At 47.5% G+C, this 72,089-nt stretch overlaps 3 protein-coding genes across 3 annotated transcripts; 2 read left to right on the top strand and 1 right to left on the bottom strand.

Annotated features, from left to right (window-relative positions):
• Positions 1-7,888: 7,888 nt before the first annotated feature.
• LOC138928685 (uncharacterized) lies at positions 7,889-8,302 on the top strand. The gene has a single exon (XM_070286183.1). The coding sequence runs from the start codon at positions 7,889-7,891 to the stop codon at positions 8,300-8,302; it is 414 nt and encodes a 137-aa protein (XP_070142284.1).
• Positions 8,303-17,714: 9,412 nt separating this feature from the next.
• Positions 17,715-18,227, bottom strand: LOC138928684 (uncharacterized). The gene has a single exon (XM_070286182.1). The coding sequence runs from the start codon at positions 18,225-18,227 to the stop codon at positions 17,715-17,717; it is 513 nt and encodes a 170-aa protein (XP_070142283.1).
• Positions 18,228-55,083: 36,856 nt separating this feature from the next.
• On the top strand, positions 55,084-63,877 carry LOC138929022 (uncharacterized). The gene is made up of 6 exons (XM_070287511.1): positions 55,084-55,294; positions 60,815-61,608; positions 62,397-62,645; positions 62,889-63,457; positions 63,560-63,639; positions 63,753-63,877. Exons 1-6 carry the CDS (start codon positions 55,084-55,086, stop codon positions 63,875-63,877), a joined length of 2,028 nt encoding a protein of 675 aa, XP_070143612.1.
• The last annotated feature ends 8,212 nt before the right edge of the window (positions 63,878-72,089 follow it).

The following is a 72,089-nucleotide window of genomic DNA, read 5'->3' as shown; positions in this document are numbered from 1 at the left end:
CATACAAAAAATAGTAATAAACAAAAACGCAATCAAAAAAGCTATTAAACAAGAAAGGAAGCTAACTTCGGCACACCGAAGTTTGTACACCCTGGCAAATTGGTTTAGATATTTATATTATAAATTAGCATTCGTAATTGAAGACTTGAGGTCATAGCCGGCTTCGATTTTATAAAAATCAAAGGCTCGGCTTTAGCTAAAAACAACAAAAAGAACTTGTCAAAAGACAAGTAGCAGCTGTGGTGACGATCGTTTCGTTGGCGCTACCCAACTCATCAGACCACTTGCTAACTATTGCTAATTTTCTTGGTTCTTTGCCTTCAATCTTAGCTTAGACCCGTTGGGAATCGTAAGCTTCGATGTAAAGGCTTCAGGGCTTGCTTTTGCCTTTGATTTTTATAAAATCGAAGCCGGCTATGACCTCAAGTCTGCAATTACGAATGCTAATAAATATAGGTCGATGCTAATAAAAACAAACTATATTATAAATTATAATGCTGAAAACACACACAAAACAGAGTTTCATTTCATTTTACCTATACTTATTATGTTTATAGTTTGACAGTTACAGTTTTACATTCCCAGTTTTACATATTGTATACATTCACCGATCGCTTCTACGGCAGCTATATGATATAGTTGTCCGATTTTCATAAAATTTTTGCCAAAATTCTGAAATAATAAAAGAAGCTCATATATAAAAGTACATAAGAATATGTTGAAAAACAACGAAGTTATTATTTTTTTCCTATTCATTTTCCGATCGTTCCTATGGCAGCTATAAGATATAGCAGAGCTTGCAAATAACTGTCTACAGTTTTTTTCCTGTGCTCTCGCTGCGATCAAAACCGAACAAGTTCATACTCCTTCGCTCTCGATCTGAGCAAGGGAGTTTTGCTGTCTTCACTTCTATTTTATGCTGAACGCTTTTCGTTGAGCTCTTTTTACTTCGGCCTTTAAATGAGCAGTGCGTAAAGAGCGGGACGAGAAACGCTCGCACACAGGGGGCCAGCAAAAGACCAAGTGACCGAACAGCTCAACGCGAACGGTCTTCACCTTTGTTTGTTTTTTTTTATTTATTTTTTTTTTGTGAACAAGTGTCCATACAACAAAATGCTATTAAAAAGAAAAGAAAAAGTTTCAGACAATGTTGTTTTTAAATCGCAACTAAACGTTTAACGATTTGCTTGCCTATGCGTGTGAATGTATACCAATACATACGCAAAAGACTTTTGTTCACTGACCACGGTTCATGAAACAACAGAAACAAATCAGAATAGAAAAAAACGAGTTCGCTCTGAACGCGCGCGAGCTGATTCCAAGAACCCATGAAACGGGTGCTCTCTGAGTCTTTTCGTAAAGAGTGAGAGAGATACACATATATGCAGACAACTAGAAACTGTCGACAGTTATTTGCAAGCTCTGAGGTATAGTCGTCCGATATTCATAAAAATTTTACTGAAATTCTGGAATAATATAAAATGGCAATATCTCAAAAATGATGCAAAAATATTGAAAAACAGCCAAGTTATAATTTTTTTTGTAAAAATGTATCGAACATTTGTATGGCAGCTATATGGTATAGTCGTCCGATCCGGCCCGTTCCGACATATTAGTGAGAGTGTATAGAAGACTAAATGCAAAGTTTCATTCAGATAGCTTTAAAACTGAGAGACTAGTTTGCGTAGAAATGGACAGACGGACGGACGGACGGACAGACGGACATGGCTAGATCGACTCGGCTGTTGATGCTGATCAAGAATATATATACTTTATAGGGTCGGAAACGTCTCCTTCACTGCGTTGCAAACTTCTGACTGAAATTATAATACCCTGCAAGGGTATAATGAGCTACCCAAGAGAGCACTATCCAATTTTAATATTGTAAGGAACTCTAAGCTACGTACTGTCAGCTAGGCCAAGCCCTACAGTGCGTATGGCATACGGACATTAGTGCGTGAGACGTGTTTTTGAGCTGCAAAGTTCATTTATATGGTGCCACGCGTAAAAAGCTCAAAATAATGAGCGGCGATCAAAAGAATGAGCGTAGAACCTCTGTAAACCAAAGAAACGGTTGTTTCTCTTATTTCTCAACTCGCGATAACGAAACAGAAAAAACGTCCACCAAGCCCAACCCGGCTCTACTGACCGCCGACGGCACGAGAGCGCCCTCTTGCTCACCCGCCCTACTCATTCCAGCTCCTACATCTTGGAGCTCGCAATGCCAAACCCCACCACCACCGGCTTCGATGGAAGACGCACCAACAACAAGCAGAGCTGCAATTTCTGCAAACGTAGCAAAAGCAACAGCAACAACTAAACCAACGACCAATATTGCGAAATCGGTGCCAACGGCCGCAGCGCCAAATTCAATCTTAACAAAAACCGTGAATTCCGATAAGCAACAAGCGGTTCCGGCCATACAGACTGGCATGGATCGCTACATCCAAATTAAGCGTAAACTTAGCCCACATAACACGGTTTGTAACAAACCTAAGATCAACCGTGTCACCAAAAGCTACGACCCAAACAACTCCAACAGATTTTCTCCGCTAGCAGCTGGTGAGAATAACCAAGCAGAGCCGGAGCAGGAGACTCAAAAACAGCCAAAGCCCCCACCCATTTATTTTAGGGAGAAAAGCTCAAACGCCCTGGTCAACAAAATTGTTGCGCTGGTCGGGGACGGAAACTTTCATGTTGTTCCGCTTATTAAAGGGAACATTTGCGAAACAAAAATTCAAACCAAAACAGAAGAACACTTCCGGGCTGTGTCTAAATACCTGGAAGAATCCAAAAAGAATTTTTACACCTACCAACTAAAAAGCAGCAAGGGACTGCAAGTCGTGTTAAAAGGAATTGAACCAGACGTCGCCCTCTTTGAGATAGTGGAAGCCCAGAAAGGCAAGGGTTTCCTTGCCAAGAATGTCAGCAACATTATAAATAAAAACAAAAAGCCGCAACCACTTTTCAAAGTCGAACTGGAGCCAGAAAGAAAAACCCTGAAAAAGAATGAAGTTCACCCGATCTGCAGTTCCTATTGCATCGTGGAAGAACCGCACAAACGCAACGGTCCTGTGCAATGCACAAATTGCCAGGAGTATGGACATACAAGGACATACTGCACCCTTCGGTCAGCCTGCTCAGTCTGTGATGACTTCCACAATTCCGCACACTGCCCTGCGAACAAAGAAGACCCAAAAACTAAAAAATGCGGAAACTGTGGAGGAAATCACACAGCTAACTACAGAGGCTGCATGATCAAGGAGCTGAATCGAGCTGATTGCTCGATCAGCTGGCGTGCAATGTAGTGAAGCGAGCGCAATGCAGCTGTGTGGCAGCACTGCAGCGGCGATGCACTCTACATACGCACATTAGCGCCACCTATGGTGTAAAAACCCCGGCACGTGACAGAAGCTGCTTGCTACAAGCTTCAGCTAACGATCGCTGCGAAAATCCGTAGCATATATTCCCGGGCTGCTGCCCGAAGTCCTTGGCAAGGAGTCGGTTCGCACACGTTGCCAAATGGTGGAAAAGGTCACGGATCTGACCGACTGCCATCCCCTCCGCCCTGGCGGTACACCCAAAAAGGGGTTCTGGCGACCGAGGCGGGGCGGTATAACCCCCAACAGTAAGAAGTCGGAGGGAAATATTCGATCAGCGAGGGAGGCTCCGTGTCGTCCCGACCTGGTGGAAGCGATCGCCACACTCATTCGACTAAATCCACGCAGCGTCTGCCCATACTGAGCGGCTGCGTGATCTGCGTCTGCGCCATAGTGGCCGGCAGTGGAACTAACCTGGCTGCAGGTATCAGCTGCACACTAACCCAAACCCAGGTAGCGTCTGACCCACATTGGGCGGCTACTTGGTCTGCGTCTGAGCCATAGTGGCCGGCAGTTTATTACCCACCTGGCAGAAGGTATAAAATGCAGCCCCGCATTGGGCAATAATGCGCAAAAAGGAATGTCGAGTAATAACAATACTACTCCAGGTGGCAGCCACAAATGTGGAAATCCACGCGCGGTTGCTCCCGCGGCAAGGGCATGGATTCTGGAGGCCCTAACCCACATTCCAACCCACACTGCAGCTCCGGCGGCCCACTTGGCCGGTGCTCTTTCATCAGCGACAAGTGAAGATGGAAACGACTTGGGAGCCTTCCAAAGGCGGTCCAAGCAACAGCGAACCCCACCTAGCGGCGGCCCCACGGCGTCTGGCCAAGACTCGGAGATAGTCCTGGATCCAATCGGTCGGGAGACGAGTTCGTCGACCCCACCCACCAAGATAGTAAGAGACTCCCCTAGCCCCCCTGTGACGGCCCACCCACGGAAGAAGATCAAGGCGCCCAATCCGCAGATTAAGGAAATGGGTCAGATCCTCGACGACTTGTTAGCCAAGGTTAACGAGCAGAAAGTCCGAAGCATAAACCAGGCCATGAAGAATGCCTTTGCGCGACTAAAGGAGCTCCAGGAGGAGATTTCGCTGCTAGAGGGGAATGATAGGAATGATGGCGTTGCCATCGGAGCTGTTGACCAGTGGAGCCAGACCACGCCACCGACGACCCGGGCACGGCCCACGGCGGAGAAAGCCGCTCAGACTTCTCCCAAAGGTCGTCCCCGTCCCGCCAGCCGTAACCCCGGTGCGGCCCCCACCGGCCGCACAAACACGCGCCCCCCACCCAGGGTTCCCACCCAAAACGCCGAAAGAGCGCAGAAGCATGTCGACTGCGATCCCGGTCCGAAGACGAGGGCCGCGACCATGCGCCGAGAGGGCCGAAAGCGGGGCAGAAATGATGCGATCATCATAACCCCCGCGGCAGAGATGTCCTATATGGAGGTCCTTAACATGGTCACGCGCACCCATGACTCCAGAATGGCAGGAGTCGGGGACAAGGTGACCAGAGTACGGAAAACTTCCCTTACCGCTCTGAAGGACCAGATTGGGAGTGTGATAGGCGGAAGTTTGCCGATCCGCACTGTGTCGCCGCAGACCACACTCCTAATCCGGGACCTGGACGAGCTGGTAACCAGGGAGGAGCTTACGGCAGAGCTCGCCTCATAGGCTAATCTTCCACCTGGCTCCGTTACACTTAAGAGCATCCGCTCCCTCGCAAGTGGAGGCCAGGTGGCAACTTTCTCTGTCTCAGAGACAATGGCTGGTTCCATAAATAGTCTTGGGAAGGTGAAAGTCGGTTGGACGAGGTCCCGCATCAGGATGGTGGAATCCCGTGCCAGATGCTTCCGCTGCATGGAGCCAGGGCATATAGCGGCCAGATGCACCAGCACCTCCGACAGGAGCAGCTCCTGCTTCAGGTGTGGCCGGGAGGGCCATAAAATAGCCGCCTGCAACAACAGTCCGCGCTGCTTTAGATGCGCCGAAGCAAAGGGTAGCGACACGAAACACCAGGCGGGCAGCCTCCACTGCCCCCTGGTGACGTCGCGTAGTACAGTCAGAACGAAAAGGGCATGATAGTGGTTCAACTGAATCTGAACCACTGTGCGGCAGCACATGACTTGTTGTCACAATCGGTCCGTGAACGCGGTGCCGATATTGCCGCTATTAGTGAGCCGTATAGGGTAGGCCCTGGCCCGTACTGGGCGGTAGACAGCTCTGGCAAAGCTGCTCTGTGGTCGTGCGGCAGTACACCCAAGGGAATGGCTGACTTTCGCTCGGAGAGAGGCTTCCTGCGTGCCAAGGTGGCAGGCTGGTGGATGTTCAGTGTCTATCTGGCACCGAGCATGTCACTCGAGGAGTTTGGGGACGCCGTGGATCGGCTAGCCACAGACGCAAGGTGCCACACTCCGTGCCTTATAGCCGGAGACTTCAACGCCTGGGCGGTGGACTGGGGCAGCTGCCTCACCAACGCCAGAGGCAGGACCCTCCTCGAGGCGTTTTCCACACTCGACGTCACACTCATCAACACCGGGGCACAGCCCACCTTCAGCAGAGCCGGGGCGAGTTCGGTGGTCGACCTCACGTTTGTGAGCTGCTCCAGGGCTGGCCAGTGCACCTGGGTCCTGAGCGATGTCTATACGGGGAGCGACCACGCGGCGATCCTCACCGCGCTGGATACAGAGCGAGCGCAACCCACACCACTGCCCCCCCAAGCACGTAGGGGATACAAGGCCGATACTTTGGACATCCAATCCTTCGCGGAGCATATGCAGAGGTTGGAAGCAAATGGCTCTGCAGAGCAGATGGCGGAATCTGCCATGATCCAATTGCAGGCCGCATGCGACGACTGCATGGCTGCCAAGCGCGCCCACTCTCGTCACAGGGACTCTGTGTACTGGTGGAACGAGACGATCGCCGCGGCCAGAACGGAGTGTATCAAGGCGAGGCGCCGGTATCAGAGCTCCTACCGCTCGAGCTCCACCTTGGAGAGGCGGTTAGAGTTCCATAGATGCCGCATGGCTCTCAAGGCGACAATCCGGGCATGCAAAACCCAATGCTTCCTAGATCTTTGTGACACCGCGGACCACGATCCCTGGGGAAACGCCTACAGGATCATCGTCAAGAAGATCCATGGGGTAAAACAGAGCGTCTCTCATGACGCGGAGAGCATCGACAGGATAGTCGAACATCTGTTCCCGAAGACGGATAACCCCAGAGACACGCTGGAGATTGCGACGCACTCGCTGGAAGGGTTCGAGCCAGTCCTGGAGACGGAAATCCTGGCTGCGGCGATGAGAATCAGGGAGGCGAAAGCCCCTGGCCCTGACCTGGTTCCCAACAGAGCCCTGAGACTTGCTCTCTCGCTTCGCCCGGACTTATTCGCGGACCTTTATGGAAGGTGCCTTAGAGAAGGTATATTTCCTGGGAGATGGAAGGTCCAGAGGCTGGTCCTGCTCCTGAAACCAGGAAAGACACCTGAAGACCCATCCGCCTACAGACCAATCTGCCTGATTGATGGGGCGGGCAAGGTTCTGGAGCAATTGATCCGGACGACGCTCGAGAAGGCCATTGCCGCAGCCGGCGATCTATCCGACTCCCAGTTCGGTTTCAGGAAGGCTAAGTCGACGATGGATGCCATCTCCAAAGTGGTGGGCATCGCAAAAGCAGCCATTGCGGGGCATCGGTGGAAAGGAGGCGCGAAGGAGTACTGCCTGATAGCCACGCTCGACATCCGTAACGCCTTCAATACGGCGAGATGGGGTACCCCCGTATCTCCTGGAGTTGCTGAAGAGCTACTTTAGAGGCAGAACCCTGGTGTACGACTCCGATGGCGGTGTCAGATCCACAGAGCTTTCCTGCGGAGTTCCCCAAGGGTCGGTCCTGGCACTGCTGTTGTGGAACGCCATGTACGATGGTGTTCTGCATCTCGCAGGAGCTGAAGAGCTGTGCGACAGGAGTATCAGCCGCATAAACTCGTGGCTGTCTAGTGTTGGCCTACAACTAGCGCCACAGAAAACGGAAGCCGTGCTGGTGAGCAGCCGGAAGAAGGCGGAGGTCGCAATCATCGATGATCGATACGAGGCTATCCTTCCGCGAGCACCTAACGTTTGCTAGCACAAAGGCCACCACAGCGGTGAGAGCAGTCGGCAGATTAATGCTGAACCACAGGGGCCCGAAGCAGGCGAGCAGGCTGCTACTGTCCAGCGTAGCTACAGCCAGCATGCTCTATGCGGCACCAGTGTGGGGGCATGCACTAACGACACCGGCCTATAGTCGCGGTCTGAACTCGGCCCATCGCCTCGCGGCACTTCGAATCTGCAGCGCCTTTAGGACGGTGTCCGAGCAGGCTGCGTTGGTCCTAGCTGGGACTCCACCGGTGGACCTGCTGGCAACGGAGAGGGCCAGTATCTACGGCCAGTCAAACGGCAGGACGCTGACTCTTCGTGAGAAACAGGTGTTTCGCTCCGCGGCGAAAGACGCCACATCTGCAGCGTGACAAATGCGATGGGAGTCTACGTCCAAGGGAAGATGGACGTATCGCCTGATTCCCCACCTGGACTGCTGGCTGAAGAGGAAGCACGGCCAGGTTAATTTCCACCTGACCCAGATCCTCAGCGGCCACGGCTGCTTCCGGAACAACTTGCGGAGATTCGGCCACGAGGAAGCTGATAACTGCGCGCACTGTCAAGGACAGTTGGAGGAGACGGCAGAACACTCAGTTTTTAGCTGTGTGAGATTTGCCGGTGAGCGAGATACACTGGAGGCCAGGCTGGGAAGCACCATCTCAGTGGAAACGTTCGTTCCACTAATGCTAATGTCCGAAGAGAATTGGCAGGCCGTGTCGGACTTCGCAGCGAAAGTAATGACGGAGCTCCGAGCGGAGGAGCGACGTAGGAACAGCGAGGCAACATAGGTCGGGATCAAACCCCAGGCGCGAAGCATTGCTTCGCGGCCGTACCGCGCGAGCTAACCGTCCCGATACTTGTGTGACCCAACCCTTCTATACCCCACTATTGTATTTATTCTTTTCCACAATAAACGAATTACAAAAAAAAAAAAACGGCGGGACCGGCACCCTCATCAGAGAACGCATCAAACACCACTTTCACCAAAGGTTTCCAACAAATTACTTGCAAGCTACGTCCATTAAAGTGCAGTCAGGTAACGGCAACCTTTGCATTGCTGCTGTCTACTGCCCACCTCGCTTTACAATCTCTGAAGGCCAATTCATGGACTTTTACAACTCTCTTGGAGATCGTTTCATGGCTGCAGGTGATTACAACGCCAAGCACACGCATTGGGGATCCCGCCTCGTGACCCCCAAGGGAAGACAACTGTATAACGCTCTCATCAATGTGAGAAATAAGCTGGACTACGTTTCCCCTGGTAGCCCCACATATTGGCCAGCAGACCCCAGAAAGATACCCGATCTAATTGACTTCGTGGTGACAAAAAACATCCCACGCAATTTAATAAACGCCAAGGCCCTTCCAGACCTTTCTTCAGATCACTCGCCGCTGTTGATAACCCTCCTTCAAAGCCCAGAAACTACGGATCGCCCCTACAGGCTGACGTCGCACAGAACTAATTGGATGAAATACAAAAAGTTCCCACATTGAGCTAGCCCCCCAGCTCAATACTGAAGCCGACATCGACTCCTCCACCTCCGCACTGGAAGAGGTACTTGTGACTGCAGCCAGAATCTCTACACCACAACAGACGGATCTGCAAAAAATCAAATTCAAAACGAACCAGCAAATTGAACAGCTTATCCAAGAAAAGAGGCGTCTGCGACGGGCGTGGCAAACCAATAGATCGCCATGCTCAAAGCAACGTCTAAATGAAGCCACACGCAAACTAAGCCGGGCCCTGAAGCAAGATGCCGAAAAAGCACAGTTATGATATATTGAAAAACTCTCGCCAACCAGCACAAAGCATCCCTTATGGAGAGCTCACCCAAATTTAAGCTCACCGGCTGAAACCATCACCCCGATAAGAAAGTCATCTGGTTGCTGGGCCCGCAGCGACTAAGACAGAGCCGAAACTTTTGCCTCACATCTCCAGGGCGTTTTCCAGCCGAGCCCTGCTGCAAATCCATTTCAACTACCGCAAATCCACACTGAAACGGAATCTACTCCAGCTTCATTTCGTCCGAACGAGATAACGAAGGTCATCAGGGAACTGAAGCCGAAAAAGGCTCCCGGCGATGACCTAATAACTCAAAAATGATAATTGAACTTCCGAATTGTGCTATTGAGGTCATCTGTTAAATCTTCAATGGGATCATAAGTCTCGGCCATTACCCAACAAAATGGAAAAAATCTATAATTATAATGTTACCGAAACCCGAAAAAGACCACACGACTCCATCATCTTACCGACCAATAAGTCTACTATCATGCTTGTCCAAGTTATTTGAAAAATGCATTATTCCTTATCTGGGAGCTCACAACATCATCCCAGCTCATCAATTTGGCTTCAGAGAAAAACATGGAACTATCGAGCAAGTTAACAGAATAACATCAGAAATTCGCACAGCCTTCGAGCATCGAGAATATTGCAGCGCGACATTTCTCGATGTTTCTCAAGCATTCGACCGCGTCTGGCTCAACGGCCTCATGCACAAAATAAAAACACTTTTGCCGGTATACACACACAAATTACTTGAGTCGTATCTCTACAACAGAGTCTTCGCAGTGAGGTGCAACGCAACAACATCCGGCACCTATTCAATCGAAGCTGGAGTCCCACAAGGAAGCACCCTATTTGTCCTATACACAGCGGATATCCCCACAAGCGACCAGCTAACATTATCCACTTTCGCTGATGACACTGCGATCCTCAGCCGTTCCAGATGCTCAGTCCGTGCAACAGCCCAGCTCGCCAACCACCTCAAGGTAGTCGAGAAGTGGCTATCTGACTGGCGTATCAAAATAAATGAACAAAAGTGTAAGCACATAACGTTCACTCCCCGAAGTCAACGTGGTAACGTACCTGGGCGTCCACCTGGACAGACGCCTAACATGGCGAAGACATATTGAATGCAAGAAACTTCATCTAAAACTAAAAGCCAGCAGCCTCCACTGGCTCATAAACTCCCGATCGCCCCTGTGTCTGGACTACAAGGTCCTGCTCTACAACTCCACACTAAAGCGAATATGGACGTATGGCTCCCAGCTCTGGGGGAACGCGTGCAGCACCAATCTAGACATCATACAGCGCGCCCAATCAAAAATCCTGAGAACTATCACTGGGGCACCATGGTATATTCGCAATGAAAACATCCACAGGGATCTCGGCATTCCTGCAGTTAAGAACGAAATAGAAAAACAAAAAGCGTCGTACAAGGAAAAACTCTCCGCCCACCCAAATCTTCTAGCAAGGGACTTAATACGAGTTTCCAGAAGAAGCCGTCTACTACGTAACGACCATCCAACCCAGCCATTATTAGTCAGGGCCATTTACCCTATACCAGTCTCATGACTGTTAGTTAGGTAGTATTGTAAGATTTGATACACTTATTAAATGAGAAGATTCAATAAATAAAAGCAAAGAATAAAAAAAAAAAAAATAAAATATTGTAAGGATGCATTTTGCTGGGGTCGGCGTCTCAGTCCGCCCAGAGTCCTCATCAGATAAATTTTTTTTATCTTTGAGACAGTTGAGGAGGGGATTCATAATATTATATTTGGTAAAAATTCTTACTCGGGTCACCGAGTCGCGTACCGGTGGCTATGCCGCGACGGACGCTTATGGAAAAAATATATATGAATATGAGAATCTATAACGCATATGTATGGCTACGCTCTGACGCGACCGTAGCAAGCCCTGGTGGTACAAACTTTACGCGAGTGCCCGAAATCCTTCTACGAAAATGCCCGGAGTACTTACGGTCGGCATTAACGGAGGTAATACTGGTGGCCACAAATATTGTCCCTGGCCCGGAATACTCGCCGACGGCACAATCGCGGCTAATTCTGACAAGCGGAACCTACTACTAAAATGCCCGGAATACTCGCAGACAGCAAAATCAGAATTAATACTGGCAGCCCTAACTAATGCGCAAATGCCCGGAATACTCGCAGACGGCACTGTCGCGACTAATTATGTCGAGAAAACTACTGCGCATGTGCCCGGAATACTCGCAGACGGCACCAGCGCGGCTAATCCTGTCGAGAAAACTACTGCGCACATGCCCGGAATACTCACAGACGGCACGATCGGGGCTTAATACTTGCACAAATAATTGTTACACTTTGATTTCGAGTTACTTTTACTTTTATTTTCTGGACTTTTCCTTTCTAATCCCTATCTGTCCCTGTCGCACTCGTTATGCTCACCCTGCTTGCCGAAGCCAGTGTTTCGATGTCTCGTCGGTTGATTGATTCCACTTCCTGGCCACGCGTCGGTTGAATTTTGGGCTTAGTTTATTTTCCCCAACGTTTTCTCCGCTTTGCAAAAACTCTGAACTTCTCTCGCCGCGTGCAAAAGTCCCGGAAGTCAGTGTGGCTGTTGGTCTCGTTCCCAGGAAACCTTCCCTGTGGGATTTTATCGGGGATTTCTCCTTGGTATTTTCCATGGCGTGATCGTGGTTGGTGTCCTGGCTTCGGCCGGAAATTCAACAATTCTCCTAACTTATTCGATAGTTTTGGGTTGCCACTTAGGGCTAACTTAAATTATTTAACTTCAGGTTTTGTCGCTTAAAACTACTGCGGTATATAGATTTAAAACTATTGATTATGAACTTAAACTATTTACTTAAATCCTAACTATGTACATATAAGCAAAATGTGAATCATCTCGGATCTCGGTGTTGGCTCAGGGGAGCTGTCCGTGGAGGAACTTCCCCTTGACCGTGCGGCTCGGCGGCGCTGGTTGGGGCGTCCGGTTGTTGTCGCCACTCTGTTGGTGTACGGCTGCCCGCACCCTGGCTGCTTGGCCGGACGTGCTGGGGCCCTCCATGAGCAGCTCGTTGCTCGTGTTGTCGCCGCTAAGTCGCCGGGTGTTGTTGCGACTCTGCTGTTGTACGGATGCCCGTGCCCTGGCTGCTTGGCCGGATGTGCTGGGGCCCTCCATGAGCAGCTCGTTGCTGGTGTTGCTGTTCTCTGCCCTGGGGTTACGGGCTGCTGGCTGGTGCTTCTTGGCCATGGTGCGGGGGCTGTCGTAGGGGCCTGGCCCGAACAGTTCCTGGTAAGACGGCGGTGGAGTCTCTGGTCGTGGTTGTATCTCCCTCCACAGGGGCGTGCTTCGGTCGTCGGAATCCGATATCTCTATGACCTCATCCGTGGTGGCGCTGGACAGCCGGGTTCCTGCTTCGGAGTGCGCTGTGGCGAACGACCGGGCCGTGGCTTCTGTTTCGTAGGCACTGGAGATGTCTTCGTACCTTGGCTGTAGGTTGTGCATCTCGACGGTCGTCCTGGCCACTTCCCTGATGGAGGGCAGCATGGCGTCCCTGCCAGACCTGTCAACGCTGGGCTGTGTGGCGTCGGCGGAGGAACCACCTGAGCTGGGTAGCAGCGCGTCGCAAGAGGATCCGCTGGATCCGGGTAACAAGGCGTCACGCGAGGATCCGCCCGAACTGCCTGGGATGGCGCCGCTTGATGTCCCGCTGGATGTTTCGCTGGAGCTAGTTGGTACTGCAACTTTCTGCAATTGGCCAGCAGGGGATCGCTGCCGCGGCGGGCTCGGGTTGCGGTAGCTTCCAAATCTGCCGTCTGGTTCAACTTCTCCATAGCCTATGCTTCCCAGCGGGTCCCCTGCACTATTGGGCGTTTGACCGATTTTTTGGAATAAATGTAATTTTCAAAAGTATGCCGATTTTCGATTTTTTTATTTTAATGTATTAAGAAAACATCAAGCTGTTTTCTAACATACCGCAAATGTTAACTTTACAGTCTAGTATTTAAATACCAACTGTTAAAGTCAGCTGTTGCAAGCGCACAGGGTTTGTTTACTTTTTGCCGAACTTTGAAGCTCATTTTGAAAACAGTATTTCTCTAATAAAATTAAGTGAAAAATTCTAATTTAAATTGGTTAGTAATTCTGCAGGTATGTACTTTTTGTAAATACTAATATGTTGCTTGATGTGTGCGTCGAATACTAACAATTTGTAAATGTAGCAGGTGATGTTTTCGTTTGGGTTTTGGAAAGAAAGTTCAACTTTCATTAGAGTTTTAAAAAAATGTTTAACTTTGTCTAGTGAGTGTCTATATCCATTTAGTAGAGTCATTAATTGCGAACTCAGAACATTTTGTCTCATCGTGCGCTTCGTGCGACTTTTCGCGTAATTTAATTTCTTTTAAACCAATCTCTTGATCAGAAACAGAACGTTGCTGGATATGTAGCATAAGCAAAAGGGTCTTTGAGACGTTAGTGAGCAAGCAAGTTGATCCCTTTCTTGTTAAGATAAATCAAGCAAGTTGATCTCAATCTTTTTGAGATAAATCAAAGCTTTTTAAAAGAAAAATCCCGACTTTCTTCCGTAAACTTATTACAAAAATGGCGAAAATGCCAGAGGAAGATGGATAAGTTATCGAAAAAATATTCAAAGTGGATGGAAGGCAATTTTAGCTTAAATTTGATTGGATATGCAAGCAAATCTAAGCAAAGAACCGCTGAACGTCTAAAAATATCATTTTGGTTAAAATGTTCAAGAGGGAAAATTGATGAAGCTAACTATATCTCAGCGGTTATCTGATTTAAGCAGCAGGCATAGAAGCTCGAAAACATTAAAAAAAACATATCTGCCTGTTATATTAAAGTTACTAGCTTAAATCCAGCACAAACCAACATGTTCAAATGCAAGCCCATTGAGCAGCCTGTACGTTCTTCGACAGAGGAGACTTTGGCTTTAAAACTTGATCAAGGCTTCACCAAAGAGCAGTAATCTTCAATTTGAGAGGAAGCAAAGAGCAGGAAGGCAGATACATATGTATCCTATTATATTCTACAACATTGAAATTGAAAATAAAAAATATATGTAGAAAAATTTGCTATATAAAAAAAAAAAAATTTTTTTTTTTTAATTTTGGGGGGGGGGGGTATTTTTCCTTTTCCAACATGTGTGTAAGGATATGTAGAACACTATAAAAAAACCTCATTCAAATATGTTACATAGTTCGCGAGTTATTAATTTATTCCAAAAAATCGGTCAAATGCCCTATAGTGCCCTGGTGGGACGCAGAGGTCGAGGACGTCCTCCAGGGAGAGGCCGGTGGCCTCAGCCTTCAGGATCAGCTGGTCTGGCTCCCACAGTGGATCGCTCAGGAGGTCTTGTATCGAATTGTTCAGTGCCTCCTCCATCTCTACGTCGTCGTACGGTACCCGTCACTGGGCGTTTTGGCTCTCTTGAACTCATGGCACTGCGGGTAAAGAAACTTAGTATATCTTAAATATTTGATATCCCTATGAGTGCGAACGACTAAACTAAACCTAGCTCCTTCCTACGTAACTCGCATTTTCTTAGTCTAACAAGGTTTTAGTGATAATAGTAAATAACGAAAAAATTTTTTGAGTGGCCAGTCACTGAGTTCCCCCTTGATGGGGAGGGACGTTGGGTAGTCGCAACTACCAGCATGTGGCCCCCTTTTCTCAAGACTTGGTCCCCTCTGTGGCAGCGGGTGGCTCGTCGTGGTCGGTATCCTCGTAATGGTATTCCTTTACGTCCCCTAGTCCTGCTGTGCGTCGTCGTCGACTCCCAGGCACCTGTAATTGTAAAAGATTAGGAGACAGGAACTTGTGAACCTTGTATGGTCCAGCGTTTTTGGCCGCCAACTTTGCAGTGAATTCCTTTTGAAGCCTTGGATAGTACGTGGCGGCGGAGGAGTACCAGCGATCCCACGGCCGGTCGCCATTCCCGGCATCTGAGATTGTAGTGCCGTCTTTGTTCGTTGGATGCTCGCTCGCTGTTGTCTTTGACGATCCGGAACAATTCCTGCATCTGTTCCGCCTTCTTTCCTGGTGGTGGCTGATTCGACGTGTGAGTCGGCGTGGCTTGATCGAACAAGGTATTGGGTAGTCTCGGTTCCCTCCCTTGCATGATGAAGGCGGGGCTGAACCCTGTGGTGTCTGAAACGCTTGAGTTTATGGCCAGCGAGAGTTCGGGGAGTAGCTCGTCCCAGGTGTTTTGTTCAGCTCCATCCAAGTACAGGGCCAGCATCGTTTTTATGGTCCTGTTTGCCCACTCTGTTTAGTTCTGTTGTGGAGTGTAGGGAGCTGTGTGCTGAAGTTCCATCCCAAGATTTTTGCAGAACGTTTTAAAAGACCGGCTGGTGAACTGGGTCCCGTTGTCACATACGAATGTATGTGGAACGCCAAAGCGACTCAGAATCCGATTCCGGAACGATCGTTTCAGATGAGGTGTTGTCGCATTCCGGAGTGGGACTAATTCTACCCGTTTAGTGAATGCGTCCAAAAATACCAGTAACATGGTATTTCCATGACGAGAACGTGGAAATGGGCCCATGAAGTCCGCACATACTACGCTGAACGGTTCTTCGACTTGGCGTGTTAACATCCGGCCGGCGGGTTTAAGTTGGCTTACCTTGTATTTTTGGCAGGTGGGCCACCGTCGTACGTATTTTGTGACTTCCCTGAAAAGTCCTGGCCAGTAATACCCTTGCGCTACGCGCTTGCCGGTTTTTCGTGTCCCGCGATGTCCAGCTGTCGGATGATCGTGACTCGTTGGCGGTACTCCTGGCCAACGCATAGCTTCCACGGTATCTGGTCTTCCTCCTGGGGTGTATTCCCCGTCATCCGGTACAGCTGGCCTCCTTCGATCCGGTAGTCTGGGAATTTTCCCGGTTCCTGAGTCACTTGAAGTATCATCTTGCACACCCATTTGCATTGGGATGGCTCTACGTTGGCTTGTTGTACCGTGTCCAAGGGATGACGGGAAAGGGCGTCGGCTACTATGTTGAATTTCTCTCGTCGATATTGAACGCCGAACTGATATTGTTGTAGTTCGAGTGCCCATCTGGCGATTCGTCCGGTTGGGTTGTCGATTGAGTTTAGCCATTTTAGAGCCAGATGGTCCGTCACGACTTCGAACCGATACCCTTCCAGGTAGCAAAGCATTTTGCGAATGGCCCATACGATCGCGAGGCACTCCTTTTCTGTTACTGAGTAATTTTCCTCAGCTCGGGTTAATCGTCGACTGGCATAAGCTATGACTCGCTCTACCCCGTCGATGCTTTGTAGTAGGACTGCTCCTAACCCGTGATCGCTAGCGTCGGTTTGCAGGGAAAATTTCTACCACGACGCGACACCGAGGCAGCGTCGTAATTCACCGACATTCGTAGGCGGTTGTAGTTCGCGAATCGCGGCGATCTTATCAGGGTCAGTGTGAATCCCTGACTCGCTTATCACGTGACCCAGGTATTTTAGACTCCGCTGAAAGAAACTACATTTGTCTCGGTTGAGCTTCAGATTAGCTTGCCGGAGTCGTCTAAATACTTCACGCAGGTTTTCGATGTGTTCGTCGAGAGCTGTGCCGATAACAATGATGACATCTAAGTACGCGAAAGCTGAGGGTTCTAACTCCGGACCTATGACGCTATCGAGAGTTCTTTGAAACGTCGCGGGGGCTGAATGTAACCAGAATGGCATCACCTTCCAATGGAAGAGGCCTCGTCCCGGGACGGTAAAAGCGGTGTATTCCCAACTGGCAGGCGCGACCGGAATTTTCCAGTATCCACTCTTAAGGTCGAGCGTTGAAATGAACCGCGCGTTCCGTAAGCGTTCCAGAATGTGATGAATTCTGTGTAGGGGGTACGCGTCGGGGACTGATCGCGCGTTCAGTTGCCGATAATCCACGCACATTCGGATATCGCCTGTCTTTTTCCCGACTAGTACAATTGTTGCACTATGAGGGCTTTTTGATGGTTCGATCCGTCCATCCCGCAATAGTTCATCTACTTATTTTTTTATAACTGCTTGCATTGCTGGATTTTTCGGGTAATTTCGCTGCTTAATGGGTTTGTCATCTCTCATAACGATATGATGTTCCGCGATATTAGAAGTGCCCGCCAGATGGTCAAACTTATCTAATTCGGTCTGCAGAAGAGCACTCACCCTCGGATCCATGGTGTACGGTGCCGCTGTCAAGCTCGGGTTGGTGTCAATGCTGGCTAGGCTTTCCTCCCTTTGGAGGTCCGTTAATGTTGTTTCGTCAGGCCTAACGCCGTATTCGCTTTCCACAATTGGTTCTCGAAACCGGACTTTCCTGGTTGGTTGAGGTGTCTCTGGCCCTTGCCGAAAAGGATTATGTTGTCGAGCGGTCTGGCTGCTGGTAGGCAAGGCCGAAGTCCAACTAGGTTGGGCCTCCCTTACCATCGGGTCTCCGTGGCGGTTTCGGTTCCGTCTGGCACGATTCGGTCGTCTGTGTTTGACTGTGGGGGTCTCCCCACGTTGCTCCTGGATATTCCGGGGGAATCAGCCACGCACTCCTCGTTTAGTGCGTCGTTCCTCTCCGACATCTCCGGGTTTTCCTCGTTGCATCGCAGGATTCCAGAAGGAGTAGCCAAGCACTCCTCGTTCGGTGCGTCGTTCCTCGCTGAAATTTCCGGGCTTTCCTCGTTGCTTCGCCGGATTCCAGAAGGAGCAGCCACGCACTTCTCGTTCGGTGCGTCGTTCCTTGCTGAAATTTCCGGGTTTTCCTCGTTGCTTCGTAGGATTCCAGAAGGAGCAGCCACGCACTCCTCGTTCGGTGCGTCGTTCCTTGCTGAAATTTCCGGGTTTTCCTCGTTGCTTCGCATGATTCCAGAAGGAGCAGCCACGCACTCCTCGTTCGGTGCGTCGTTCCTCGCAGAAATTTCCGGGTTTTCCTCATTGCTTCGCATGATTCCAGAAGGACCAGCCACGCACTCCTCGTTCGGTGCGTCGTTCCTCGCTGAAATTTCCGGGTTATCCTCGTTGCTTCGCAGGATTCCAGAAGGAGCAGCCACGCACTCCTCGTTCGGTGCGTCGTTCCTCGCTGAAATTTCCGGGTTTTCCTCGTTGCTTCGCAGGATTCCAGAAGGAGCAGCCACGCACTCGTCGTTCGGTGCGTCGTTCCTCGCTGAAGTTTCCGTGATGTTTTGTACCTCGCAGGTTAATTCCGCCCTCGAATCCAATTGCAAGTGTTCTCCTCCGCAGCTAATGATGGCCTTGATGCCACAAAGGAAGTCGATTCCTAGTACTATGTCATCTAGCACTGTGGGCATCACTAGTAAGAAACATTTTACTTGCTGTTGGCCCAGGTGAATGGTTACTACAAAACCCCTGGTGAGGTCTCGATGGGATCCAATCGGATCCGGATGCGAATCTCTCGCCAATCTCTTCCACGTCCGATCTGCGCCGCCCGCTGTTCGATAATGAAACTTCGGGTGGCTCCCGTATCCAGGGTGGCCTTAAACGTGTTTCCTTTTATGCGAACCTGCGCCTGGATCCTGCCCTGCTTTAGTCTTCAAACTTGGCTTACTGGCTTGGGGAGGCTCTCGGGTTCCTCGGGCGATTCCCGCCTGCTCGAGGCCCGTAGCCGTTTCCCGATCTGCGGCAGCATTCCACTGTGCGAAGGCCACGTCTGCCACAGTCCCAGCAGAATAAAATTTGCGGCTGTCTGCATTCCCTTTGGAGACTCATCATCAGAGAGAACGCATTGGGTGACTTTCTTTTTCGCGCGGGGTTTCCACCTCCCGCCCAACCGACCGAGGGGCGCAGCCGTGTGACGTACGACACGAATCGCGTTAGAATTAAAGAAGGAAAAAAACGAGGAAACATTAGAAGATAACAAAAAAAATATATGAAAAAAAAATAATATAACATAAACATATAAATATATAAAAAACGCAAAGAAGGTGTATCACTACGAATAATAATATCAGAGAGGCGATTGTAATCCGTACATAAAACCTTAAAAGGTTCATGTACTTCAAACTCCTACTGTGCGAAGGCCACGTCTGCCACAGTCCCAGCAGAATAAAATTTGCGGCTGTTGGCATTCCCTTTGGAAATGGCCACTCTCCCCACAGTTCCTGCGCGTTGATCGGGGCCTCTGATTCCGGCATTATGGTCCCATGCTGTATCTCGGCACCTGGCCCGTTCGGCCCCTCCGGGTTTGAGGATGTTCGTGCACCTATCGGGCCACCTGTTCCTCGTTGGGGTGCATTAAATCCTTCGCGCTCCTGACTACCCATTTGGTTTCCTCGTCCTCGACTTCTTATGATCTCGAAGTTTACTACTAGCTTTGTTAGCTCGGCTAGCGTGTGGAAATCCTGACGCGTGTACAGTTGGTACCCCGGCAACATATTTTCGTACACGCGCTCCAGTTCTTGCGCCATGGTGTATCCCGCTCGTTGCATGAGTATGCGGAGGTCGATCAAGTAGAATTTGAACAGCTCACCTGGTCTCTGTGTATGCGTCCGTATCTGATCTTCCAGCCTTTGGAAGTGCCGTGGTAGTAAGAAAAATTCCAGAAACTCCTTCTTAAAGGTTTTCCATGTCGTGCCCTGCAGTCTGCTCGTTCGGAACCAGCTCTCTGCCCTTCCGGCTAAGAGCACTGGCATTGCCTGGCGTAGGGCCCTTAGATCGGCTTGATACGTGGCTGCTCTTTCTTCAATATGTTCCATAAGTCGGAGTGGGTCGCCAGATCCATCAAAAGTAAGCCCACATCGGGCCATCTTGTCCACCAATGTGGCGCAAGAGGTGCCCTCCGGTCGCGCTCTGCGACGTTCGTCTGATTGTAGCAGCGACACCAAATTAGGAGCCAAATTGGTCCGTGGTAGCTGGAGGGTGTGACTCCTGCAGTCGCCCGATATTTTTTCGCTCGTGGGTTCAACCATGACGGCAAGCGGCGATTTTTGGTCAGGAGTAACGGCATTCCCGTATGCCGTTTCCATTTTCGCCAATTGTCCTTGCGTTTTTGGCGAAAGATCCTCCCGCTTCGAAAATTCGACGTGTCGTTGGCGTAATTCTTCGACGGTTCCAACTCAACTTAACCCGAACGCGGCGGTCAGGGTCCCGACTTCCTGTTTCCGACGATACGAGATCCACTTTACACCCATTACTTGAGGGTATACACGCGGTTCGGAACACGTGACGTTTAAATTCTCGACGATGGCACGAAGAAAAATTTTTCTTAAATATTGTTTTGATGACATCGGACTACTATGTTGTTTTCCGTTTGAAATGCCAGCCGCGAATGTTTAATTAATTAATTTTTATCTGTATGGTGCACGATTTTTAATTGCACAATGCACGCGGTTTTATTCTTCGGCGACGAACGACTGTACTTGTTTTGCACGATGCTCACGATAAAAAAATGTTCTTGCTGTTTGCTGGTCTTGACCGATGTTGACTGCTTGAGCTCTCACGAACGACTGTCCCGATTGCGATGAGTTCTCGTTGTTATATACCCGATGGCGACGCGATCACGTTGCTTCTCGTCGGTTTTTGTTCGGGCCCGACTCCCGCACGTGGTTCTCTGCTTACTATGGGTATTACGAGCGTGCGGTCTCAGAGGTTAGGTAGAGCCATGGCTACGCTCAGACACGATCGTAGCTAGCCCTGGTGGTACAAACTTTACGCGTGTGCCCGAAATACTCACGGCCGGCACTGTCGCGGTCAATCCTGCCCAGAAATCCTTCTACGAAAATGCCCGGAGTACTCACGGTAGGCATTAACGGAGGTAATACTGGTGGCCACAAATATTGTCCCAGACAGCAAAATCGGAGGTAATACTGCCAGCCCTAACTAATGCGCAAATGCCCGGAATACTCGCAGACGGCACTGTCGCGGCTATTTCTGGCACGCAAATCCTACTACGAAAATGCCCGGAATACTCACAGACAGCAAAATCGGAGGTATTACGGCCAGCCCTAACTACTGCGCAAATGCCCGGAATACTCGTAGACGGCACTGTCGCGGCTATTTCTGGCACGCAAATCCTACTACGAAAATGCCCGGAATACTCGCAGACAGCAAAATCGGGGGTATTACGGCCAGCCCTAACTACTGCGCAAATGCCCGGAATACTCGCAGACGGCACTGCTGCGACTAATTCTGTCGAAAAAACTGCTGCGCATGAATACTCGCAGACGGCACCGGCGCGGCTAATCCTGTCGAGAAAACTACTGCGCACATGCCCGGAATACTCACAGACGGCACGATCGGCGCTTGACACTTGCACAAATAATTGTAACACTTTGATTTCGAGTTACTTTTACTTTTATTTTCTGGACTTTTCCTTTCTAATCCCTATCTGTCCCTGTCGCACTCGTTATGCTCACCCTGCTTGCCGAAGCCAGTGTTTCGATGTCTCGTCGGTTGATTGATTCCACTTCCTGGCCACGCGTCGGTTGAATTTTGGACTTAGTTTATTTTCCCCGTCCTTTTCTCCGCTTTGCAAAAACTCTGAACTTCTCTCGCCGCGTGTAAAAATCTAAGTCCCGGAAGTCAGTGTGGCTGTTGGTCTCGTTCCCAGGAAACCTTCCCTGTGGGGGAATTCTTCTTGGTATTTTCCATGGCGTGATCGTGGTTGGTGTCCTGGCTTCGGCGGGAAATTCAACTATTCTCCTAACTTATTCGATAGTTAGGGCTAACTTAAATTATTTAACTTCAGGTTTTGTCGCTTAAAACTACTGCGGAATATAGACTATAGAATAAAACTATTGATTATGAACTTAAACTATTTACTTAAATCCTAACTATGTACATATAAGCAAAATGTGAATCATGAATATGAATGAATAAGCAAAAGAATGTGAGTCTTCACAATAAATTAAAGTTTGCCTTTATAAATATTCCACATTTTCGGGGGGTTTATATGAGAGATGAGATACCCAAAGTACCACATTATTCCGAGTGTGGAATAATACATTTAGCAGACTCATCATCAGAAGGAACGCATTGGGTGGCTTTTTTTTCGCGCGGGGTTCCGTTTCCACCTCCCGCCCAACCGACCGAGAGGCGCAGCCGTGTGACGTACGGTACGAATCGCGAGCTAGATAGACGCGTTAGAATTAAAGAAGAACAAGAAAGGAAGCTAACTTCGGCACGCCGAAGTTTGTATACCCTTGCAGATTGGTTTTGAGGTTTAGATTATAGATTTAAATGCTGAAAACACTCATAAAACAGAGTTTCATTACATTTTACCTATACTTATTATGTTTACAGTTTGACAGTTACAGTTTTACATTCCCAGTTTTACATTTTCTCTACATCTACCGATCGGTTTATATGGCAGCTATATGATATAGTTGTCCGATTTTTATGAAATTTATACCATAATTCTAGAATAATAAAAAAAGCTTATATCTCAGAGTAGATAAACATACGTTGAAAAACAACGAAACTATAATTTTTTTTCCTATTTATTTCTCGACCGTTCCTATGGCAGCTATATCATATAGTCGTCCGATCTTCATAAAATTTTTACCAAAATTCTGAAATAATATAAAATGGCCATATCTAAAAAATGGTGCAAAAATGTTGAAAAACAGCAAAGTTATAATTTTTTTTCTACAAATATATCGAACATTTGTATGGCAGCTATATGATATAGTCGTCCGATCCGACCCGTTCCGACATATATAGCAGTGAGAGCATATAGAAGACTATATGCAAAGTTTCATTCAGATAGCTTTAAAACTGAGGGACTAGTTTGCGTAGAAACAGACAGACAGACAGACAGACAGACAGACAGACGGACAGACAGACAGACGGACAGACAGACAGACGGACAGACGGACATGGCTAGATCGACTCGGCTGTTGATGCTGATCAAGAATATATATACTTAATGGGTCGGAAACGTCTCCTTCACTGCGTTGCAAACTTCTGACTGAAATTATAATACCCTGCAAGGGTATAAAAAGAACGAGGAAACATTAGAAGATAACAAAAAACAAGAAAGGAAGCTAACTTCGGCAAGCCGAAGTTTATATACCCTTGCAGATTGGTTTCGATGTTTATATTATAGATTTAAATGCTGAAAACACTCACAAAGCAGAGTTTCATTACATTTTACCTATACTTATTATGTTTACAGTTTGACAGTTACAGTTTTACATTCCCAGCCTTACATTTTCTCTACATCTACCGATCGCTCCTATGGCATATAGTTGTCCGATTTTTATGAAATTTATACCATAATTCTAGAATAATAAAAAAAGCTTATATCTCAGAGTAGATAAACATACGATAAAAAACAACGAAGCTATAATTTTTTTTCCTATTTATTTCTCGATCGTTCCTATGGCAGCTATATCATATAGTCGTCCGATTTTCATAAAATTTTTACCAAAATTCTAAAATAATATAAAATAGCCATATCTATAAAATGGTGCAAAAATGTTGAAAAACAGCAAAGTTATAATTTTTTTTCTACAAATATAGCGAACATTTGTATGGCAGCTATATGATATAGTCGTCCGATCCGGCCCGTTCCGACATATATAGCAGTGAGAGCATATAGAAGACTATATGCAAAGTTCCATTCAGATAGCTTTAAAACTGAGGGACTAGTTTGCGTAGAAACAGACAGACGGACAGACGGACAGACGGACAGACGGACAGACAGACAGACGGACAGACGGACAGACGGACATGGCTGGATCGACTCGGCTGTTGATGCTGATCAAGAATATATATACTTTATAGGGTCGGAAACGTCTCCTTCACTGCGTTGCAAACTTCTGACTGAAATTATAATACCCTGCAAGGGTATAACAAGACAGGAAGCTAACTACGGCACGCCGAAGTTTGTATACCCTTGCAGATATTATTTCATTACATTTTACCTATACTTATTATGTTTACAGTTTGACAGTTACAGTTTTACATTCACGCCTTTACATTTTCTCTACATCTACCGATCGCTCCTATGGCAGCTATATGATATAGTTGTCCGATTTTCATGAAATTTATACCAAAATTCTAGAATAATAAAATAAGCTTATATCTCAGAGTAGATGAAAATTCGTTGAAAAACAACGAAGTTATAATTTTTTTCCTATTAATTTCCCGATCGTTTCTATGGCAGCTATAAGATATAGTCGTCCGATATTCATAAAATTTTTATCAAAATTCAGAAAAATTATAAAATGGCCATATCTAAAAAATGGTGCAAAAATTTAAAAAAACAGCAAAGTTATAATTTTTTTTCTAAAAATTTATCGAACATTTGTATGGCAGCTATATGATATAGTCGTCCGATCCGGCCCGTTCCGACATATATAGCAGTGAGAGTATATAGAAGACTATATGCAAAGTTTCATTCAGATAGCTTTAAAACTGAGGGACTAGTTTGCGTAGAAACAAACAGACGGACAGACAGACAGACGGACATGGCTATATCGACGCGGCTGTTGATGCTGATCAAAAATATATATACTTTATAGGGTCGGAAACGTCTCCTTCACTGCGTTGCAAACTTCTGACTGAAATTATAATACCCTGCAAGGGTATAAAAATATATGAAAAAAAAATATAATAAAGCATAAACATATAAATATATAAAAAACGCAAAGAAGGTGTATCACTACGAATAATAATATCAGAGAGGCGATTGTAATCCGTACATAAAACTTTAAAGGGTTCATGTACTTCAAACTCCCGTCTACAATGATTTACTACTAAAGGGCTAAGGGTTCTAGATGTTAGTCGAGGAAAGGATCAGAATCGTACTACTTTGACAGTTTTGGTAACTTGCAGCCGCCTTTAGAAATAATTAGATATTTAGGGGAAAAAATAAGATATAATTATCAGCGTTTCCAAAAATTTAATACTTTTAACTGTGGCCATTTATGCCTTAAATTTTTGCTAGACTGTAATTCTTCCCATACCCTTCGTAACCACTTCACATGAAGTGGACACTTTGACCTTTTACAAAGCTAGACGTTCTATCCCTTGAGACCGAATACCATAGTACAAGTGGATAGCAGTGGGAGGAGAAATATGCTCCTTGGCGGGTATAAATTCAGGGACCTCGTCTAGGAAAAATATCAATCAGCGACCAGCAAGCGTGACGAGCAGCCACCACCAGCCCAGCATCACCAGAACAACAACAACAATCAAGATGAATCAGTTCACCAACACCAGCTCCACCAGCTCATCCTACTCCGGCAGCTCATCCGCCTCATCCAACTCAACCGACTCCAACCTTCCCCCTGGGGTCACTCAGGAAGACATCGATGCCCTTATGAGGGATATTGAGGAAGACCCTCTGATGCAGGCCTTCAACGCCTGCAAGGTAAAAAGGAAACTTAGCTTTAAAAAGCTGCCGACACATATGACCTTTAATATTTTCGCGGCCAAGCGGGTGATGGGGAAGTTCGGCACCAATATTATGTTCGAACTCGTTACTAATGTAGTATACCTCCCGGGTAGGTACTCTCAGATTGATGATGAGTTACTTCAACAATTTTCTTCAGGGATGTCCCTCCTCAAGCTGGAGGATGGTAATATAATTATAGCCTTAAGCACGAATTTTAATAAATAAAATATATTATATCATATTATATCTTTTTGAGCCTTTATATTTCAGATTAAAAATGATAACAGACCTGATAAACAGATCAGAGCAGCTCTGATTATCAGGTCGGTTTATCAGACCTGATAAACAGATCGGAGCTGATTATCAGGTCGGTTTATCAGACCTGATAAACAGGCAAGAGCTGATTATTAGGTCGGTTTATCAGATCAGGTATATATGATCATGATTAATTAATTATTTCTCAGTTCCTACCGAACTCCAAGACAGAAATAACCAGTATTGTTCTTTCGATTGAAACATTCTAAAATTTCATCACAATGAACCAAAATTTTTTATCACAATTGAATAAAACTCGAAATGCTTAAAAATAAATTTTCAGAGCTAAAACAATCCAAAAGTCAGAATACTATGGGTTTGGAAGAAACATTTAAGCCTATAACTGAAATGAACTTGTCAATCATACAAAAAAAATTGAGTACAATAAACTCAAAGACAACTAATATGATAAAACGCTCGCTACAACCACGGCCATAGGCCCTTGAAGTTAACCCTCCCTTCGGACCTACTTGTGTGGGGGAGTCGTTTAAGGCAACTCCGCATGAAGCAAGACAACTCCTTTTATTCGCAGTCCTAGGGAGACTGCAGGGGCAACTTGCGCTGGAGGACTTGATGCCCAGCTAGAGAGTTGCCAGGAGCGCATTCCTGGGTACGGACGGAGACGCAGTCAGCGTCAATTGAGGTGTCCGCAGGAAGCGGAGAGAAGGCGCAAGGAGCGTCAAGCGTCGGTGTGACGCAGGCAGCGGCAAATGGGTAGCCATTTTGAAGCGCGCTGAGGCAGCGCCATATTGGACCTGGGATGCAGCATTCCCCCAGGAGGAGTTCCCGGCTGAACAGAGGGGAAGCCACCCCTACAACAACGCGAGCGGATCAGCAGCCAGTGAGTAATGGAGCGGGGAACCGGCCGCAAGTGAACATAACCACGGCGGCGGCCATTTCTCGCCCAGCCACTACGGTGACTACAGTAGCGTCCCAACCGAGGAGTACTGCTGTCACAGCTGCGAGTTCAGTGCCGGAGGAAGGCCAGCCACTCACGTCGTACCTTATGGAGAGGATTACGGCGTTGGAGAATGAGCTGAGGCAGGTTAAAACCCTGAACAGTGAGAGCACCGCCAATCGCGCGCCAATCGCAGTTGGCCCAAGCGCAAATGGCGCCGACAGTGGAGCGTCGGGGCAGCCGCCATCTTGGAGCGGACTGCCAGTAGCCACATCTAACGGGTGTTGCGCTACAGGGCGGGAGCATCCACAACGTGTCAACAGCTTCGACATTTTTTGGATCCTACGCCTCGATGACGCCGAATGGAGCTCAAGGAGCGAATGAGCCAAGGAGGCTTCCGGACCTGCCTGTATTTGGAGGGCAGCCCGAGGAGTGGTCTATATTTAACTGTGCGTTTGTGGAGACGACCCAAGCATACAACTGGAGCAGCTCCGCTTTAGGTTTGGCCGACCGCAGCTTATACGCAGCCAGCTGAACAGCGTGCGAGAAGTGCTGCCGATTTTGGAGCAGCACCTGGCAAAGATCGTTCCCTTCGCAACCCGAGTGAGTAACCTCACGGCCTTCTTACAGTCAGCGAAGGCGGAGCAGCACCTGGGGAACCCAACCCTCATGGAGAAGCTTGTGGCAAAGCTTCCTACGAGCAAGCGATTGGATTGGGCCAGGCCCGCTGCATCGATCGAGCCCTTTCCCACTGTAGCGCATTTCAGCACGCGGCTACAGGAGTACGCAAACATCGTGTGTACGATTTTGGACGTCGAGGGAAAGGAGCCGAGGCGTCGAGTCCTGCGTGCGAGCGTCGACCAGAACGGATGCGAGCAGCGGGATGATCGGCATGGAGGTTGTCCCATTTGTGGAGGGCAACACGCTACGACGAGCTGTAGAGAGTTCATCGGAGCTTCGCCACCGGGAAGGTGGAACATGGAGCGGACGAGGGGCGAAGATGGCCAGAGCAGCGAAGTGGCTTCAGGCGCACAACGGTGGAAACCAGCAGTCAGCAGTTTCCAGACGCAGCCCGGAAAGAAGGTCTTCGCCACGAGGTGGTTACAGGGACCACCAGAGGAGCCAGCAGTCGGCGGTCCTCAGAAATAGCCTGGAGAGAAGAGCCCCGCAGCCAGCGCAGACACCTGTGCAAAGGAATTTAAGCTGCATTGACGCCGAGGGAGGCCGACTATTGTTCCGTATACTGCCAGTAACGCTGTACGGAGCTGGTCGCCAGGTAGATACCTACGCGCTCCTGGATGAAGGATCCTCCGTCACGATGATCGATGACGAGCTACGGAGGGATCTGGGAGTGCGAAGCGAACATCGACAGCTTAATATTCAATGGTTTGGCGGAAGGGCCAGTAGAGAGCCCACCAACGTGGTGGAGATTTTGGAGTCGTCGAAGGTTTCCCAGTGGTGATGGGTACCTACAGCTGACAACGCAGCGGATGATGCGACGCGGTCGCAGAACAAGGCGGACCTTAGCCCGGAATCCGGAATCCCGAACGCGGCCGATGCCGCCGATAATGGCACGCTTTCCAGAGGATCGATTGGAAGCGGGTGGATGGCCATTCAAATATACTGGATTGGACTACTTTGGACCACTGCTGGTGACTGTTGCCCGTCACAGAGAGAAGTGTTGGGTCGCCTTGTTCACGTGTTTGACGACAAGGGCGATTCATTTGGAGCTGGCGCATGACCTGCCGACGGATTCCTGGAGAATAGCGATCAGGAACTTCGTCTGCCGTAGAGGACCAGTACATAGGCTGCGGAGTGACAACGGCAAGAACTTCGTGGGAGCTGACAGGGTGGCCAGACGATTTGGAGACGTGTTCGAGACGGAGAGGATACAGAGTGAGTTATCCAGCAGGAGCATTGAATGGGTCTTTAATTGCCCATCGAACCCGTCTGAGGGCGAAGTATGGGAGCGAAGTATGCAGTGCGTCAAGCGAGTGTTGCGCCATACACTTGCCGGTGGATGCGGACGCCAAACGACCTGCTCAAGGGAGCAGCTAACCTGCCGAATACGCCTGGTTTGGATGCGGAGCTGTCCAAGGAGTGTTCTACGCGAAAGCAGCGGAGGATTGCTCGCATGCTGCGAGACCGTTTCTGGAGGAGGTGGGTCCTGAAGTACCTGCCTACGCTTGTGCGCCGCGAGAAGTGGTGCCGAAGAACGGAGCCCATCCGCCAGGGCGATATGTTCTTCGTTTGCGATCCTGCCTTGCCCAGACGAGAGTGGCGCAAGGGCATCGTGGAGGAGGTCTACAGCGGAGCTGATGGAGTCGTCAGACGCGCCAGTGTACGCGTGAGCGACAACGGACTATCTCGGACAATGTTGCGGCCTGTCTCGAAACTTGCAGTTTTGGATTTGAGTGAAGCGGTTCTTCACGGATGTCCACGGCCAAACATTGTAATCGATAGGTAGAATAAGTGTTGGAAGGAAATTCTAGTATTTCTTAAGTTATGCGATATTGTATGGATTTCTTGGACCCATGAAGTATGGGCCTACTAGTATCGGTGCTGTGAATGCCGCCTAAATTGTGCTTTTTCATTGTCTTGTGAATTGTAGGAGGGCACACTGCGGTAAGCTTAAGTTAGTTTAAAATGTATTAGGCTAATTTAATGTTTTCATAGGCCGTTGAAGTTAACCCTCTCTTCGGACCTAATTGTGTGGGGGAGTCGTTTAAGGCAACTCCGCATGAAGCAAGACAACAATCTATCTGATTGGAGGTTGAAAAATGCTGCCCTCCCGCCATATATGATGATTCTTCATTCTCATCACCCGATCACCACTTAAATCAATCACCTGAAATATCAAGCCAAGCGTCTCCCCACGCACCAAGTGTATTATCAAGACAATCCTCCCCCAATTCATCTCCATTGATACCAACTCACCCTCTATTTGAAGAGAGCCCGACAAATTTTAATGTTAGTGAACTGGTACGAGAACGAATTTTGGATAAGATATATGGACCATACAAAAATGAAGCTGGTCAATTAATGTTGGGAAATAACAAAATAAATGTAACCAATAATATAATTGAATTTGATGATGGTCAAAACTGGCGACTCACAAGCGGATTATATTCTTTAATATGTCACCACCTCCCAAATAATTATAGTCCAGATGACCTGGAAATATATAGAGAAATATTACTAAAAACGAATGTATACCGAAGAAATTTTCAACCAAATGGACAAGTGAAAGGAACGAGAGCATTGAAATATTCGAAAATTATTAAACCACTTTTAGCTAAGGTACCCGTCGCCGAATCTACAGCCAAAGGGACAAAAGAAATGATAAGTGGGTCTGGTTTCATGACACTTGAGAGGAATAAGCCTAATTATGTATACTGGGACGATCCAAATGAATTAGAGGAACGACTTCAGCTCTTAATAGCATCGGAATTAGCAGGCAATCAAAACCACAATAATGAGATTACATCGACAATTGAGGAACTAAGAGAGGCTAAAATTATATTCTAATTAAGTATATAATTATGAAACATTAACAAATAAGATTATAATCATAATGTCCGTTGACAAGTTTGGACGTTTTTTACATGACAAGCAGAACACTAATTTAAAACGATATGAAAAAACTGGGGCAGGACTCTACATAGATACGGATGGAAACTTTAATATTCAGCGAAGGCGCTTAAAAAATGGAGACTTTCCAAAAGAGAAGGAAGACTTAGTCATTAAAAAAAATGTTGACAAGGCTATACACGATATAAGAGCATCGCTAATGTCACATCAAGAGGAGTTAATTATTAGTATTCCTGATGTGAGGGCCACCGATATTGAGGATCGTTTAGACAGACTTGAGGTTGTTATTTCAAATATTATTGAAAAAATAAGATATTCTAAGTAACTTGTGTAAAAATGAGTCGACAGGGTATTATTAATGAATTACATGCTCCTGAACGAAAACATTTTCTCCGTCGGAGAGTTATTACAAAGGGAATAAATTGCTTATGGCAGGCTGACTTGGTGGAAATGAAAAAGTACTCTTCCTCGAATAATGGTTATCGCTACCTTCTTACAGTTAATGATACCTTCTCAAAATTCGCCTTTGGTGAAGCACTTAAGTCTAAGACTGCTTCACATGTTTCTGAAGCATGTGACGACACGACTGGTCGTCACAAACACTGTAAAAATGTACATATGTAAATACTAGATCTTAAATTAAGCTTAGACTTAGATTAGGAACACACACACACACACACGCACACACACCCTGTAACGTCCTGTCGTCCACGGGTAGTCAACGGGACGTCCAGGGTCTGTGCAGATATATTTATTTGGTTCAGGCGTGGTTGCTGTAAAGATGTTCCCCGATCCGTTTGCCCCCAAGGAGAACTCGAGAGGGAAATACGGTAAAGAGTAAGAGTACGGTTTATTGACGGAATATTACAGTCAGGTAAATTGATCAGGATTTGGGCTGCGCTGGTGACCGACTGATGGCTCGGGGCGACGGAAAAGATCAGATCCGGGAGTCCCAGGGTGAGGATGGGCGTAGGCTTCTCGCGTCTGGGCGGGTCTTCTCGCGTCGGGATGCCGCCGGCTGTAGAGGGTGCCTGGAGAAGAGGGCAAGGAGAAGTTGTTGTCGGACTCGAAAGTCGGCAAGGAGAAGTTGTTGTTGGACTCGCAAGTCGGCAAGGAGAAGTTGGTTGTTGGACTCGAAAGTCGGCAAGGAGAAGTTGTTGTTGGACTCGAAAGTCGGCAAGGAGAAGTTGGTTGTTGGACTCGAAAGTCAGCAAGGAGAAGTTGGTTGTTGGACTCGAAAGTCAGCGAGGAGAAGTTGGTTGGTGGACTCGAAAGTCGGCAAGGAGAAGTTTTGTTGTTGGACTCGTAAGTCGGCCAAGAGAAGTTGTGGTTGGACTCGAAAGTCAGCAGAGATTGGACTCGAAAGTCAGCAGAGATTGGACTCGGAAGTCGGCAGAGATTGGACTCGAAAGTCAGCAGAAATTGGACTCGAAAGTCAGCAGAGATTGGACTCGGAAGTCGGCAGAGATTGGACTCGAAAGTCAGCAGAAATTGGACTCGAAAGTCAGCAGAGATTGGACTCGAAAGTCAGCAGAGATTGGACTCGAAAGTCAGCAGAAATTGGACTCGAAAGTCAGCAGAGGTTGGACTCGGAAGTCGGCAGAGATTGGACTCGAAAGTCAGCAGAAATTGGACCCGAAAGTCGGCAACGTTTAGACTCGAAAGTCAGCAAGGGGGGAAGGGGGGTTAGCGGTGTGCCCTGCCGTCGTGCAGCCAGTGTGACCGTTCGTAGGCCGTGCGCGCGCGCGCGCTTTTGATTCAAAGTCGATTGCGTCTTTCCTTTTCTCTCTTTTCGAGTTTGTTTTATTTAAGTATTTCGTATTTCAGTTCTTTTGTGTTTGGTTTTATACTTCATACTTTTTGGGTTCTTTTATTCCATTCTTGTGGCTACTTCAGTTTCTTTTAGTTTTACATTTCGTTGTGTTTCTTACTGACTATTTTATTTATTTATTTTGTGCGCTTGCTTGAAAGCGGTGCATCATTTCTGCTGGAAAGATACCGAAAGAATCCATGTTAGTTTTTGGCCAGCTGATTAGCTTGTTTTCTAGTGTTAGACTACGTCCTATGTGGTTATAGTGTTGTATAACGTTTCGTTCGGGTCGTTGGGTTAGGTTATGGTCTTTGCCTGTTATCGGTTCCTGACTCTGCTTATCTGCCCTATCGCTCTCTTGACTTCCCTCTGCCACCTGCGCCGATCTCTGCGCTGTCTCTGCCCCTTTCTGAGGCTTAATATCCCCGATATTTGCCCGTTTTGTTTTGCGGGTTTTCGGGTCCCTTAGTGACAATATCACTGGGGATATGAACCCTACTATTTTCCAGGGTCCGTCATACCGTGGTGCCAGTTTCGCGTTGAACTTGTTCACCGCGTTTGAGAGTTGATGCGTCCTACACCAAACCCATTCCCCGATCCTTGGCTTCCATTCCCGCTTTCGCAAGTCATAGTGCCGCTTCTGTTGCTCCGCCGCTTTCCCCATGCTTCCAGTTGCTTCTTTCCGCGCGTCCTCCAAGCGCCTCCATCTTGCCGATATGCTCTCTTCCTTTATTCCTGAGCCATTCGTTACCTTATCGAAGGTCATATCCGGTAACCTTAGCTCCTTTCCAAAAACTAACTGTGCCGGGCTATACTTCGTCGATTCCGACGTGCTACTGTTGAATGCTAGCATCAGTTCCGGGATGCGTTCGTCTCACTTCGTTTGTTCCGATCCTGTCATCTGTGCTATCATCGTTTTAATCGTCCTCTTTGTTCGCTCCGTCGGATTTTCCTGTGGCGTGTAGGGTGCGGTAATCTGCTGCCGTATTCCCCACTTCTCCATCGCGTTTCTAGTTTTGCGTCCCGTGAATTGCACCCCGTTATCGGATATTAGGATCTTTGGCGCGCCGAATCGTGCTATTACTCGCTCGCGGAAGATTTTCAAGAATGCTTCTGCTGTCGCCTGTCGAATCGCTGCTAGCTCCACCCATTTGGAGAACTTGTCTACTATTACCACTAGTATTGTGTTTCCATGGCCGTGGTAGCGGCCCGACGAAGTCCACGCACATCGTTTCCCATGGCGCCTCTGCTATTCTTGTTAGCATTTTTTCCGCGTTTTTTTGTTGCGATACTATGTATCGTTGGCAGCTATCACACTTACTGACGAATGCCTCCACATCTTTTGCCATACCTGGCCAGAAGTACCTGTTCCGTATCCGCCGCTTTGTCTTGTACACTCCTAGATGCCCTGCTTCTGGCGTGCAGTGGTTTTTCGTCAGTATGTGGAGTACGTGGTTTTCGGGTATGCACCATTTCCATGGCTGCTGATCCCTCCGATTTTGGTTGAGTTTGTAGAGCTGATCGCCTTCTACGTAAAAGCCAGTCTCGCCTTGCCCTTTTTCCACCTCGTCTCGCTTCCGCTCCACCCAGCTTGCCACCTGGTTTACTGTCTTCAGTTCTATCGGCGGTGCTCTTGATCATGTATCCGCCACCACGTTTAGCTTCCCCTTCCTGTACTGTATATCGAACTGGTACGGTTGCAAACCTAGCGCCCATCTTGCTATGCCCCAGTGGATCGCCAAACACTCCTTTTCCGTTGCGCTATATTTTCGTTCTACCTTGCTTAGCTTCCTGCTTGCGAAGGAAATTACATGTTCGCCGTCCTCTGTGTCTTGCGTAAGTACTGCCCCCACTCCGAAGTCGCTGGCATCGGTCTGAAGTTTAAACCGCTTCGTGAAGTCCGGGCATGCCAGTACCGGAGCCCGCATCAGGCTTTCCTTCAGCTGCTCGAACGAGTTCTGATGGTTTTGGTTCCATTCGAACTTTTGGCCCTTCCTTGTAAGTTCCTGCAGTGCTCCCGCTTGCTCCGTGAAGTTCGGGATAAATCTTCGGTACCACGATGCCATTCCCAAAAAACTGTGTACTTCCTTTGTGTTCTTGGGTGTCGGTAAGTCCCGAATCGCAGCTACCTTCTCCGGGTCTGTCCGGATCCCGTGCTCGCTTACCACATGTCCCAAGTACTTTAGTTCTTTTTGGAAAAAATGGCACTTGTCCGGATTTATTCTCAAGTTCGCTTGTTGCAGCCTTCGGAATACTTCTTGGAGCTTTTCCAGATGCTCCCTCTTAGTCCGGCCTATCACAATAATATCATCTAAATACGCGAACGCGAACGGTTCCATATCTGGCCCAATAATCGTGTCTAATACCCTCTGGAACGTTGCCGGGGCGGTGGTTAGCCCGAATGGCATTAACGTCCATTGGAACAGCCCTCGTCCTGGTACCGTAAATGCCGTGTATTGCCTGCTTCCCTGCTCCATCGGGATTTGCCAATATCCTGACTTCAGGTCTATGCTGCTTATAAATTTTGCTTCCCTTAATTGGTCCAGGATGAAGTTCATTCGAGGTACCGGGTATGCATCCTTCTCTGTTTTCTCATTTAGCTGTCTGTAGTCGATGCACATTCTCCATTCGTTATTCTTTTTTCTTACCAACACGACTGGTGCACTATACGGACTCCTCGATCGTTCTATTATCCCCAGGGTCAGCAGTTCGTCTACCTGTTCGTCGATGACTGCCTGTTGCTTGGGATTTCGCGGGTAGTATCGCTGCTTGATCGGTCTGTCGTCGTTCAGGTATATTTTGTGTTCGGTGACGTTGCTTACCCCCTTCATGTCTTCGAATACTTGCCTGTTTTTGTTCAGGAACTGCTGCACTTCTTCTTCTGACGGTTCTTCTGCCCTCTCTGCCTTCGTGTCCTTTTCCTCCCTTGTCGGTGTCTCGTCCACGGCCGATACCAGATCCAGCTCTAGGTTGCCGCACCTCAGCATGCTGTTCGCTCCTGCCAGGAAGTCCATACCCAACAGTATTCCTCCAGACAACAGTATCATGAACATTACCGTGAACGATCTTCCTCCGAAGCTAACCTCCGCTGTGAAGTTCCCTATGGCTCTTTGTCGGGCTCCGTTGGCGAGTGTGATCTCCTCTCGTGTACCCCACCATCTTCCGTGGTCCCTTAGATCCTGGTACATGTTCTTGCTGATCGCACTCCTTGATGCCCCCGTATTGACCACTCCGCGTGCCGTTCCCTTCCCGATTCCGATCCGTGCTATGATCTGAAACCCGTCACAGCTTAGGTCGTCCTCTATAGCTGGATTTCTTGTCGCCTGAGCCGCCAGCTTCATCTGCTCAGGCCTCTGTCGTTTCCCGGTCCAGATCTGCAGCATTCTGTTGTCCGGGTGCCGTTTCTCCCGCAGACGAACAGAAAAATCTCGGCGGATTCGTGCATGTTCTCGCTGCGTGCTCGGTTCCTCCGCAGCGCATGCATATGTCCGGTCTGAGCTGGAATGGCTGTTGGAGTTGTTGTGTGAGGTTCTCTGCCGCCTCTATCTCCTCCACTTCCTCCGCCAGCCTGAGGAACTCTGTCAGGGTGTTGAACCCCGTCCTCCGTGTATACAGCTTTATTTTACTTCTGCAGTTCTTGTACACCCGATCGAGTTTCTCCTCGTCCGTTAGTTTCGTGAACCGCCTCTATCTCCTCCACTTCCTCCGCCAGCCTGAGGAACTCTGTCAGGGTGTTGAACCCCGTCCTCCGTGTATACAGCTTTATTTTACTTCTGCAGTTCTTGTACACCCGATCAAGTTTCTCCTCTTCCGTTAGTTTCGTGAACCGCATCAGCTTCCTCAGACTCATGGCGTACTCTCTTGCTGGCTCTGTTTCCCGCTGTTTCAGCTGCACTATCTGGGTCTCCAGTTGTTCCCCGTATCTTGGTGGTAGGAAATGTTCCAGTAGTTCTGATGTCAGTTGCTGCCATGTTGTTATCCTGGCCGGTGCAGTGTTCCACCAGTCGTACGCGATCTCCTCCAGTATAAATGGCATGGTCTGTATCAGCTGGTCCTTCTGTATCCCGTACCCATCTGCCCATTGTTCCATCTTGCTCAGGAACTCCAGCGGGTTCGTTGTTCCTCGGTACCGGATGCCCCAACCTCTTACTCGGTCCACAATTTCTGTCTCCATTCTCCGTTCTACTTTCCTTTCTTTGACCTCCTCCATTTTAGCCGTAACTGTTCCTCGGTGGTCGTTCCTCTGCTCCCCTTCCTTAGCAGCTATGACTCTCGCTGCCGCACTCGTTGTTGGTCGTTCCTCGGCGGTCCGCCCTTCTCCGCTTGTTACCACGATCGCCGGTGTTGCGCTTCTTGCCGGACTTTTCTCCTTCCTGTACTTTTCCGTGAGTTCTGTGAGTTTTAGTCCTGCTGCCTCCGTGTGATCCGTTCTCTTAGCGAAAGCCGCTAGTAACCGCCTTAGATCTTCGCTCCTTCCTGTGGTGTCTAGCCCGAATTCCTCTGCGTACTCCGTTAGCTCACTCTTTGATGCAAAGTATACCCAGCTCGACATTACTCCTACGGTATCGGATCTTTTACTTACAACCACTTCAACCTGTTCGGGCGCCAATCTTTAACGTCCTGTCGTCCACGGGTAGTCAGCGGGACGTCCAGGGTCTGTGCAGATATATTTATTTGGTTCAGGCGTGGTTGCTGTAAAGGTGTTCCCCGATCCGTTTGCCCCCCAGGGAGAACTCGAGAGGGAAATACGGTAAAGAGTAAGAGTACGGTTTATTGACGGAATATTACAGTCAGGTAAATTGATCAGGATTTGGGCTGCGGTGGTGACCGACTGATGGCTCGGGGCGACGGAAAAGATCAGATCCGAGAGTCCCAGAGTGAGGATGGGCGTAGGATTCTCGCGTCTGGGCGGGTCTTCTCGCGTCGGGATGCCGCCGGCTGTAGAGGGTGCCTGGGGAAGAGGGAGAAGAGAAGATGTTGGTTCCGATCGGGCGGCGGCGGATGGTTGTTGTCGGCCGCGCAGGTCCGTGTGTCGCCCGTCACTTGGGTTCGCCAGTCCGCTTGGCTGGAGGAAAAGGGACTCGAAAGTCGGCCCGGAGGGGTGTAGCGGTTGGACTCGCAAGTCCGCTCAGAGATGTTGCTGTGGGACTCGAAAGTCTGCAAGGAGAAGTTTTGTTGTTGGACCCGAAAGTCGGCAAGGAGAAGTTGTTGTCGGACTCGAAAGTCGGCAAGGAGAAGTTGTTGTTGGACTCGCAAGTCGGCAAGGAGAAGTTGGTTGTTGGACTCGAAAGTCGGCAAGGAGAAGTTGTTGTTGGACTCGAAAGTCGGCAAGGAGAAGTTGGTTGTTGGACTCGAAAGTCAGCAAGGAGAAGTTGGTTGTTGGACTCGAAAGTCAGCGAGGAGAAGTTGGTTGGTGGACTCGAAAGTCGGCAAGGAGAAGTTTTGTTGTTGGACTCGTAAGTCGGCCAAGAGAAGTTGTGGTTGGACTCGAAAGTCAGCAGAGATTGGACTCGAAAGTCAGCAGAGATTGGACTCGAAAGTCAGCAGAAATTGGACTCGAAAGTCAGCAGAGATTGGACTCGAAAGTCAGCAGAGGTTGAACTCGGAAGTCGGCAGAGATTGGACTCGAAAGTCAGCAGCGATTGGACTCGGAAGTCAGCAGAAATTGGACTCGAAAGTCAGCAGCGATTGGACTCGAAAGTCAGCAGAAATTGGACTCGAAAGTCAGCAGAGATTGGATTCGGAAGTCGGCAGAGATTGGACTCGAAAGCCAGCAGAAATTGGACTCGAAAGTCAGCAGAGATTGGACTCGGAAGTCGGCAGAGATTGGACTCGGAAGTCGGCAGAGATTGGACTCGAAAGTCAGCAGAAATTGGACTCGAAAGTCAGCAGAGATTGGACTCGAAAGTCAGCAGAGATTGGACTCGGAAGTCGGCAGAGATTGGACTCGAAAGTCAGCAGAGATTGGACTCGGAAGTCGGCAGAGATTGGACTCGAAAGTCAGCAGAAATTGGACTCGAAAGTCAGCAGAGATTGGACTCGAAAGTCAGCAGAGATTGGACTCGAAAGTCAGCAGAAATTGGACTCGAAAGTCAGCAGAGGTTGGACTCGGAAGTCGGCAGCGATTGGACTCGAAAGTCAGCAGAAATTGGACCCGAAAGTCGGCAACGTTTAGACTCGAAAGTCAGCAAGGGGGGAAGGGGGGTTAGCGGTGTGCCCTGCCGTCGTGCAGCCAGTGTGACCGTTCGTAGGCCGTGCGCGCGCGCGCGCTTTTGATTCAAAGTCGAGTGCGTCTTTCCTTTTCTCTCTTTTCGAGTTTGTTTTATTTAAGTATTTCGTATTTCAGTTCTTTTGTGTTTGGTTTTATACTTCATACTTTTTGGGTTCTTTTATTCCATTCTTGTGGCTACTTCAGTTTCTTTTTGTTTTACATTTCTTTGTGTTTCTTACTGACTATTTTACTCATTTATTTTGTGCGCGCAGCGTCACCCACACATAGTGGGAGGTCCCGCGGAAGATACCCGTGCAGCACTGCGACCCAGCAAAGCCTACCGGCCAGACACGCTGTGCACGCAAGCGTTTACAAACGCGCTGGACGGCATGGCGGCCGAAGTGACGGGTGGAGCCAACGAAATGGCGAACGACATCGCAGCCCAGAGTATGCGCCAGAGAGGCTCGTTTCGAGGAAACCACAGGCCAGTGTTCTGGTGGAGCGACGCGATCGCCGACATCAGGGCCACCTGCCTTCGAGTCCGTAGGCAGTTGACTCGTGCACGCGGAACCTCACGTGTCGCTGAGCGTAGCGAGGTCTACAGGGCGGCGAGAAAGGCCCTCAAGACTGCCATAAGGGACGCCAAGAGGGACCGTTTCCTCTGCGACGAGGCGGAGGACGACCCCTGGGGCGGAGCGTACAGGATGGTAGTAAAAGGGCTGAGAGCCGGTAATACAGCTTCATCGGACCCCGAAGCCTTGGACGGCATCGTGCGGGCGCTTTTCCCGACAGGATCTCCGGTGACCATGGAGCCCAGTGCGGAGCGTCTCCCAAACGACGCCTGCGAAGTCTCGGAAGCGGAGGTGATCCAGATGGGTAACAGCGTGCCCCCCAAGAAGGCGCCGGGGCCGGACGCTGTATCTAACAGAGCGTTGAAGCTGTCCATCGCCTTACACCCGAGGGCGTTCGCCACCCTGTACTCCAAGTGCTTGGAGGAGGGGACCTTTCCAAAGAGGTGGAAGAGGCAGAAACTACTGCTACTCGCCAAGCCGGGCAAGCCGCAGGGGGAGCCATCCTCGTATAGGCCCATCTGCCTCACCGACACCACCGGAAAGGTGTGACGCTTGTACGCGCACAATATATCTTAATAGTAGGAAATATAACAAAATAGGAGCAATTAGCGACATAAGGAAATGGATCGGCGACATAATGAATATAATTTGAAGTGAATGCGCGCGCGCGCCACTAATCGTGAAGGAGGGTCACAATGGACCGAACGGAGGCTGGCCACACTATTCGGGGAAAATCCCGCACAGGACTCTGGCCACACTGAAGCCTCGCCAGGGCCCATATAAAGCGGACCACGGCCCTGGAGTAATCACTTAGCAGCCGACTGCGATTGGGTCGAGTTAACCTCCCCAGTAGTTAGCAGCGAAGCCACTTTTTGGGAACTCAGGTTCCTATTTATAAATTGTAGTTAGGATCTCCGCTGACTTGCGAGTCCAATCTCTGACGACTTTCGAGTCCTTTTCTCTCTGCTGACTTGCGAGTCCGAGACACTGCCGACTTTCGAGTCAAATTCTCTCTGCTGACTTTCGAGTCCAAAACATTGCCGACTTTCGAGTCCGATTCTCTCGGCTGACTTGCGAGTCCTAAATACTGCCGACTTTCGAGTCCGATTCTCTCGGCTGACTTGCGGGTCCGAAACACTGCCGACTTTCGAGTCCGAATCTGCAGACTTTCGAGTCCAAACGTCTCTGCTGACTTTCGAGTCCGAATCTTCAGACTTTCGAGTCCAAACGTCTCTGCTGACTTTCGAGTCCGAATCTGCAGACTTTCGAGTCCAAACGTCTCTGCTGACTTTCGAGTCCGAATCTGCAGACTTTCGAGTCCAAACGTCTTCGAGCTGACTTTCGAGTCCGAATCTGCAGACTTTCGAGTCCAAACGTCTCTGCTGACTTTCGAGTCCGAATCTGCAGACTTTCGAGTCCAAACGTCTTCGAGCTGACTTTCGAGTCCGAATCTGCTGACTTTCGAGTCCAACAAACGGCGCTGAGCTGACTGTCGAGTCCGACAACTACTGGGCTCGGTTGACTTTCGAGTCCGAACGCATTCTCTCGTGGTTGACTTTCGAGTCCGAACGCATTCGCTATTGGGTGGCTTTAAAGGCCCATACCCTGGCGGGACTATCGGCATCCCCCTATCGGACAGCCGCCCTCGGGACGAGGACGAATCGGAACTACGGCGTACCCCAGAATCGAGATCCGGCATGAAATTATTGAATTATTATTATTGTACCTTTTAAGTAAATAAACATTAAGATACATTTACTGCATAATCCTCTAGCGTTGACAATGGAATACACGGGAAGGTGGAGAGGCCGAGGTGTGCATTCGGGCAGCCGTTGGGAAGGAGGTTACCAAGGAACTAGTGGAATCCGACATGGGGAACCAACAATCCCTGGAAGAACAGCCGCACGGGCAGGAAGAGGAGGATCAAGAAGGAGAAATACTGGAGGACCAGATGAGGGCGGACGTAGAGAAGAAAGACGTGAACCAAGGAGAGGAGCCGGTACAGGAAGGGCATATTGTCTTGAAGACACAAAGCCCGCTACAGGAAGCAGCCAACTTCGCAAAAACAAAGGCAGGACGAGGATCGTGGAAAGGAGACGGCACGGTTACAGAGGCAACGGCGAAAGACTGGAGCGAACGGAGAGCGACGGGTCTAGTGGCATCCCGGGAAAGAGAAGAAGGAGCGAAACAGAGGAAGCAACAGCACAAAGACGGAACGATGTACACGATCCCGAACTGGAGAAGCGTATTCGACCGGGGAAAAGATCTTACGGTGCGGTAGCACACCGTCTCCCAAACGGGGGGGGAGTGTGACGCTTGTACGCGCACAATATATCTTAATAGTAGGAAATATAACAAAATAGGAGCAATTAGCGACATAAGGAAATGGATCGGCGACATAATGAATATAATTTGAAGTGAATGCGCGCGCGCGCCACTAATCGTGAAGGAGGGTCACACTGGACCGCACGGAGGCTGGCCACACTATTCGGGGAAAATCCCGCACAGGACTCTGGCCACACTGAAGCCTCGCCAGGGCCTATATAAAGCGGACCACGGCCCTGGAGTAATCACTTAGCAGCCGACTGCGATTGGGTCGAGTTAACCTCCCCAGTAGTTAGCAGCGAAGCCACTTTTTGGGAACTCAGGTTCCTATTTATAAATTGTAGTTAGGATCTCCGCTGACTTGCGAGTCCAATCTCTGACGACTTTCGAGTCCTATTCTCTCTGCTGACTTGCGAGTCCGAGACACTGCCGACTTTCGAGTCAAATTCTCTCTGCTGACTTTCGAGTCCAAAACATTGCCGACTTTCGAGTCCGATTCTCTCGGCTGACTTGCGAGTCCTAAATACTGCCGACTTTCGAGTCCGATTCTCTCGGCTGACTTGCGGGTCCGAAACACTGCCGACTTTCGAGTCCGAATCTGCAGACTTTCGAGTCCAAACGTCTCTGCTGACTTTCGAGTCCGAATCTGCAGACTTTCGAGTCCAAACGTCTCTGCTGACTTTCGAGTCCGAATCTGCAGACTTTCGAGTCCAAACGTCTTCGAGCTGACTTTCGAGTCCGAATCTGCTGACTTTCGAGTCCAACAAACGGCGCTGAGCTGACTGTCGAGTCCGACAACTACTGGGTTCGGTTGACTTTCGAGTCCGAACGCATTCTCTCGTGGTTGACTTTCGAGTCCGAACGCATTCGCTATTGGGTGGCTTTAAAGGCCCATACCCTGGCGGGACTATCGGCATCCCCCTATCGGACAGCCGCCCTCGGGACGAGGACGAATCGGAACTACGGCGTACCCCAGAATCAAGATCCGGCATGAAATTATTGAATTATTATTATTGTACCTTTTAAGTAAATAAACATTAAGATACATTTACGGCATAATCCTCTAGCGTTCTACTCTGGGACGGGGTCAGAATCTCTTACAGCAACCACGCCTGAACCAAATAAATATATCTGCACAGACCCTGGACGTCCCACTGACTACCCGTGGACGACAGGACGTTACAAAGGTATTCGAGCGGATCATCTCAGCCAGACTGACTGCTGCCAGAGGAGGCCGGTGCACAGTGGCCGATTTAGCTGTTCTAGCGGCAGATTAAGAATATTTTCAACTGTTAAAATTAATAAAAGTTTTATTTTCTATCGATAGTAATATAATCATATATACAAAAAAAAAAATACTAAAACCGATCATAGCGATTTACTAGATCAGATGTTAACAATCAAAGTAAACATATGGTAGCACTCTATTTTTCAGAGCTTATACCTCGGTTGGTGCACTCTATTTTATATTTGCGACATTTTTTTAGATTTCACCTTTTTTGAAACAAGTTCTCCACTTTCTTAAAGCCTAAGGTATGTAGAATAATAAAATTAATGTTTTGTGACCTGTGAGTAGATGTTGTATTTGTAGTTTATGTTTAAAACCATCAATGTTTGTAGCCCCCTTTTTAAAAGCATGTTTCAGCTTCTGTAGACTAAATCTTTGTGAAGCTCGTCCCGGCCCGGAAAAACTGTGTAACTGTGCCAAACTATGGTTCGTCTAGTGTGTAAATTAACCAAGATCAGCTGCCCTTACGTGCCCCTGCTAAAGTTTAGGATATTTTCAGCAAACATTACTTAAGAAATTTTCGCTTGAACCATATTCGCAAAAACTCTCGGTCTAACACAATGAAGGATCTTTTGCACTACCCTATCCCAGGGTACCTCATGAGGATAGCACGAAGCTATTTCAGTGAGAGAGTGCTCACAGTGGCCATGGATATGGGTTCCAGAGCATATGAAGTCTCCGCCGGAGTCCCTCAGGGCTCCGTGCTGGGACCCCTGCTCTGGAATACCATGTATGACGGCGTCCTGCGGCTCCCAATGCCCAGTGGCACGACCGTTGTTGGGTTCGCTGACGACGTGGCGGTGGTCGTAGTCGCTAAGGAGCGCACCGCAGCAGAAGCTCTGGCAAACGATGCGATCACATCGATCGAATCGTGGCTCGCGAGAGCGGGCCTGGAGCTAGCGGCGCAAACGGAGCCGGTCCTGATATCGAGCCGGAAGTTCGTGGAAACGGCCGAGCTCCGGGTTGGCGTTTTCGCAAAAGCCAGTCGCTAAGATCCTTCCGCCGTGACATCCTTCGAGGGACAGTGCCTAGAAAAATTCTTTCGCCGTCGCATTCAAGAACCCAACGGGAAGGCCCTTCGTTACAAAGAAATAAATACAGGGGATCCTGCGTGATCCTGTCACCGATTTAAAACACAAAGCGGATCCTGCACGATCTTAAAAACGCAGAATCTAAATACACACGCCGAAATAAAATCATATAAGCAAATAAGGTTAGGTTAGGTTAGACCGGACGGCCCTCGAGGGGCCACACATAGGCCAATATGGCCCATAGCTATCCGGGGAAACTCCTGGATGGACCTAGAGACTGTTTATGCGGGTTTCGAGATCCTTGAATATCAGGGTGTTTTTCGCAAAGGCAAGGAGTTTGTCTGGCTTCCTCCTGGAGTCATCTTCTAGCGATGCCAGAACTGGAAAGCCTAGGTATCTCATTCTTGCCCTCGTTTGCAAATGAGATGCTCCAAGGTTTCGATTGCCTCGGATTCATCACATTTCCGGCATTTGGCGTTGTCGGTAATACCCAGCTTGACTGCATGTGCAGCAGACAGGCAGTGATCTGTAAGAATACCCACTAACATTCTGCATTCCTTCCGTGGAAGATGCAGCACGTAGTGGGTGAGTTTCTCGTTGTGCTCTTTGCACATGATTATTGATATTCTGCAGGTTGCGGAATTACTCTTCCACCTGCTTTTTGCGCTTGCGTCAGCCCGTCTCTCTAGCTCGCTTTGGAGCGTTCTTAGGGAGATAGGGACGTTTTCTGTTCTTTCACTCGCCAGTCCAACGCCTTCCTTTGCAAGTTCGTCCGCGGTTTTGTTACCGTCTATGCCTTGGTGGCTGGGAACCCAGTAGATCCTCACTGACTTAGTCGTGCTTAGGCTATCTAGTGACTCCCTGCTTGCCAGTACATTTTTGGAACTGACCGCTGACGATTGCATGAATCTTATCGCCGCTTGACTGTCTACGAACAAATTGACCGCCTCATGTGGACGGTTTATGCTCTGCGCAAGGTCTGCTGCTTTCCTGAAGGCGAATACTTCTGCCTTGAATATACTGCAGTAGCTTGGTAGCTTATACAACAGCCCAATTTCAGGGTCGAACAGTATATGCCCGCTCCAACTCCTCCTTCCATCTTGGTGCCGTCGGTGTATATGTTGAGGTATTGAGCATGGTCCTGACCTCTCTCCATAAGCTTATTATACGTTTTCTTCTCCATGGCTTGCCACTGCACTAAGACTCCATACAGCAGAGTCGGACGCACCACCGATATGTAGACCCAATGCATTAGAGCGGGTGAGAGGCCCCATGTGCTGCTAAGCATCTTCTTGGATGCATATAGCCCTATGGTGGCCTTTTTTACCCTCTTTACTACATTGGCCTTCCACGTCAGCTTGCTGTCAAGTACAACGCCGAGGTATTTGACTTGTGTTTTAGGGGTCAGCGTGGTTTTGTTAATTTTCGGGGGTATCCATTGCGGCACCTTGAATCTCTTGGTGAAGAGAATAAGGTCCGTCTTATCCGCATTGATATTAAGTCCTACCTTCTCCGCCCACTCACATATCTCCCTGAGTGTTGTTTCCATGATCGAGCTGAGGGTCGATGGACAGACTCCTGTGATAATTATGCTTATGTCATCCGCATAAGCAGTTATCTTTGGTGCTTTCCTCTCGAATCTCTTGATTAGGTCGATTCCATAGGAGGGGCGACAGAACCCCACCTTGCGGCCCCAATCTGATTGTACCCGCCGGCAACTTAGAAGCAACCTGCCGGATCGACCGGAGATTTCTGGCTCAAGCCCTGGTGGTGCTGCTGACCGGCCGGGCCGAGAGTTGGTTCCGCATGAGCGGACTCCAACAAGCCAGCTGGGTCGAGGTTCGCCGTCAATTTCTCGATTTCTTCTTGCCACCGCGATACTATCAGCGGTTGGAGGACGAGATACGGATGCATATCCAGAAGCCCAACGAGCCATTTAAGGAATATCTGATTGACATTCGTTTGCAGATGCGTCGGGCAGGATTCGGACCGAGAACTGGAAAGGATTTACGAGAATATGCTGCCGGAATATCAACTCTATACACGGAGACAGGATTTCCGCACCCTAGCGGAGCTGACCCACCTGGTAGTGGACTACGAGGTGACGCGCAGCCGGAATGGAGGCCAAGATCATCGCTCTCCGAGTCCTCGGCAGGAAGCCAGACCCAACTATGGGACGGAAGACGGGCGGACGCCGCGCCGCCCTACCAGCAGCCCCGTTGGGCAACCAACGGCCGAAACGCGAACACGAGCCAGAGCACAGCCTCTCTCGTCACATCGGAGCCAGTCAACCTCCGCGACACCTGCCGCAACTGCGGCCAACCGGGACACTTCTCGGCAAGTTGCCGGAATCCACGCGTCATTTTCTGCTGGGACTGCGGACGCAGAGAAACCCGGACTATCGATTGCTGTCAGCGTGCAGCATCGGGAAACGGGAACGGGCCTTGAGTGACCGGGAATCACCCGGGGAACCCGTCCAACCCACGCAGCCAGTAGGAGGAACCCTCCACCAACACCAAGGACGGATTCGCACCGTCATCACCATGGAAGGGCGAGGAATCGTGGCCACCCTGGACACCGGAGCTACGCATAGCTTCATCAGCGAGGACCTAGCCCGAGAGCTAGGCAACGCAAACAACATGCGAGACATTCGCACCCAAGTTAAGTGCCGAGTTAAATGCAGGGAACTTACTCGGGCCCTCGCCGCCAATATCCACATCGGGAACAAACGCGCCCCAACCATTCTGCTAGTGATGAGCGAAGTCCTTGACGACGTTCTCCTAGGCATGGATTTTCTTTGCAGGATCGGAGCCACCATGCAGTGCGGGGGACAGACCCTCAGCCTGATGCCCGACAGACACACGGAGCCACCATGGGCTCAAGCACAAGCCAACGCAAGACGCCGGAGGGAAGAGCCACGCTGTGTCCACTTTGAGGAGCCACGCTCTGTCCACTTTGAGGAGCCACACTCCAACCCTCACGGAGGGCCACGCCCTACACCGCAGCCGAGAGAGCCACGCTCGCAACCCCGAAGCCCGCCGGCCGAGTCACACTCTGCCCGCCGGGAGCCAGCGACGACGGAGCCACGCTCCAGCCACATGGAACCAGCAACGGTCAGAGAACCGCCGCATCCGGCGCCACGCGCCCGCCCTCGGGGCACAGCCCTCGAAATCAACCGGGAGACCGCCAGCACCACGCCTGCCGGAGAGAAGAGCACATCCTCCCGGAGGCCAGCAGTCATCCCGGGCGCAGACCCGTCCACGATGGGGAAACAGCCGCCAAGTTGGAGCCACGTCTTGCCTGTGGCGGATGCCACCGCCGCGCAGCGAAATCCATTTCGTACCACCATGAAGCGTGTCCGTTTCCAGGACCACGCCGAGGAAACGCCGGCTCGATTCTCTGCGGAAACATTAACTCGGTGAGTCACCCCGCTGGGGATCCAGATTCAGTCGAGGCAGAGGAGCCCGAGACCCACAGCTACCCAGAACCCTACATAGCGGAGCACCACATCATCATGCGCAGCGATCGGCCTCTGAAGCAGCGATACTTCCCGAGGAACCCGGCCATGAGGGCCATCATCGACAAACGGATCGACGAGCTCCTTCGAGACGGGCGGATCGAGCCCTTGAAGAGTCCGCACAGCGCGCCGATTGTGATTGCGGCGAAGAAAAACGGAGGCGTACGCATGTGTGTTGATTATCGTATACTTAACGAAAACTCGGTCCCCGATGCCTATCCGCTCCCGAGGATTCACCAGATTCTGGAACGCCTCCGGAACGCCAAGTTCATCTCGACGCTGGACTTAAAAAATGGATACTGGCAGATACCAGTAGCCCCGGACAGCCGGGAGTGCACGGCTTTCACCGTTCCCGGCAGAGGATTATTCCACTGGCCGTTCGGCCTGCATGCCGCCCTGCCGCGTTCCAGCGCGCTTTGGATACAGTCATCAGGCCTGACATGGAGCCGCACGCATTCGCCTACCTGGCCAATATCATCGTCATAGTCTCGACCCTGTAGAAACACGTCGCCAACCTTCGAGAGGTCTTCCGACGCCTGCGCAATGCAAACCTGCGTCTGAGTCGAGGGAAGTGCCACTTCTTTCAGCGCCACATCGTCTACCTTGGACAGGTAATCAGCGAGGCGGGTATCCATACGGATCCGGACAAAGTTGCCGCGATCCGCGAGCTGAAGCCACCAACTTACCTAAAGGAACTCCGGAGGTGCCTTGGGATTTTATCCTGGAATCGCCGCTTTGTTCCAACGTGGTGGAGCCCATGCGTTGCTGAAGAAAGGCCAAAAGTGGGAGTGGACATCGAGGCAGGATCACGCTTTTCAGGAGCTGAAGGCGCTACTGACACCTATCTTGGCCTGTAAAAACCATCGAGGGGCAGGAGAGAGTCGTCGCTTATGCCAGCCGCCGGTTCAACCCGGCCGAGGGGAACTACTCGGTAACGGAGAAGGAGTGCCTCGCCATCGTCTGGGCGACGCCTTTTCTCGCCAACCGCTGCCTACCGCGCAGCAAGCACAGGTACAAGGATGCCTTCAGCAAATGGGTGGAGTTGGTGCCCTTGCGGTAAGCCACAGGAGCTCAACTTGAACGCGCTTTTCGGGAACGGATCCTGAGCAGATTCGGAGTGCCGAGAACCTTCGTCTGTGACAACGGCACCCAGTTCACAGGTCGGTCTTTCCGGAACTTCTGCAAATCTTTGGGTATGGAGCTACAGCACACGGCGCCGTATACGCCAAGGCAGAACCCGACGGAGAGAGCCAACAGGACAGTCAAGACGATGATCGCCCAGTACCTCGATGGAGGACCACAGAATACATGGGACCAACTTTTGCCGGAAATCTCCTTGGCTATCAACAGCAGCATTTCCGACACGGCGGGATTCAGCCCTGCTTTCCTGACGCAAGTGGAAGAACCGAGGCTGCCATGGACGCTATATGATGAACTCACACTGGGACGAGGCACCCCAGAGGTGACCCCAACGGAGCGAAGCCAGCAGCTGAGGAACATCTTCCAAGTAGGGCGAGACAACATCGAGCGCGCTTCGGCTGACCAGGGCAGGCACTACAATCTGCGCCGACGGACATGGAAACCACCGGTGGGATCTCTAGTGTTGGTGAGACGTCACGCACTCTCCAACGCTTCGGAAGGATTCGCCGCCAAGCTGGCCGCGAGATATGAGCGACCATTCTGAGTGGCGAAGTTCCCCTCACCGAACATCGTCCAGCTGTACGTACCCGGCATCCGCCGACGCCGTACTGCGAGTTTGGGACAGCTGAAGCCGTACCATGAGGGGGAAGCAGATGCCCACGCCGAGGACGTGAACGATGACAGTGACTACGAAGAGGACCATGCCGAGGACACGCACAGTCCAAAGCAGTCAGACGCCACGAGCCCTGGGGAGAACCACCCCACTCCACGCCGCCGCCACTAAGCCACGCCCAGATCGAAAGATGGCCATGTCCAGAGGAGCCACTTGCTGACAGGCACGCCTGTCCAACGCCCTACCCCTCTAGGGGGGAAACATTGGCCCTCTTTTTCAAGAGAAAACGTCGAAATCGAGCAATTCTCGGTTAGGTAGGGTCTAGAGGTCTGCATGAATTAATTAAAAACGGCATATGAGACATTCATATCTCAGTGAATTGAATGAATTCGGCTGCGAATTCCACTGAATTTGAGTGAATGCGTGCGCCGTCGTTGTACTCACAACTACACACTCACACATAGGGAGAGCGAATTGAATGCCGACAGAGCCGAATACAGAGAATGAGTATTCGTTTACGTGCGCTTCCAGTGGGAAACATAATTTGATGACATATAATTGACTTCATTAATTTAAACTTTTTTCTTTAGTGTTTGTATTTGTTTATTTATATTATAACCTACTTATGTACTTATATATATTATAATATTATAATAATAATATGACTGCGCAGTCGTTGTATTCTGAGTATTCTAAGAATTCTTTGCTGCCTTCATTCATTCATTCTGTTTTGGACACGCATTCACTCAATTCAGTGCGTTATGAATACTCAAAATTTCGCAGAATTGAGTACAGAATGAGATGCGAACTCGATCAGCTGAATGCGTTGTACTCAAAAATGAGTACAACATTCAGAAGTACTCAGTGAAGCTTATGCTTGAATGCGGCCATGCAGACCTCTAGTAGGGTCCTTCGAAAGCGCCCCCCTAACAACGCCGTCTCTTTGCTCTTTTCTTTCTTCAGGCACGCACATAGAGGTGGAGCGACATCGCCGAAGATGATGACCAGTCCTTGCGCCGAAAGCGCCCCCCTAACAACGCCGTCTCTTTGCTCTTTTCTTTCTTCAGGCACGCACATAGAGGTGGAGCGACATCGCCGAAGATGATGACCAGTCCTTGCGCCGTTCCACGGCCGCCAACCTCGTCCATAGACGAAAACACCAGCGAGCACACGACCGCGTCTCGAGGATCCAGCGCACGGCAGCGCCAACCACACGCGCACTCGCACCACGCCCACGATCCCGAGCACGGCCGCATTGCCACCAACCCGGATCGACCACCTCGCCACGATGGCGAACAACCAGCACGCCAACGCCGCCCCAGCGGCGAGTGGCCACGGGGCGTTCGCACCAACACCCAATGACGACGCCTGGATGGGACTCGCCATCGACGAGCTGCTGGAGGGTCATCGTCACGGGCTCAACAACGAGCTGTCACGCCGACGATGCCTGCCAACGACCAGGCTTCGACACGCCCGAACCAGGCCCCACCGCCACTGGTCCCGTCAGGGGCTGCAGCGGCCCAGAACTCAGACGGCGAGGTGGAAGCGGAGCACGAGAGTGCCTAGGCGACCTTCCACCCGACGTGCTGGAGGAGATGGCCCACGGGGCTGAAGACTGGACCACGGAGGACCTCCTCTGGGAGTCTGTAATAATATACATATAGTAACGAAAGCCGCCCAAATAGAGCTTTCGATCCTCAAGCCAGTTGGCAACGCGAGCAGCTGCGCAATAAGGCACAGAACTCAAAACGAGCTAAGCTGCGCAATCCCGAGAAGTCAAAGCTACGAGCGGCGATAACAATGGGAGCCGTGCAACTCACCCTGCAATGCCCAGGAAGCAGCGCGCCGACGCAATTATAATCAAATGTAGCGCAGGAACATACGCAGACATGCTCAAGATTGTCAAAACTGAGCCCTCTCTACAGGGACTCAAGGACAATGTGCAAGGATTGCGGAAGACAGCGAGCGGTGGACTCCTCCTAAGAATGCAGAAAACCCTGGACCCATCCACGCAGCAGCTGCAAGCAGCCCTAAAGACTGCCATCTCCGGTAAAGCAGAGGTGGCGGTTATGCAGGAGACGGTCCAAGTGGAGATCCGCGACTTAGACGACATGACCAGCGCGGAGGAGGTCACCATGGCCCTGTTTGCGGGAGAAGAATGCGACATACCACGAGACGCCTCACCCAGGATGAGAAAAGGGTTCGGCGGAACGCAAATAGCGACGGTCAACCTCAGACCCGAGCATGCGCGGAGGTTGCTCGAAAAGGGCAGAATCCGGATAGGATGGGTCGTATGCCGTATCCGAGAAAAAACTGAGCCAAAGCGATGCTACAAATGCATGGGCTTCGGACGCACGATGCCGAGCCTCCGACGCAACAGCTAAAGCCACACAGGAGTCATGCTTCAAATGTGGTGGCATGGGCCACAAGCACAATACGTGCCAAAACAAGCCCAAGTGCATCCTATGCACCCGAGGAGGCAAGCACGCGAAGGAGGCAGAGCACGCTACAATAAGCAGGACCTGCCCAGAATACCAGAGAGCCGTCAAGTATATGCAGAATGGTTAAGTTTCTCCAGCTTAACCTAAACCACTGCAGAGCAGCCCAAGACTTACTGTCGCAGACGGCGATCGAGCAGAGAATCGACATCGCCATACTGAGTGAACCCTACAAGGCAAAACCAGAAGGAGTATGGCAGCAAAGCGCGGATGGCGGGGCTGCCATCTGGAGCTGTGGACAGCCTCCGGACCACCTATCGCAGAGAGCTTCGAGACGTGGCTACGCCAGGGCCAAGTGCCAGGCGACTACAATATACAGCTGCTACCTTCCGCCGAGTATGCACATAGATGCATTCAAGGATGTAATCCAGGGGATTGCCCAAGACGCTCGGGGACGATCCCCGGTAATAATTGCCGGGGACTTCAACGCGTGGTCCACCACGTGGGGGAGCACGGCAACAACTCAGAGGGGAACCGCCTTACTAGATGCCCTGGCGACCCTGGATGTCTGCCTTCTTAACGACGGAGGCAAATGCACATACAGCAAGGCAGGCCGAGAATCAATTATCGACCTAACCTCGCCAGCCCCGAGCTCACTAGGAACGTCTACTGGGAAGTCACTGACCTCCTCACCTACAGCGACCACGCAGCGATAGTGATAAAGACGAGTCACTCCCTGCCGAGCCTTCCGAATCGGCAACCTGCCTACAAAGTAGGCACTCTAAATGTCGAGGAACTCCTAGAAAACATGGATGGCAATACCATTTCTGGCGACGCAAACACTTGCGCAGACGAGGTATCTGCGAGGATCAAGACAGCTTGCGATGCGGCAATGAAGAGCTCGACTAGAGGACAAGGAAGGCGACCAGTCCCCTGGTGGAACCAAGAGATAGCCACAGCCAGGAAAGAGTGCATCTCTGCGAGGCGCAGGTGCCAACGAAGCCGTGGACGGCCCATGCAGGAGCTATTTGAGGCTCGCTACAGGGAAAGGAAAAAAGCCTTAAAGGTGGCCATTAGAGCAAGCAAGCGGGAGTGCTTCCAGCAGCTGTGCGACGAGGCGGACCAGGAACCTTTTGGATCTGCCTACAAGCTCGTCATGGGTAAGCTCAACAGACAGCCGACCCCAACAGCCCAGGAACAGCTTGGAGCGATAATCTCCACCCTCTTCCCTGCACAGCCGCCCCTAATGCCACCCAGTATAGCGGCGAGCGAAGCTATCATCATCAGCGAAGAGGACGTCATGGGCGCGGTGGCCAGTAGTAAAATATCCAAGGCCCCGGGACCAAATGGCATCCCAAACGCGGCACTGCACGCCGTAATCAGAGCAAATACGAGCCTATTCACAGAGCTGTACAACAAGTGCATCGGCGAGCGTACCTTCCCGAGAGTTTGGAAGCAGCAAAGACTTGTGCTTATCCCGAAGCCTGGTAAACTGGACGACGATCCTTCCTCATACCGACCCCTCTGTATGCTAAACACATTGGGGAAGATATTTGAGCGCATTATCTGCAGCAGACTGGAGAGAGAAATCGAGGAACGCGGAGCACTCTCGGGCCACCAGCATGGGTTCCGAAAGAAGAGAAGCACAATCGACGCGATCCGAGAAGTGACCCAGCTTGCAGCAAATGCGATCGAAGGCGAAAGATGGCAGGGTGGCACTAAGCAATACTGCCTTGTATGTACCCTTGACGTCAAAAATGAATTTAATTCGGCAAACTGGAGCCTAGTCCTGCAGGCATTGCAGCGTGCTGGCATATCTGGATACCTGATTAAGCTAATAGCCGACTATTTCAAAGACCGAGTGCTCCTATATGAATCTGATGCCGGCCACCAACAGCACCAAGTCACAGGAGGCGTACCGCAAGGCTCAGTTCTTGGGCCTATCCTGTGGAACGTCATGTATGACGGGGTTCTCAGGCTCCCATTACCACCTGGCTGCGCGGTAGTGGGGTTCGCTGACGACATCGCACTGGTCACGGTGGAGAAGCACCTAACCGAAGTCTCTACAAAATGCAGCCGCGCCATCGACATACTGATGTCCTGGCTCGCAGACAACGGGCTCTCGCTGGCCGAGCACAAAACGGAAGCAGTGCTCATAAGCAGCAGAAAAATAGTAGAGAAGGTGAGCTTCAGGGTCGGCTCGACTACCATTGAGTCCACCCCGGTGATCAAGTACCTGGGAGTCATGATCGACCACAGGCTGAACTTCAAGACCCATCTGGAATATGCTGCGGCCAAGGCATCCAAAGCTACCGCTGCCATTTCGAGGATGATGGCCAACAACCGTGGCCCCAAGCAGCACAGCAGGCGACTGATAGCGACAGTGGTTACCTCGACCATCCTGTATGCCGCGCCTATGTGGGCTGAAGCCATGAAGACCGTTAGCTACAGCCGGCAATGCAAGTCTGTTTACAGACGTTGTGCACTGCGAATTTCCAGTTGCTTTTGCACGGTCTCGGAAGAGGCGGCGCTAATTGTATCGGGAACCGTACCGATCGAACGTCTGGCAGAAGAGCGAAGGACCGGAAACTCAGGCAGCAGAACCCAACGAAGTGACACTATCGCACGGTGGCAAGTGAGATGGGACAACGCGAGCACAGGCCGATGGACCCATAGACTCATCCCTGACCTGGTACCCTGGATCCAGCGTCGTACCGGGCAGTTGGATTTTCACACCACGCAGATCATAACTGGCCATGGATGCTTTAAGGCTTACCTGCACAGGTTCAAGCACGAAGCCAATCCATACTGCCACTACTGCGGGAGCGCAGTTATCGAGGATGCGGAGCATGTCTTTTTCGCGTGCCCTCTATTCTCGGCAGAACGAGCTGCGCTGGAAGCAGCCACGAATCGTCGCCTTACACCAGACAATCTAATCAGATGTATGCTAGAGATGCCCTCCAATTGGGATGCGGTTGCGGAAATGGCAGCCACCGTGATGCGAGAGATGAGACGACGGGAGCAGATCCGACGCACTGAAGACACCTGAAGGAAACCGGAAGAGCGGAGCCCTGAAGAGCGGCAACTGACCGCCAGCCGCCCCGTGAAGTATAGCTTTGCGGCAGTCCCGCGGGAGCGGACATTTCTCTTTCTTACTCTACTACTTATGTATGATACTTCTATCTTACTTATATCTTTTAAATAAAAAAAAAAAAAAAAAAAAAAAAAACACACACACCCACACACCTACACACAAACGGCAAGGAGCCAACGGCACGAAGCCGAAATAAAACCCGCGAAGGGAAGGTAAAGCCAGCACGGAACTTTGAACTAACGCGCGCAAGTGGCAACGTTGTTACCGATAGTGACAGCGTTTGGCAACGCTGCGATTGATCGTGGCTGCCGGCAGAAGTGGGTCACGGCCACACTGTCAAATTAGGTCAATTAATTCTGGGAAAATTCTCGAACAAGAGAGTCGCGCCGCTCCGCAATTAAAAAGTACAAGAAAACTTTTTCAAGTGCCAAACCGCGTGTCCGCGTCGGCAAAATTATCCTTCGAGGACATCAAGTCGCAGGTGAGCATGGCCGCCGGTCATTATTCGTAATCGGGACCTACCCCGTCCCCCTGCCGCCAGTGAATTTTATAATAAAACTTGTGACTTCGCCTTTCCTCACCCGTCTTCGTTCGCGGGCCGATGCCCTTCGCCGGCAGTGACCAAATCCCCTCCTGCTTTGCCCGTAGCACCGGAATAATTCCGGGTGCGGGCGAAAGCCGGACGGGAATAGGAGCCCGTGGCTGCTGGATTCTTCCGAGCCCGGACTTGCTGCGCGAGGCCGCCGGCTCCCCTTCCCCTTTCCCGTCAGAGAGCCATCCCGCCGCTGGAGTATTCCGGGCGCGGATCTGGGGTTGGTCGCTGGATTCTTCCGGGCCAACTGTCCCGCTGCTGGATTTCTTCCGAGCGTGAACGCAGGCATTGGCTGCTCGATTCTTCCGAGCCGTTGTCCTGTCCCAACGGACGCCGCTCTGCTGGATTTTTCCGAGCGTGGGCGTGGGCGTGGCTGCTGGATTATTCCGAGCCCTCTGAACAATCCTGCCGCTGGATTCTTCCGGGCGAGGATTCGGGGCTGGCTGCTGGATTTTTTCCGAGCCAGTGGTCCCGCTGCTGGATTCTTCCGAGCGTGGACACAGGCATTGGCTGCTGAATTCTTCCGAGCCCTTCTCCTGCCCCGAATGCGCCCCGCTGCTGTATCATTCCGAGCGTGGGCGTGGCCGCTGGATTATTCTGAGCCACTCGTCCCGCCGCTGGATAATTCCGGGTCGCCCATCCTCTAGGCAGAACCGCCGCGGCTGGGCCAATTTCGCGTGGCCAGCATTTAATTCATATATATTTTCATCTTCACCGCCTCTCTACCCTAATTAATTATTTGGCGCTTTATATTCTGGGCGTCTCACATTTATAAATTTTTGTGAGGGAACTCTGGGCCGCTGAGGCTTACCCCGGCCACCCAGACGCTTCCTTACAAGCATTGGAAAAAATTGTGAAGTCTGGGCATAGAGTACCTAAGAATCTACAAACAGATGACAGGAAAGAGTTTTTCAACATACAATTTAAGTCGTTGATGAGTCGTTATGAAATAAATCTTTATTCGACATTTAGTTCTCTAAGGGCTTCCATTGTGGAACGATTCAACAGGACATTAAAAGAACTAATGTGAAAGAAGTTTTCTTACAATGGGACCTATAAATGGATCGATATGTATCAAGCCTTAATTAACTTTTACAACAATAAAGTACACAGGACTATAAAAATGGCTCCCGTCGAAGTAAACGCCGACAATGAGAGGCATATCTTGCAAACGGTGTACAATAATATCAAAATGTTTGCAGGTAGCAAACTGAAAATTAGTAACAGTGTTCGAATTTCTAAATATAAGGTAGTTTTTGAGAAATCATACGCTCCGAATTGGAATGTTAAAATTTTTAGAATTTACAAAATTTAAAACACTTATCCGGTAACATACCTATTAAAGGACTTGAATGGAAATCCCGTAAAAGGCGGATTCTATATGGAAGAGCTGAAAAAAACCCAATTTCTCAACACATATCTAGTTGAAAATGTACTTAAAAGACAAGGCAAAAGAGCACTCGTACGTTGGTCGGGCTTCCCGAAAAGTGACGACAGCTGGATATTTATACATCTGAAATTTTGTAATTAAATATACAACACATTTTATAATTATTATTATATTTTATTTATTTAGTTATTTTTATTTATTTTTTTTTAATTTTAACTTATTATTTGTAAATTTTTTATATTTTTTAAATTTTTTATTTCCTTATTTCTTTAATTTCACGTCCTCTCGTACTCGTGCTCGTTTTATTAGTGATCGTACTCCTCTCGATCGTACATGGTCGATAACAATATATCGAGTGCTTATATTCTTATCGATATTTACAGATGATATGTACTTAGTGTTACCTTATCTGGTTTATACTATATTTAAACAATTTACATTCGGCCGACCTGACTACAGATCGACCACGATCTTTACAAACAAAGGGCAACAGTTTCATTAACATTACTTATCCAAAGCTTAAGTCTAGCAGGTTCTAAAACACCTCTAAATTGCATTTGCGTTAACTGGCAATCAACAATATCAACGACTTCGTATCTATCATTATCGAACACACGGCTTATCTTATAAGGCCCACGGTACTTATAAGGCCCACGGGAGAAAACTTCTTATTAATTCCTGCAGTGGTATCGACATTTCTTATGGCCACATAATCACCTACTTGATATTCTCGAGGAGCTCTATGCTTTCTACTATAAAAGTCTTCGTTATTTTTTTCTGAATTCTGAATATTGACAGCTGCATGCTCACGGATTCTGACCAGATCTCTAGGGTTCATCATTGAGGTTCTGATAATTTCCCTAACATAGGCGTTAACACACGGTTCACACGCTCTACCTGGCCATCAGCCTTAGGTGCTCCAGTAGCTACTTTTATGTGCTCAATGTCTCGCTCTTGACAAAAGGTGGTGAACTCAAGTGACGTAAAACAAGTACCGCGATCCGATATAATTCTTTGGGGTCGACTATAAAAATCAAAGTATTTACTCAATGCATCTCTCGATTCTCTTGTACTAGTTGTATTTACCGGAAAGAGTTTGAGAAACTTGGTAAAACCATCAATAACAACTAGGAGATGCTTTCTCTTTGAAATTATACTCGGTAAGGGGCCCAAATGATCTATATGGAGTGTATGAAACGGAATACTAGGTTTCGGAATACTATGCAAGGTTCTATCATGAATCGATCTCGGCACTGAATGCAAAATGCACGAGAGGCAATTTCTGATATAACTCTCAACTTTAGTTCTCATTTCTGGAAACCAATAGGTCCTTCTCAAATCCTTAACGCACTTATCTGCTGCCAAATGTCCTAGTTTTTCGTGAGATTTCCTAATAAGCTGTTCTTCCATACAGACAGGCACATATAAACAACAAGACTCGTCGCCATTCTTTCTACATACTAGTTCATCCCTCAACTCAAAGTAACGCAAGTTTCCTCTCTCTAGTTTCTCTCTCAATTGAACTATATTTTCATCTCTCACTTGCTATGCTCAAGGTACACTCTAAAACGAGTGTTTCCAACTCAAAACTATGGTATCAGGATTCTTCTGCAGTGGCTTTACCTGAATAAAACGAAATAGGATGCATTTTCCCATCATCTTGTTGCTGCAACAGTATAGCACCAAACCCATGGGCACTGTCATCTGTATAGAGCTCAGTTTCTCTACCAGCACTGAAAATGGCTAAAACAGGTGGATTAGCTAAAGCATTCTTCAACTCGTTAAATGCACTTAAGTGCTCATCATTGAGTGGAAAAGGACCCCCTTTCTTCAATAACTCTGTCAGGGGTTTAGCTATTCGCGCAAATGAAAGGACAAAACGTCTAAAATACGAAAAGAATCCTAAACACGAGTGAAGGGTATGAACATTTTGTGGTACAGGAAAATTTCTCAAAGCTTCTAAATGCGATTCACTAGGTTTCATCCCAAACTTACTGATACTATACCCCAGGAACTCACATTCTTTCTTCAAAAATACACATTTCTTCTTATTTATCTCCAAATTATATTCACTAATACGATCCAAAAGTTTTCGTAATATCTCTAAGTGCTCATCTACTGTCTTTGTCGCTATAACTATATCGTCCATATAAATAACTAGGTTATTTTTCCTTAAAAAGTCTGAAAACGTTTCTGAAATAAATCGTTGGAACACTGCAGGGCCATTCTTTAATCCAAAAGGCATCCTCATATACTCGTACTCTCCTTGAGGGTTAACAAATGCTGTATACGGTAGGGATTTTTCTTCGACCTCTATTTGATGAAACTCGCTTTTGAAATCAATCACAGAGAAACAACATTTTCCTTCCAAATACTCCAAGCAATCTTCAATAAGGGGCAAAGGAAAATTATCTTTGACGATACGCTTATTTAAACCACGGTAGTCAACGCACATTCGAATTTCACCAGACTTTTTCTTCACAACGACCAAAGGTGACGCTTAAGGTGAGGCGCTCGGACGTATTACGTTTTTCTTAAGCAGGTCAAGACAGACGTCTCGGAGAACAGTAAAACCGAGTGGTATCGGTTAATCTAATGGACATCCGATATCTAGGTGCTGTGTTGTAATCATATTGCTTACTAACATAATGGGACTGAATAACTTTTTCACACATCTTTGCCAATTCTAACCCAAACTCAGTTCCTATCTCAAAAGAATCATCTAACACTGGTTCGATAGCATTCAAGAATCCCTGCATATCGTCGTCAACATTGAATATTTCTCCAAAACTTTCATTATCTAAACCTGAATTGTGATTATGACTTTAATTAGAAGGTATTTGGGTTTTTTTGTTTAAGTTATGCTGTGGTTTTGCCTTCGCGGTGAAAAGGGAAGGGTCTTTGGATTTAGCAGCATTAAATTAAACATTATCATCTCTTCTATGAACTAATTGAACCTGTATTATTTTAAGTGAGTCTCACCCTAAAAGTACAGGGAATGGTTATATTTTATCGTCGCCTATATTTAAGATTAGGGAGTATGTTTTCGCATAAAACTTAACAGAGGCCTTTAAAACGCACCAACTGGATAGTCGCGGTCCTCCTAAACCAGCGTATCTCGATATTGTTAAACTCAAAACAATATTTTTTGGAATTAATGACTTACGAATAAAGCTAACCGGACTGCCAGTATCGAATAAACTTACAACAGAAATATATTTTCACCTCGCAATCCTCAAATTTTGATTTGTTCAACCGCTGTCAAGTCCTCGGAACCAGATTCCTCTTAAGCTTCCATCAGTTCCATCCTTGTTGACGCCTCTCTGGTACTTGTGGTCCACTCCAAAGCACTTCAAGCAGGCCCCATCCGGCCTCTTGGGTCGTCCGCAATCTCTAGCCATGTGCCCCATTTGCCAGCAATTATAGCAGCGAATGGCTTCAGGAACAAGCACACGCTCGTCCTGTTTGAAGATCTAGCCCGTAACGGGGCATAATTTGTCCAGATATGATGTCCAACAATGATCGAATATGGTGTTTTCCTACAAACGATCCATATTACACTCGATAAAGGCCTAAATTCCTATTCCCGAGGCGTTAACTACGCCCCACACCATGAAACCCCCACCAAGCATCTTATTCCTATGTTATTCCTATGGAAAAGCACGGTGGTGGGAAGTTTCATGGTGTCGGTAGCAGCTACACCCCCGGAAGTTGAAAATTTGGTCCTTGTCGAGTGTAATATGGATCGTTTGTAGGAAAACACCATATTCGATCATTGTTGGACATCATATCTGGACAAATTATGCCCCGTTACGAGCTAGATCTTCAAACAGGACGAGCGTACGGCGCAGATCGTGAGGGATTCGCTGGTGTATTATGGTCCCCGGAAATTATTTTTTAGTTTAGGACTTAGGACTTAAATATTATATATTATATTGGAAAAAATTTTAAGCAGAAAGGTCGAAAACACGCAATGAGTATTGCTCCTATCCTTAAATAGAGGCTACAAGAGGATTGGGCTAAAATAAGGAAGAGGGAGCAGGATAATTGGGTGGCTTTGATGCCCAGACATTTACAAGCAGTTATTGATGTCCATGGTAACCCAAAAATATATTAACTTTTGTTCCTTATATCAATATTATATCATAAAAGTGCATAGTAAGCAATCGTACGTACTTTTGTCACTGTCGTTTTTTGTTTTTTTTTTTATAACTTTAGAAGTTAATGTTGAATTCAATAAGTCTCTTCGAATTGATTTGCTACTTGGAACAGAAACATTCTTCGAAATCTTATCGGTTGGTCAAATTAAGCTCGTTCCCCAACTGCCAATTCTCCAAAAAACGTTGTTAGGATGGATAATCTCTGGTCGTTGCCAAACCAAGCCCACTATAGTTCACAGCTACTCATTAACTCTGGAGGATGCTATTAACCGAAACGTCGAGCGATTGTGGAAGGTTGAAGATGTTAGCAAGTCGGCTGACATATACACACCAGAGCAGCGCAAATGTGAGGAGAAATTCGTCGACTCTGTTCGCCGTGACGATGATGGCCGCATAGTGGTTCGGCTGCCATTTAAAACGGATCCCAGCTTGCTTGGCAACTCGTATGAAACTGCACGAAGACGATTTCAAGCGCTTGAATGCCGACTCAGTCGCTCAGCGGATATGAGGTCGAAATACATAGACTTCATGCAGGAATTTGAAGCTCTGGGACATATGAGTTTAGTAGAGATGCCTCGACTCAATGTACCACATTTTTATATACCTCATCATTGTGTGCTCAAGCCAACGAGTACGTCAACCAAACTAAGAGTTGTCTTCGACGCATCCTGTCAGACAACGAGTCAGAAATCGCTAAATGATTTGCTCATGGTCGGACCAACAATTCAACCCGATTTATATACGCTGCTTTTACGCTTCCGCACATATCGCTACGTGATCACGGCTGACGTGGTTAAGATGTTTAGACAAGTCCTCGTCGACGCGGATGACCGTAAGTTTCAGTACATTCTCTGGAGGAGCAACCCCGTAAAGCCAGTACGCACCTTCGAACTCAACACTGTAACTTATGGGACCGCAACGGCACCATACCTAGCCATACGAAGCATGATATATCTGGCGGATCAATATTCGAACAAGTTCAAGGTCGGTGCTGATGCCATTAAAACCTCGTTTTATGTTGATGATTTCCTTTGCGGAGCGGACACAGTGGACGGTCTCTCTCAAATTACACTAAGTTCGTCGACGATCGCACTATTAAGGATTTGAATTTAGAAGAAGATTCAGTGACCAGCACGTTAGGTTTGAAATGGGATCAACGATACGATATATTTAAATTCGCATTTGTACCAAAACACACATCGGAAACCGTCTCAAAACGGACAATACTCTCGATAGCCTCATCATTATTTGACCCATTGGGCTTAGTCACGCCAATAATAATAGTTGCTAAAATCATTCTGCAGGAACTATGGCTGCTCAAGTTAGACTGGGATGAATCGGTGCCGCAAAATCTTCATGCAGCATGGACATCGTTTCTCTCATCACTTTCGTCGTTGGAATCGCTGTCAATACCACGCCTTTGCTTACAGCCGAGTCTCCGGAGTCTACAGTTACATGGATTCTGCGACGCCTCGATCAAAGCCTATGGTTGCTGTATATATGCACGTACAGTTGGGGCAGATGGCAGCATTAAGATACGACTCATAACATCGAAATCCAGAGTCGCTCCCACTAGGAAATTGTCGCTACCAAAGTTGGAGTTATGTGGAGCGCACTTGTTATCAAACCTATTGCGCAAGATACAGAAGATATTTGCAGACTACCAACCAACGGTATTCTTATGGAGTGATTCTCAGATTGTTCTTCACTGGATTCAACAACATTCGGCTACACTTTCTACGTTTGTCGGAAACCGTATTTCCGAAATCCAGGAAAACACTTCCAGTTGCGACTGGAGACATGTTTCGACGCACGAGAATCCAGCAGATCTACTCTCCAAGGGCTGCAACGCATCTGAATTACAGCAGTCGATATGGTTCGACGGTCCCGCATATTTACTACAAGATCAGCTACACTGGCCAGCGGATAGTTCTGGCAATATTGATCCGGATGTGGTCCAGCTGGAAAAACGCAAATCGGCCTTTACTATAGTCACCATCAACAATCGTCTTCTGGAAGCTGTATATACTATTAGCTCTCACAATCGTTGCATACTAGTTGTCGCCTGGGTACTTCGTTTTATTCACTTCGCCAGAAAGCTGCAGCCGTTCGGAACATTATCGCCGTCACCACAAGAATTGTCTCGCGCATTGCACTGAATTTGTTGGAACTTGCAGGCCAAGCATTTCTCTGAGGATATAGGACTGCTTAAAAGGGGCAAGCTGACTCGCACTAACTTACGAAATCTGAATCCCTTCCTACAGGTTACTGATGGGTTCGAGTTGCTCAAGGTCGGAGGTCGTCTGGAACTAGCCAATGTTCCTGACACCCAAAGGCATCCAATTCTTCTCCCAAGCAAGGATTTCTTTGTGCACCAATACGTACAGCACATCCATTTGAAGAACTTCCACGCCGGCCCAAAGGCTCTAGTCGCACTTATTCGCCTACGATTTTGGATCGTCAATGCACGGGACTTGGCATGCCGCGTCGTAAGGTCCTGCGTACACTGCATACGCTATCGACCAACTCTGGAGAAACAAGTCATGGGTCAACTGCCCGTCGAACGCCTGACGCAGTCAAAACCATTCTCTAGATGCGGTGTTGACTTTTGCGGTCCGATTAACATATACGCGCGTATTCGAGGCAAGACACCTTCCAAGGGATACATTGCAGTCTTCATATGCTTCGCTACCAAGGCAGTGCACGTCGAAGTGGTGTCGGACCTGTCAACTGACGCATTCATTGCCGCACTGAAACGCCTAATAGCAAGGCGCGGATTGCCCTCTGATATATTTTGTGACAACGCTACAAACTTCGTAGGAGCCAACAACAAGTTAGAAGCACTAAAAGTGTTTCTATTTAAAGATGAAACAACTCGCATTATCTCGAATTTTTGTCGAAATGAATTCATAACTTTTCATTTTATACCTCCCAGGGCACCCCACTTTGGTGGCTTATGGGAAGCAGCCGTCAAGAGCGTCAAGGGACTGTTGAATCGCACGCTGGCCAACACTCGTCTGACGTTCGAAAAGCTTACTAAAAAGCTGCTGAAGTGGAGGCGATACTCAACTCTCGCCCTCTCTCACCACTATCGACGGACCCGAACGATCTGGCCGCTCTCACACCAGGTCACTTCATTGTGGGTGATTCCCTGCGATCACTACCTGAGCCTTCAGTCGAGGACTCAAAGGTGGATCACCTGGAGCGCTGGCAAAGGGTCAGCGCGATCAAGCAATCAGGCCTGCTCCGGTAATCGAAAACGGCAAGAATTTTTCGTTTTCGTTTTTGAAAACGAGAAATTGGTGCTCCGGTAATCGAAATCGAAAGATTTTTTCGATTTGAAAAACGGGCACCTTTTTCTGGCCGGAATCAAAAGTAAATGGCTTTTTTTATATGAAAACAGATCTTATTTACAAAAGGAAAAAAATAGTTTACTCAGTGGTCTATTGATGTTTATTCCACACCACCACAAGATCATTCTGGCAGGTAGTTATTTTATAAAAAATTTATTTCTGACCCCACCTCAGATTTGACAACAAAATTTTTGCCGTGTTCAACTAGTTTTCTCGTTTTGGCGATAGGTCGATAAGTTTACCGCAAAAAGTTATCGCCAAGGTTGCCATATTGTTGGGGGAACGAAACAGCCAGTTAAAAATACTTATAAAATATAAATGAATACATTAATAACTTTAAAGGACCGCCAAAATGGTTGTTTATAATTAATGCTATTCAATGTGATCCATATTACACTCGATAAAGGCCTAAATTCCTATTCCCGAGGCGTTAACTACGCCCCACACCATGAAACCCCCACCAAGCATCTTATTCCTATGTTATTCCTATGGAAAAGCACGGTGGTGGGAAGTTTCATGGTGTCGGTAGCAGCTACACCCCCGGAAGTTGAAAATTTGGTCCTTGTCGAGTGTAATATGGATCGTTTGTAGGAAAACACCATATTCGATCATTGTTGGACATCATATCTGGACAAATTATGCCCCGTTACGAGCTAGATCTTCAAACAGGACGAGCGTACGGCGCAGATCGTGAGGGATTCGCTGGTGTATTATGGTCCCCGGCAATTATTTTTTAGTTTAGGACTTAGGACTTAAATATTATATATTATATTGGAAAAAATTTTAAGCAGAAAGGTCGAAAACACGCAATGAGTAGTGCTCCTATCCTTAAATGAGGCTACAAGAGGAGTGGGCTAAAATAAGGAAGAGGGAGCAGGATAATTGGGTGGCTTTGATGCCCAGACATTTACAAGCAGTTATTGATGTCCATGGTAACCCAAAAATATATTAACTTTTGTTCCTTATATCAATATTATATCATAAAAGTGCATAGTAAGCAATCGTACGTACACTTTTGTCACTGTCGTTTTTTCGTTTTTTGTTTATAACTTTAGAAGTTAATGTTGAATTCGAATGAAATTTTAGTTGTAGTATAGTAATAGCATTTAAAACAAGACTACATCATTACTTTTCTTGTCATATCTATAGGAGTGGGTAAAACCCAAAAAAAGGGGTCGTACGTAGACTTTTGTGCGTGACTGTAAGTGGGTAGTTCGTATTTCGTCCACTTAAGGTTTATGACCGAGACCTTGAATAAACATTGAAACTAAGTGTTACAGTGTGTACCCGTTAAGTACAGTGGGTATTCAATATATGTGCATACTACATCTCCCTCCTTTTGAAAAATAACGTAATATAGTTAAATTATTTTATAATTTTATACCATATATATTTATATAAAAATTGTTTTTGAGTTTTAAAATTTTTTTAATTTTTTTTTTTTTGTAATTTTAGTTACCTTATGTATTATGATTTCAATAGAATTTATGCTATGTATGGCCATACGTGAAATATAAAAAGAACTAAATTGGTTATGAAATAAATGGTTTTAATCTATCGTTGTGTACTACTTGTCTTTTATTTTTAATATTTGTTATAGTTATGTTATCACTAACTCCTATTGATTCTACCTTATAAGGACCTGTATATTTAAAGTCTAACTTATGACCAGTTTCATTTTTTAATAAAACCTGGTCTCCTATTTTTAATTCAAAGTCTAAGCTATTTTTGTCGTACCTATGTTTTTGTTTTTGTTTGTTAATATCTAGCATTATTCTAGCTCTCTTATATGCCTGTTCCAATCTAAGTTTAGATTCCTTAGCATAGTCTTCTATATTATATAATGGATCTATTCTATCTATGCTATTAAAATGTTTTGGCAAATTTGAAGATTTACCAAAGACTAACTCGTATGGACAATAATCATGTGCCATAGAGGTGGTTGTATTAAAACAATATACGAAGTATTGTAGTCATACATCCCAGTCTTTTTTATCAACTGAGATATATGAGAGTATGAACTCGTTAAGTGTTCTGTGGCTTCGTTCCACTGTTCCGACAGTCTGGTGATGGTGTGCAGTAGAAGTTATGTTTTTGATATTTAAGTATTTACATAAGTCTTCAATTATCGAATTTTTATATTCTGTTCCCATGTCCGTAATGAACGTTTTCATTGGACCGTACTTTAGAATAAAATCTTCGAATATAGCTTTCGCTACTGTGTTTGCACTTTTATTTTGTATTGGTATTGTCACCAAATACTTTGTCAAATCGCATATTAATGTTACCGCGTATTCATTTCCATTGTTAGATTTTGGTAGTGGACCAATTGTATCCACAATTACCCTGTCAAAAGCTCTTTGCAGAGTTTCTGATATTGTTAGTGGAGTCTTCGTATTTTTAGTCGTTTTGGACTTCTAGCATTTTGGACATTTTCTTATGTACTCTTTTATATCTTTGGACATATTTTTCCAGTAGTAGTGTCTCTGGACCTTGGCCAAGGTTTTTGTAATGCCTGTGTGATCTCCTTGTATTGGATCGTCATAGAATGTAGACAGTATTGCTTCTTGTTCTTTTTTATTGTTTATTATGGTCGCCGGGTTGAGTAGCGCTACTCTTAATAATTTCAATATTTTATTGCCCATTATTTTAAAATTATCAATTGAAACTAGATCAAAGATATTTTCCCACGGTGCCACCTTGAGTTGGCTGATTTTGTTATTACCGGCCTGCTTTTCAAGCCTTGGGAAGATTTGACCTAAGCTTTTTCTTCAGATTGCCTAGGCAATTCTGTTTGTTGTTCTCCTGCGCAGGATTGCTGTCTACTTTGATTTCTTGTAGTGACTTTATTTATAGTTCCAGTAATATTCTGGCATTTAGATGTCCACTCGAATCTACATCTTTTACATCTTTTTTACATAACCTGTTTATGTGACGAGAATAGTAGGCAACATTTTTTATAAAGCGCCTATAGTAATTGCAAAATGCAACGAATCGTCTAGCTCTGTCTGCATAATGTGGGACTGGATAGTTCTTTATAACGTCATATTTTTTGTCGTCTGGCAAGATGTCTTTATCAGTGCATTTATGTCCCAAAAATGTGACTTCATGCATGAAAAATGACCATTTTTCAGGATGTAACTTTAGGTTATGTTTCCTACATTTTTCGAAGACATCAGTTAAATTCTTGAGCATATGTTTTTCGGAACATCCTATGACTATTAAGTCATCCATATAAAGAAATGCTTGAGACGGTTCTAATCCTGAGAAAGCGATAGTCATCATTCTCTGGAATGAATTTGGGGCTAATTTCAAGCCAAATGGTAATCGCGTAAAGCGATACGAACCATTGCTCGTTGAAAATGACGTTATATCCCTGGAACTTTTTTTAAGTTCAATTTGCTGAAAACCAGACATTAAGTCTAGGCATGAAAAATATGTTGCTCTACCTAGTTTATCTAGAGTATCATTAATTCTAGGTAGTGGGAATTTATCTGACAATAATTTTTTATTAATTTAACGATAGTCGATTACTAATCGTCATTTTTTCTTGTCAGAGTCCGGAAGAGACTTCTTCGGAACTAATAAAAGTGGGCTATTATAAGCTGAGGCTGATGGTTCGACTATTTTGTCGTCTATCAATTTTTGCACTTAGGCTTGAATTTCTTGCACTTGGCTGTGAGGACTTCTATAGTTCTTAATGTATACGGGCTCATCATCCTTCACTCTAAGCTTTTGCTTGTAAAAGTTATTTGTTGTTATAGATTCGGTTTCTAGTCCGAATATGTCTGTATATCTGGTGCATAGATCTTTTAATTGAGTTTTGAACGAAGGCGGAAAGTTTTAATTAACTTTTTCATAACGAAGTCATTTCTTCCTTCGTTATTTTCTTTTATTATATCATAATCATTCCGAGTTTCGTATTTTATGTTATTTAAGTTTACAATTTTAGTGGTTTGTTGTGTTTATAATACGGACATAAGTATTTTTGTGATTGGATATCGTGTTTGCGATATAAATTCCTTCATCATTTTCTTGATTTAATATCAGAATTTGATTTTTTATTGAGGGAATTTGTATTTCACGAAGAACGAGCTGGGAGTACTGTGGCATTATTTTCACAAGTGTGAAGTATTTGTTATTCAATTGGATAATTTAAGTTGTTTGGGCGAAGAATCAGTGAGTCGCCACTTTGAGTGAAATCTAGTTAGGTTAATCTAGTCTTAGGTTAAGGTTGACGGTTTTTATAGTGATATTTTTTGGCTCTAAATAGCTGAAGGGTTCTGCTGGTTTTCCGAGTTACCTTGGGCTACTCGAACATTGTTTTGATTGTTGGTGTTTGCCCCGCGGTTGTTTCCGCCGCAGTTGTTTTCACCACGGTTATTTCCGGTTCACGATTAGTTTCGGTTGTAACCGTTATTTTGGTTATAGCCATTGTTTCGGTAGTTATTGCAAGACGTTGATGCACTATGTACAGTACATATCAAGTGGAACTTGCGACACCAAGCACGTGCTTGTTCTGTTAGCAATTAGTAAACGCGAATGACTTAAAAAAAAGGATGCGGGGAAACTACTACTGGCGTACTGCCGGATTGGTTGCTTGCAAGCGTAAGTAGGTTAAGATTGAAGTTTTTAGATTTGGGAGGCTATCAACGTTAGATATTATTGTGTACAAATCGTTATAATTTGCACAGAGGTCTCTAAAGGGTTCATGCAGTTCAAATGATGTTCTACAGTGGGGCAAAACTAATGGTAAAAAGGATCTAGTGTTTCGTATTGGTACGTGAAAATTTAGCTGACCGAGCAAGTCAGTACTTTCCACGTCACCACGGATTAAGTTGTATAAGAATGTAAAACCTAGCATGGTTCTACGATTGGATAAGGAGGGTAAGTTAATTAGTAAGAGTCTACTAAAATAAGACGGTAACCTCTGGTTTGCATCCCAGTTTAAACCGCGTAAAGCGAAAAGTAAGAAGTTCTTTTGAACCGATTCTATGCGTTTACTATGGACGCCATACTGAGGGCTCCAAACGCAGGATCCATATTCTAAGATAGGACGAACAAGTGAAGTATATAACGTTTTTGTAACGTAGGGGTCATTGAATTCCTTCGACCACCGTTTAATGAAACCAAGCACACCCCTGGCATTATTCATTATGCACGAAATATGATCGATAAAGTCGAGTTTAGGATCCAGACGGACACCTAAATCATCAACTATATTAATTTTTTCCAAAGAGCAGCCGTTTAGCGTATAAGTTGCAGGCTTAGGAGTGACACGGGTGAATGTCATTAGCTTGCACTTAGAGCAGTTTAAGTTTAATAAGTTCACGCAGCACCATGTTTGAAAATTGTTAAGATCTGTCTGTAAGTCTGATTGGCAAGTAGCATCGTTATATTGCACACAAAGCATACATAAGTACAGCATATATAAGTACTCTGGAGTTGGTCAAAACTTCGGGCAGATCGTTGATAAATAATGTAAACAGTAGGGGACCCAAATGACTCCCTTGCGGGACGCCAGATGTAACCCTAAGAACATTAGATAGTTTATTTTCGAAAGGACCTTCTGCGTCCTGCCATTTAGATAACCTGCGATCCAATTAAGAAGATCTGTCGGAAATCCCATTAAATCGAGTTTCCGAACAAGAAGAGAATGGTTAACAGAGTCAAATGCTTTAATGAAATCAGTATAGATTACATCTGTCTGAAAGTTATTTCGGTATCCCTTTATAATAAAGGAAGTAAGCTCCAACAGATTCGTTGTAATTGATCTTCGTCTAATAAAACCATGTTGACATGGAGAAATAATTGACCTACACAGGTGCTGCAGATGAGGAGTAATAACATTTTCGAACAGTTTAGGGATGGCCGACAACTTAGAGATACCTCTGTAATTGTTGGCATCCAATTTGCTACCTTTTTTTGTGGAGAGGAATAACGAATGATTCCTTCCAAATAAGGGGAAAGTGAGAGGTTTCTAAGGATAAGGTAAACAATTTGAGAAGTGGATTGAACAGGGCTTCGGCACAATTCCTAAGCACACAGCCTGGTCTTCCGTCGGGACCTGGTAAAAAAACTGGCTTAACACGATGAAGATCTCTAAGAAGAGAGCTTTCGTTAATGGTAGGACTGAAGATTTGGTTCGATTTGGGGATGATGTAAGGAAAAGCCTGATTTGGGTCTATTGAGTTGGAGTAAGTGGTTTCAAAAAACTGAGCAAAAAGATCGGCTATTGCCTGATCATTATCTGCTGCTGAATTACCAAAAGAGAGCAAAGACGGACGAGTAATGGATTTACGCTTAGATTTAACAAAATTATAAAACTGTTTTGGATCCTCAGAAAACTGGGACCTGCAACGAGTCAAATAATTATTGTAGCACTGCGCGTTATACACAAGTGGATCGAGCTGATAAATAACTAGACAGGACAATCGGAGAACCGGTACGTTGATATTTAGCATATAGATTTTTTTTTTTTCCTACAAACGATCCATATTACACTCGATAAAGGCCTAAATTCCTATTCCCGAGGCGTTAACTACGCCCCACACCATGAAACCCCCACCAAGCATCTTATTCCTATGTTATTCCTATGGAAAAGCACGGTGGTGGGAAGTTTCATGGTGTCGGTAGCAGCTACACCCCCGGAAGTTGAAAATTTGGTCCTTGTCGAGTGTAATATAGATCGTTTGTAGGAAAACACCATATTCGATCATTGTTGGACACCATATCTGGACAAATTATGCCACGTTACGAGCTAGATCTTCAAACAGGACGAGCGTACGGCGCAGATCGTGAGGGATTCGCTGGTGTATTATGGTCCCCGGAAATTATTTTTTAGTTTAGGACTTAGGACTTAAATATTATATATTATATTGGAAAAAATTTTAAGCAGAAAGGTCGTCCGCAATATCTAGCCATGTGCCCCATTTGCCAGCAATTATAGCAGCGAATGGCTTCAGGAACAAGCACACGTGCTTGGGGCTTCCCCAATTTAGTCTGCTCCTCCAGCAGATCCACCTGTCGTCCAATGCCGCACATGGCAAAAAAATATTGTAGGGCACTTTCTCCAGGTAATTTCTTCCTGGCTCCCAGCTGTTTGAACACATCAAATGCAGTGATTTTGAGGTCAAAAACGGCAATTACTTCTGCTTGCAGCCTCGGCCAATTTAGGGCTGCTGTTTCGTTCATGAATGCTCTTGCAGATTCGGTCAACAAACGTTTGGCGAAAATGTGTCTTGATCAATATGAATTTAAAGCTAAGGGAGTCTAGGTCCCTCAGCTGCGCTGCCAACAGTGGCAGCGGAGAGTCGTATATATATTCTTAAATATTCTTAAATACATAGCACATACATGTGGTCCGCTCGTGTAGCATTTATGCTGACACTTGCACTCTTTGTGTGCGGGCCAATATATACATAAGTGGGTAGTTCGTATTTCGTCCACTTGAGGTTTATGACCGAGACCTTGAATAAACATTGCAACTAAGTGTTACAGTGTGTACCCGTTAAGTACAGTGGGTATTCAATATATGTGCATACTACATCTCCCTCCTTTTGAAAAATAATGTAATATAGTGAAGTTATTTTATAATATTATACTATATATATTTATATAAAAATTTTTTTTGAGTTTTAAAATTTTTCAATTTTTTTTTTTGTAATTTTAGTTACCTTATGTATTATGATTTTAATAGTATTTATGCTATGTATGGCCATACGTGAAGTATAAAAATAACTAAATTGGTTATGAAATAAATGGTTTTAATCTATCGTTTTGTACTACTTGTCTTTTATTTTTAATATTTGTTATAGTTATGTTATCACTAACTCCTATTGATTCTACCTTATAAGGACCTGTATATTTAAAGTCTAACTTATGACCAGTTTCATTTTTTAATAAAACCTGGTCTCCTATTTTTAATTCAACGTCTAAGCTATTTTTGTCGTACCTATGTTTTTGTTTTTGTTTGTTAATATCTAGCATTATTCTAGCTCTCTTATATGCCTGTTCCAATCTAAGTTTAGATTCCTTAGCATAGTCTTCTATATTATATAATGGATCTATTCTATCTATGCTATTAAAATGTTTTGGCAAATTTGAAGATTT

Source organism: Drosophila kikkawai, chromosome 3R, assembly GCF_030179895.1.
Source record: "Drosophila kikkawai strain 14028-0561.14 chromosome 3R, DkikHiC1v2, whole genome shotgun sequence".
In the NCBI taxonomy this organism is placed as follows: domain Eukaryota; kingdom Metazoa; phylum Arthropoda; class Insecta; order Diptera; family Drosophilidae; genus Drosophila; species Drosophila kikkawai.
This window is presented reverse-complemented; position numbering and strand designations above follow the sequence as displayed.

Bases quoted from the DNA above. Each gene is read 5' to 3' on its own strand.
- LOC138928685 (XM_070286183.1), top strand. From the start codon at position 7,889: ATGCGATGGGAGTCTACGTCCAAGGGAAGATGGACGTATCGCCTGATT.
- LOC138928684 (XM_070286182.1), bottom strand. From the start codon at position 18,227: ATGCGAAGCAATGAGGAAAACCCGGAAATTTCTGCGAGGAACGACGCA.
- LOC138929022 (XM_070287511.1), top strand. From the start codon at position 55,084: ATGCCCTTCGCCGGCAGTGACCAAATCCCCTCCTGCTTTGCCCGTAGC. The intron at 62,646-62,888 runs GTATATACTATT...CCCTTCCTACAG, and splicing joins ACAATCGTCTTCTGGAAGCT to GTTACTGATGGGTTCGAGTT. The intron at 63,458-63,559 runs GTTAGAAGCACT...TATACCTCCCAG, and splicing joins TTCGTAGGAGCCAACAACAA to GGCACCCCACTTTGGTGGCT.